At 41.9% G+C, this 64443-nt stretch overlaps 1 protein-coding gene across 1 annotated transcript; it reads right to left on the bottom strand.

Moving 5' to 3' along the window:
* Positions 1-3732: 3732 nt before the first annotated feature.
* LOC149271930 (adiponectin receptor protein 1-like) lies at positions 3733-38577 on the bottom strand. The gene is made up of 7 exons (XM_089506987.1): positions 38437-38577; positions 37836-37955; positions 25033-25204; positions 17073-17259; positions 11221-11408; positions 9719-9912; positions 3733-3861 (listed from the first exon to the last, which is right to left on the bottom strand). Exons 1-7 carry the CDS (start codon positions 38575-38577, stop codon positions 3733-3735), a joined length of 1131 nt encoding a protein of 376 aa, XP_089363113.1.
* Positions 38578-64443: the final 25866 nt, after the last annotated feature.

Here is a 64443-nt window from a genome sequence, read left to right as displayed (position 1 = left end):
CAGGGCCCATAGTCAATAGGGAGGAGGCTGGCAGTCAGGCCTCTCCAGTGGCCCCAGTGATGGAGGCTTCCGTCACAATTCTTCCCCCTCCGAATTGGACTGACACAGGATGAGACCCCAAACGGGTTGACTCCGTAGTCAGTCAGTTTATTTGGCCCATCAATGCCCTCCCAAAATTGTTGCTCCTGCTGCTGCTGGGAAGATGGGCCGGCTGCGCCATCTCCCGGGTACCGCTGGGGAGGGATGCCGCCTGCATCCCCTCCCTGGTGCTCCTGCTGCCGTTAAGGAGGGAGTTCAGGTTGATCCGGTCCCGGAATTAGGTTCTGCCGCTGGGGAGATGGACCGGCTGTTCCACCTCCCTGCTTCTGCTGGGGGGGCAGGTCGGCCGCTGTATCTCCCTGAATTCCTGCAGCTTTGGTAGGTGCTGGGCAGAGGCCAGCGATGCTCTGCCCTGTTGCCAGCACTTCAGCTGGGGTTAGGGCATCTTGTGGGTCGGCCTGCCGCTGGGGAGGGCCGCTTCCTCCGCTCCCGGACATGTGAGCTGCCGCTGGGGAGAAGGGCCGGCTGCCGTATCTCCCTGGATCCCTGTAGTGATTGCAGGTGTGGGGCAGAAGCCAGCAGCGCTCTGCCCTGTTGCCAGCTCTTCAGCTGGGACTAAGAGATCTGGGCACACTGCCCAGTATTCTGAGGACCCAGGTGTGGAGACTGCAGTGTTATCCACCCCTCTTGGGTTAACATCCTCAGACAATAAATCAAATAAATCCCCAGTCTCTGGTTGTGGTGTAAAGTCGCACAGCTCCAGTATTGGATCTGGATTAGCTGCCCAGCATCCCTGTGACTCAGGGGTGGAGACCGCAGTCCCATCCACCCCGCCTGAGTCAACATCCTCAGCTGACCACTCAATCACATCCACAAAATCCACACAATCCCTGGACACCGGGGCATTCTGTTGAACGCGTTCGAACAGTTTTTTATACGCCTTCTCCAGTTCCCACTCTTGTGTAATTAAAAAGTCTAAATCACCTTTAAGTTCTAGTGCATCTGGGAGGTCCCACTCCCTGAAATCCCGGATGTCCTCAATCCGCCACTCCGCTGTGCTGCCGAAGTCTGGATCCTCCTGAAGACTATCCCATAATAATCCCAGGCCACCGAAGTCATAGCCCTCTGGAGAACAATCTTTCGCAGTTCCCCAATATGCTTGCTCTGTATACCACTGCAGAGCCCTATAGTGATCTTCCAGCTCTACCTCCTGTTGCACCAGCTTGTCCAATTTGGATACCCATTGCTCCTGGGGTTGCTGTCCCAGGAATGACATCCGTAGTTCCCGCTGGTCTCTAATCTTTTGTTCGGAGCTTGGAAGACACTGACCCCGGCATATAACAGCCCTCTGCCATACTGACCGTCGAACCACTTGCCTCAGGTTCTGGTATTGTTCTGTAGGCAGGGCAGTGGTGTAGCAGGAGAGGATGACCCGCAGCAGCCCCTGGAATTCTGATACCACATCCATGTCCTCGTCAAGGCGACCGAAGTCTGCCGTCCTGTCGGTTAATCCCGGTAGAAAGTAAGTGTCCCTCGGACTAAGAAGCAATCCCACCGCTGCCACCAATGTCACGGAGCTGGCTCGTCCGACCGACTGCCTCCGCTGTCTTGTGCTCCCTTAGCCTGGGACAACACACTTTCCCCGGTTCCCCAGTCACTAGCCGAGACTCAGTGTAGGGTAAAACCAAACGAAGACTGATTTATTTTGGACACACAGAGCTGGATATATCCAGCAAACACACATTAACATAAAACAAGATATTGGGACACAAACCGCCCCCTTAATCTGCCTCTCAGAGACAACAGGGGCAGTAACGGGATTAACAATACAATAGGGGGGAGACTGATTTATATAACATTAAACATCAAAGAATGGTGGTCACTCCCTGGTGGCAGATCCTGGCTGTCTGCTGGAGATAATCCCCTCAGCCAGTGATGAGATGATACTGCTGGGGGTAGCCACAGAAGTCTCTACAAACCCAGGGCCCATAGTCAATAGGGAGGAGGCTGGCAGTCAGGCCTCTCCAGTGGCCCCAGTGATGGAGGCTTCCGTCACACATACGTTGTGTGATCTTTCCAATTTAGGTAGCCAAAAACATCAGTGTACCAGTTCAAGGTATGCAACTTTGATGTGTGCCAAGCTGTGTATATACTAAAATGAATTGGGCTATACTTGCTGCATATTAGTAGAAAAATAAATTAAGGGCACCTATCCTGCCTTATTGAATTAGTAACTATATTAGCTGGTATGTTTGCTCTTTTATGCAGCCAAGTGCAGTAAGGTATGTTAGTATATATGGAGTGTGGCACTAATCATAAAAGGGTAGATGAGTCTTATGCAGCAATTCATCTTTAAAGATGCTATGTGCCCCAGCCAAGATATATTTTATATCTACTCCAGCTTTTCTAAATCATTTTCTGTTGATACATTTTTAAAATAGTTTGCTTTGGACAGTTTTACTTAACTATATGATTGATATAGCAATTTCCCCTTTACATAATAATGATATTGACATTAAAAGCAAATGGGTAATGCCAGCATTCAGATACAATGGTCAGGTGGACACATTCTTTTGGTCATACAGTGTAGCTGGCTTGAGTCTCTGAGACTCTGGCTGGTCCATCCCTTGCTGTATGAATGTCTTCTCTCTTTTTAATACCTCCCTGCCAAAATAGAACTTCACATCTATAGTGGTTGTGAGTGGGCAGCTCCCTTACTCATACACTCTTCTGGATTTCATTCCCCTTCTGCCTCCCAGGTCTTCTTCCCGATCTAATGGAGGTAAGGTAGTTTTAATCAAGTTATTATACACAAAACAACAATTTCATGTATAACTGCTGCCATTGCATAATAAAATTGTGACACATTTAAAAAAAAAAAGGCCTTGTGTCAGGCAGCAATGCAACTTTTCCTAATGGTGTGAAGAGTTGTTGACAGTACACTTATTTTGAAACCAAACTGTTGCTTACTTGACAAATATGCCAGTTTTAAGGGATATTTACATATATACAAAGTCAGAATCAGAAAAAAAATGTGATTCAGTCTAATTTAATTTAATTAATAAATGTACATACCTCTTAAATTTGTGGCACAATGAGGAGCTGAGGTGTTAAACCCCTCTCTTTCAATACAAAAATGGGAAATAGGTTTCCTTTAAGGTCAACCCATGTTGTCCAGTCTTGTGTTTCACTATGGCTGTTTGCCAAGTTAACATTGCTTGGGAACCCCTTCACACAAATAAACTGCAAACACTGTAAATGGAATTCATTTTAATCCAACCACACCTCAATTGAGAAAAAGAAACACTGTATGAACTAATCTGCTACTCACCAGAAAGGTCCTAATATAAGAAAAAAAGTATACTAAAATAGTTGCACATAGAAAATATGGTGTGATTGACACATAATACAATGATCATTTAAGATTTAATCATCCAGGCATAGTTTACATGTCAGGGCAAAACAGCAGTATTTTAGGAGAAACCTTGATTACAAATTATTAGAGCTACTGATTCTTTATTCTAACATAAGTCAGTATTCTATAATGCTACCAGCTCCTTTTCTTCCATTATTTCTGGTAATTGTGTTTAATTTTGAGCGGTAATGGTGATCATCACTTTTTAAATGAAGGTCAGCAGGGCATATTGTCCAGCTACAAATGAGTTCTGAATCCTTTAACCAGGTACTGTGCTGTTACAGAAGGGAATCATCTGTGCAACCACCTTCCAAGCCATAACGGAATTCTTGTAGGTTGGAAACTCCATAGAAGTGGATAAAAGCTGCTGCCACAACCAGTACATGGAATATTTGATGAGACTGGAACTGAAAAAAAAAGAAATGTAATAATAAAGTTTAACCCTTATATAAACCAAATATCTATATTTTGTCCCTTTCCACGGGCAGTCATGTCCATTATTTTCAGAATCAGTTTCTGTCAATATCTCAGTCTCCCTGGAGGCAGTCTCTAGAAAACTTGTCTGTCTAGAATGTTGGCTGAATGCATCTGCTGTCCCAGTTCTTTTAACTTGTGTCTTGTTGGGAATTAACCCAGCACTACTGGGTTTTGGTCTTTATTAGAATACAGTGGGGCAAAAAAGTATTTAGTCAGCCACCAATTGTGCAAGTTCTCCCACTTAAAAAATGAGAGAGGCCTGTAATTTTCACCATAGGTACACTTCAACTATGAGAGACAGAATACAGGAAATCACATTGTCTGATTTTTAAAGAATTTATTTGCAAATTATGGTGGAAAATAAGTATTTGGTCACCTACAAACAAGCAAGCTATCTCGCTCTCACAGACCTGTAACATCCTCTTTAAGAGTCTCCTGTGTCCTCCACCCGTTACCTGTATTAATGGCACCTGTTTGAACTTGTTATCAGTATAAAAGACACCTGTCCACAACCTCAAACAGTCACACTCCAAACCCCACTACGGCCAAGACCAAAGAGCTGTCGAAGGACACCAGAAACAAAATTGTAGACCTGCACCAGGCTGGGAAGACTGAATCTGCAATAGGCAAGCAGCTTGGTGTGAAGAAATCAACTGTGGGAGCAATTATTCGAAAATGGAAGACATACAGGACCACTGATAATCTCCCTCGATCTGGGGCTCCACGCAAGATCGCACCCCGTGGTGTCAAAATGATCACAAGAATGGTGAGCAAAAATCCCAGAACCACACGGGGGGACCTAGTGAATGACTTGCAGAGAGCTGGGACCAAAGTAACAAAGGCTACCATCAGTAACACACTACGCCGCCAGGGACTCAAATCATGCAGTGCCAGACGTGTCCCCCTGCTTAAGCCAGTACATGTCCGGGCCCGTCTGAAATTTGCTTGAGAGCATTTGGATGATCCAGAAGAGGATTGGGCGAATGTCATATGGTCAGATGAAACCAAGGTAGAACTTTTTGGTAGAAACTCAACTCGTCGTGTTTGGAGGAGAAAGAATGCTGAGTTGCATCCAAAGAACACCATACCTACGGTGAAGCATGGGGGTGGAAACATCATGCTTTGGGGCTGTTTTTCTGCAAAGGGACCAGGACGACTGATCCGTGTAAAGGAAAGAATGAATGGGGCCATGTATCGTGAGATTTTAAGTGAAAACCTCCTTCCATCAGCAAGGGCATTAAAGATGAAACGTGGCTGGGTCTTTCAGCATGACAATGATCCCAAACACACCGCCCGGGCAACGAAGGAGTGGCTTCTTAAGAAGCATTTCAAGGTCCTGGAATGGCCTAGCCAGCCTCCAGATCTCAACCCCATAGAAATCCTTTGGAGGGAGTTGAAAGTCCGTGTTGCCCAGCGACCGCCCCAAAACATCACTGTTCTAGAGGAGATCTTCATGGAGGAATGGTCCAAAATACCAGCAAACCTTGTGAAGACTTACAGAAACGTTTCACCTCTGTCATTGCCAACAAAGGGTATATAACAAAGTATTGATATGAACTTTTGTTATTGACCAAATATTTTAAATGCATTCAAAACATTGTTAGTGTAGACATCCTGCTGTCAATGCAAAAAACATTGGATGCACTATTGTGTCCTAGAAGTCATCATGACTACAAGTTATTTGGATGTAATAGTATACCCATAGGGGTAAGTATTTAGCAGACTAATTAGCAGACTACAATGCTTACAAATCTTAGCTTGGTAAGACCATTGAACATTTAGACTACTTCTAAAAAAGTCTACATAATAGTGTGACTGGTACCGATAAGATCATTAGTGATGTCAATTTTCAGCACTTATGTAATTTTCAGCACATGATGTAATTTGTGATGCCATGTCAACACAAGGAGAGTTGGAAGTTTGGTTTAGTGCAGGCCAGGATTACTAGTTCACCTTCACCACAATATACACTATGTGACCAAAAGTATGTGGACCTAAACTATATGGACAAAGGTAGTGGTGTCACAGGGCCAAGCTAACAGGCTATTAGTGTTAACTTTAGCCGGGTCATGGAGCACTTTTGAGTCCAGTTTGTGATACCGTGACCCGGTAATATTTTATAATGTGTTTTATTTTATAACTGGCCCAGAGACTGGATGTGGCTGCAGCTCCAGCCTTCAAAGGAAAAATCCTGTAACTGGAGCTCTTAATCAGCCAGCACAGCCCTGTCTACCCAGACGGCACCCACACTACAGGGGGATAACACAGGTGGGGGAAACCCATTGTATCCCTTAATCCTCTCACCTGATTCTCACCACATTTCCTGTGTACTGATGGAATTTGTAATGGGATGTGGCTGATAGGATTGGGTTGGGTTTTGTGCTTCATTGAATCAAGAATAGATATAAGTTTGGTGCGTTTTGCAATAAAGAGAGTTCTTATTTTACTACGAATGGTGGTCTGACTGATCCGTGGATAGCAGGAGCGATCCATATGAGGGACTGACTGGTGATTCCTTAGTCCTCAACCAGGGGTACCCAGCCTTTGTTATGGTGACCCTGTAACATGGCTGGCAGCGGTGGGACGAATCCCACGATTTGGGTGAAGTTCAAACCATCAGCTGGGACCCCGACCGCAGATATATGGAGCGGATCTACAACAGCCTAAGACGGGAGACGCTGAAAGATCTACTAAAAGCTCAGGGTCGGTCAACTAGTGGAAATACTAAGGCTACCCTGATAGCGGAGCTGAGAGAAATGGATCAGTCTCAAGATGCCCGGAAAGAGAGCCTCGGACTGAGCACTCTGCAGAAAAATATCCAGTGGCATCTGTCTCTGTACCCCAGAAGAGCAACGCCGGAGCAAGTGACGGCAGTCATTGAGTTATGCCACCGGGAGCAGAGCCAGAGAGGGTCCGTGGACCAGCCTAGGGGAAAAGACAGCCAAAATACCATACCAGGCAATCCAGCCCTTCAGAAACGCTGAGGACGAGATAGACCAGTACCTGAAGGTCTTTGAGAGACAGTGCCTTACCCTGCAATTGGAGCCGAACAAATGGGTGCTGCTCTTGGTGAGAAACTCCAGTTTGTGATACTGTGACCCGGTAATATTTTATAATGTGTTTTATTTTGTAACCGGCCCAGAGACTGAATGTGGCTGCAGCTCCAGCCTTCAAAGGAACAATCCTGTAATCTGTCTGGAGCTCTTAATCAGCCAGCAAAGGTGGGGGAAACCCATTGTATCCGTTAATCCCCGCACCTGATACATTTCCTGTGTGCTGATGGGATTTGTGATGGCATGTGGCTGATGGGATTGAGGGCTGGGTTTTGTGCTCATTGAATTAAGGATAGATAAATTTGGTGTTTTGCAATAAAGAGAGTTCTTATTTTACTCAGCCCTCAAACAGGGGTACCCAGTCTTGGGTACGGTGACCCTGTAACAAGTGGGACCTCTTAATTATTCAATCACAGCCATTGCCACAGGTTTATAAAATCAACCACCTAGCCATGCAGTCTGCCTTTACAAATATTTGTGAAAAAATGGTTCATTCTGAAGAACTCAGTAAATTCAAGTATGGTGCTTTGATGCCACCTTTGCAATAAGTCAGTTTGCAAAATTGTATCCCTGCTAGATATTCCACAGTCGACTGTAAGTGGTATTGGCAGTTCGGGAATGCTTGAGTGATGATGTAAGGACCGTGTGTTGGGGGTGTGCTGGAAAGCTGAAGGCTCGATAACGAGACTTATGCTGTTTTGCGAGGATATACTGACAAATCTGTGCTGCTATTATTGATGCCACTTCTGCTGACGGTTTATTAAGCCACTGTCCCGCTGTTATACTGCTACACCGCTCCTATTAACCCGTCGCTGATTTATTGAACCACCTCTGAACCACGTTCCCAATTCGGCGAAGGCCGTTTGAACAGAACTCGTGGAAAGAGCTTCTGTCGGGAGGGAAAAGGCTACGAGCCATGGGGTATGTTTGTGACGGGGAGCCCTGTACCCCGACTGGGTACACCGGTCAGTTGTTAATTTCTTCCTCCTGGAACCGCAAGGGTTAACTGCTTCCAGCGCCAGACGATACTGCGAGGAAGGGATCATGAACCAGCTCTGTATCCTCGATGAAGTAGCACCGTAGCCCGCCGAGATGCAGCCAAATCCGGTGCTGTAATTGTCCTGTAATTGTCCTGAAAAGGACAAGGAGTGATATAGCGAGCCCCTGAAGCATTAGACCAGACTAACATCCAGGTGAATAAAAACAGTTTATTGGGAATCACACAGCCTTATATACACCACTCTAACAATGAAAGGGACATAATCACATTAGCATATCAATGCCCTGTCCAGGCAGCCTGGCGCCATACTTAGGCCACCAAGCTCAGCAATGTCCATATAACCCCATAAAGAGCACAAGGCACTGTTATTTTTTAAGGTGCATTACTGGAATCACTATGGGCAATTCTCATGTACTGAGAATGCAGAGATGCGATCCCGGAGTACAGATGGATAGCTCGGGGTCCCTAGAATATTTTATCTAAAAAGGGATACGATCCGCTGTGGGGACCCCGAACGGTAACAGTTTAAAGTTTCAAGCCGCCTGACCCCCGCTCTCCTGTAAATCATAGAGACTGGGATCCATAGGGGGCTCCAAACCACCCCTGGTCTGTACCCCACCACCTGTGGGTTAACTCCACGAAAGAGCGCTCTGGTGGGGTCAATGGTGTGCGGGTTATGAGGAGTTAAAGTCCGTGGGCAATTGCTCGGGTCCTAGCCGAGAAACAGTTCCAGAGGATTATGGCCAGGACCCGGTCAAGAAAAAAGAGCATGTGATAAAATTTTTGGCCCAATCCCAATTGAGAGGGCCCATAGATCATCAAAACCTTTCTAAAACGGACATTAGCAGAGACGTCATTGTATGCTTTAACAGTTTGCGGATAAAAGATATGCAGAAATACATACTATAAGAAATGAGGAAGAATCCAAATATTACATTTTTATCTTTATCCATGCTTTCAGATCTTTCCTTGTCAACCAGAGTGTATAGGAAGAAATTTGCAGAAATTACTTTGTGTCATTTTACTACTAAAATTCTGAGCACCTATAGGGGGAAAAAATAATATTTTTTGAGCAAGTATGTCTGTTTAAGGGAATTAATGAGAATCTGTAAATTTATGAGTATATGAATGTGTGTGTGGGGGGGGGCATGGCATAGGTAACCTGTAATCACACTCCTATCATGCCCAGGTTCTAGAATGTGCTGGCTGCCTGGGCATGATAGGAGTCTGATTGCTGTGTATGTATATATATATATATATATATATATATATATATATATATATATATATATATATATATATACACACACACACACACATACTAATATTGTTATTGATTTTTTTGTCCAATTTTGGTGCGTTAACCACAGTTTTATTAAAATTAAGTAACACACCAAAATTGGACAGAACTATATATATATATATGATTGCTAACAGCAATCACACTCCTATCATCCTCATTAAGGACGAAACAGCTGTCCATGACCTCTTACCCGAGTTTTGACTAAAGGCTGTCTTGTACAGCGGGCAATTACTTTCAAGGGATCCATGTATAAAGTGGATATAGAGGCAAAAGGTGATCATTGGTGACCTTATTTGCATGCTCATACCCAGAATCCCTTGTGGTTGTGGCAGCACCATGAGATTTCTGAGGGAAAAACAAGCCTTCTTATATACATATATATATATATGGAGCATTTCTGCTTTACTCTGTGAAAAAAATCCAGTCCTTACCCAGATGTCAAACTTGCCAGGGAAGAATCGCTCAGGAATTCGTGCTGCATATAGCCCTGCTCCAGTTATATACATCATGGCCATAAGGAAGAACCAGCCCATCTGACCCACAGTGGTTGCCTTTACAAAGCCTTCTGCAATAGTAAAATGAAGTGTAGGGACAATGCCACTCAAGCCAAGCCCTAGAAAAACACCTGAAATTGTAACACATTGGTTTATCACTCAAACAAATAGTGCATTATGCATATACAAAAGAAAAACAAAGTCGATGCAGCAGATAAAAGCCTATCACAACTAAAACTTCAACAGGTGTTTTAGAAACACAGAATTAGCTAGCCAAGAAGAAACATTAGGCCAACCTAGACTCAGTCCTTGGTCTTGTCTTATATTCAGGACAGCCGTATGCACATCACATACATGTTTAAGTTCCTTTAATGTATTAACCTCTAGCACTTCTGCTTGGAATCTGTTCCACTTATCAACCAGCCTCTCTGTAAAGTAGGGCTGCAACTAACGATTATTTTCATAATCTATTAGTTGGCCGATTATTTTTTCGATTAATCGGATTAAAAAAAATAAATGTAAAATTTTCATTTATTTAAAATAACTGGATGTTAAAAGCCCAGGCTTGCCACACTACCTTCCATATGTCACATTCCCCCAGATATGCCACTCCGCCCTCGCACATATGTCTTATACCCCCCCTGATATGGCACTGTGCCCTCATAAATTCACAGACTCACTCGCAGCACGCTGACACAATACTTTTATAAATAAATACAGGATTAATCTTCACTGCCCCCAGAATTTAGATTCCCCTTAGTTTGCCCCCCTTCACCTCTAACTGCACCTTACGTTAACTTTATTAAATTAACCCTCAGTCCTCAGCATTAAATTAACCCTAAAGACCCCATCAACCACAACTGCCCCTAAATTAACCCTGAAGACCCCATTAACAATAACTGCCCCTAAATTAACCCTAAACACACCATCAACCATAGCTGTCCCTAAATTAACCCTAAACACCCCATTAACCATAACTGCCCCTAAATTAACCCTCAACACCCCATTAACCGTAACTGCCCCTAAATTAACCCTCAATACCCCATTAACCGTAACTGCCCCTAAATTAACCCTCAACACACCAACCATAACTGCCCCTAAATTAACCCTAAACATCCCATTAACCATAACTGACCCTAATTTAACCCTAACTGTCCCTTAATTAACCCTAAACACCCCATTAACCATAACTGCCCCTAAATACCCCATTAACCATAACTGCCCCTAAATACCTCATTAACCATAACTGCCCCTAAGTTAACCCTAACGACCCCATCAACCATAACTGCCCCTAAGTTAACCCTGAAGACCCCATTAACCATAACTGCCCCGAAATACCCCATTAACAATAACTGCCCCTAAATTAACCCTCAACACCCCATCAACCATAACTGCCATACAGCCCTACTGTAAAGTAAAATATAAATGTCACTAATTACCTGCACGGGTCGGCCTGTGCTTAGGTGTTGCAAAGCGATCCCACTGTGCTACAACAATAGCAGAAATGCCAAGAACACATACTATGGATAGATAAATGAGACGTGGTTGCGGGGAGCAGTAAAATGAATAATAGAGCCAAGGCACAAAGCTTCCCATGATCAGAAGTGCAATTCCAGAGTAATCCAACCTGGAAGATAAAGAATGTTATGTTATACCTGCTGGCTGACAACACTTAAAAATGCACCAACTTAATGAGAAAAATGCAAAACATTTCCTCTGTGTCTTGTCCGGAGGCATCAAAACAACCACTTGTTTGGCTAATATGGTTTATATGGAAGTACCAACTTTTGAGTTGGGAGCTTCCAGGGGTCAGGACACTTTTAGTATTTTTCCTCTAGGTATATTTAGGTGACAATCGTTTAGACAGTTTAACATGGCAATTAAAGCAACTAATAGGTGCCAAAAAATGTTATAATGGAATTAATGGGAAAAAATCTCCAATATTCTCTCATATAAGACAAACCTAATAATGAAACTCGTTCTGAAAATTATTTTCCTTAAGCCCAGACCCCCATTTTTAAAATATGTATTTATGATGTACACACACACATATACATATATTTATATGCATATATACATAGACATATATATATATATATATACACACATATATATATATACACATATATATACACACACAGTTGTGTGAAAAAGAAAGTACCGTATTTGCTTGATTACAAGACGACCCCCCAAAATCTGAATATTAATTTATGAAAAATGAAAAAGCCTGAATATAAGACGACCCTATAGGAAAAAAGTTTTACCAGTAAATGTTAATTCATGTAAAGTATGTGAACAATTTTTTTTTGAAGACCTGACGCTTGGAAAATTCTTCTATTAGCTGTCTCTGCTCTTTTGTCCATGGTATCTTTTAGATCGGAAACCTCTTCAATCGGCAACGTAGTTTTCTTAGATAACTGAGTAATTTGGACATCCACTTTAGGAAGCTCATCCCACATGACGTCATCTTGTAGCTTGAAAATTTGTTTGAAGTGTTTTGAAATAAATGCTTGTTTACTTGGATTTTTCCAAGAAAAAACCCTTTTTCTTAGCTTCTGGGTTAAGTAATATCTGGTTCACTTCTTTGACAAATTTCCCCAGTTCTTGAGAAGGAAACCCGGAATCGAAATCTGAATCTTCAGAACTAGACGCATCCATAGATGAACGAGAACATTCCCCAGATGACAAATCTGATGTGGATGAACTTCGCTCTCTTGCATTTTTTACTTGGCTTGTCCTGCAAAGTCGGTTTGGCAGCCTCTTTAAATGCCTGAAAACTTTGAGATAGAAAGGACTGCATATACCCTTCTGTTTCTCCTTTGCCAGGATATCCGCTAAACATTGCTGGCACGTCTTCCTCCTGTAGCCGTCTGGGAGAGGAGTGTTACATTCTAGGCAAGCTAAATGCTTAGACTTGCATGAAGCCTTTTTGGGAGGAGGAGCAGCAGGCATTTTAGCCTTCTCTGGTGATGAAGGGGTTAACATTTTGGTGTATCCGAGATAAGGATCACCAAAAACCATGTGGGGGGGTCAGACAACACAGAAACCTGTCCTGACACACACTCTTGTGGTCAGACAGGTTTTCACAGCATAAATAGGCAGCCAAATTTTGACTTTGGTGCCAAAATCGGATGATCCGAGCCACACATGCCCTGTAGCACGGCCGGATCATCAGTGGAACGCATAGTCACCCGGGCGTTCGTTCCACTGTACTGCGCATGCTCCTCCCCTGCTTGCAGAAAAACACAGCTACAAACTCACTCTGTAACGCGGTGAAGAAGGAACAGCCGAGCTCCCACGCGTGGAGCAAACGGACTGCAGGAACCCCCTCTCGTCGGCAACAACCCGTGTGCCGCCCGATCCGGATCTATCGTGCTATTCCCTGCGGGACAAAAAAGAACTGGCTTGCGGTCGCCTGTAAGTGCGGTGATAGGGTAAAGGGGGGGGTGGAGCTTAACCCCTTCTATCTTTTAAAGTGTTTGTCCTGGGGAAGAGAGCAAGCCCGCCGGTACTGCCACTATACGCTGGGAAAAAGTTTTACTAGTAAATATTAATTCACTATTTTTATATATTATTTAATAAAACTGAGAAAATAAATTTTTTTAATTTCCTTTAATTTGCCAACCTGCCCCGCAGTTTTGCATATATATGCCCCACGGCTTGCTACTCTGCCCCCCAGATATGCCACTCTATCCTCCAGATATGCAACTCTATCCCTCTGATATGCCACTGTGCCCCTGATATGCCTTATACCTCAGATATGCCACTCTGCATATGCTTTATACCCCCTATATGCCACTGTTCCCACTGATGCCTGCGCGATGCGTGTAGACAAACCTCTGATGCTGGCCTGCACTGTCGCTGGAGCTTCTATGACTGAGCACCGGAAGGTCATGTGGTCCATCATAGAAGCCCCAGCGGAAGTGGAGGGCTGTAGCGGAGACTGTTTGCGGGCAGACGTTTAGCGACTGCCAGAGAGGAGGATCCAGGTCTCCTGCAGCGCTGCGGGGGATCTGGATCTTAGTATTATAGCCTGACCTCTATTTGAAGTCCGATAATAAGACAAGGGGTATTTTTCAGAGCATTTGCTCTGAAAAAATCCTCATCTTATATTCGATAAAATTGACTCAACTAATCGATAATGAAAATCATTGACAACGATTTTCATTATCGATTATTACCGATTATTATTACAGTCCTAATTAAGAGGTTGGGCAAACTGGATAGGGCGAATGGTTCTTATCTTTCATCACTTTCAATATTTCTTTACAATATGACTGCAGATACCTGATTTAACCCCTTCATGAGACAATACTAGATTTTATTGTACCCTTTGTGATAATGGCTGCCGTGCTTGTGTTAAGTTATAATTTTCTTCTTTTTCATTTACTGTACCCACAGTATATATTGTTATATATATTTTTTTCAGGTCAAGAAGGGCTTTCGTTCAATACCATTTTTCTGATTGTATAATATATGGTGAAAAATTTAGAAAAAAAAACTTTTACTCATCTATAAAAGCTAATGAAAAAAACTCCCATTCAGATTATAATATTTGCCCAGTGTTTAGAAATACCCAATGTTTTTATGTTTTTTGCAAATTATATGGCAATAAGTACAAGTAGCTTTTTCCAAACCACTTTTCCAAATCCGGCCATACTGCCCCTATGTCCTATTTGGGACATCTTTGAAGCCGGTCACTTAAATTTACCCCTATCAAACCATATATGTTTGTGGTTTTTTCACACACATTTTACTTTAGACATGAATTTACCCATCCTGGTATATGTCACTGTCAACACCCAATATGCGTTCAGCAACATCTCCTGAGTACAGCCATGCATGGGTTTGTTTAGGGGCTAAAAGGACACATTTGGGAAGTGTTTTTGAAAACTAAATCCCCCAGGGTGTTGCAAATGCTGGTATTTTAACTCTTTCAATGCATACATTTTACCACTAGCCTTTGTCAAAGTTTGCCGTAGTATTTTGTGTGTGTGTATTTTTCCCACACGTTTACACGTATGAATTTACAGCTCTTGGTATTTGTTACCCAACATGGGTTTGTCGGGTTATGTGGGAGGTGAAAGTGTATTTTTGAACGCGGCTGTTGTATTTTTTTTTTTTTAAAACTAGATACCTCATGGGGATTTTAAAATGCCAGTATTTTAACTCTCTCCATGCAAGAATTTTATTAATTTTTTAAATAGTGCTGTATCTTCTAAAAAAAATCCTGGCATGGAAACAGTTAAAATACTAGCATTTGAAATACACATGAGGTGAATATTTAAAAAAAAATTGAATTGGTTGGGTTCAAAGATGTCCCAATAGGACATTGGCGCAGACTGACCAAATGTGGCCCCGAAACAACCAAACCTATGTATGGGTGGTATCATAGTACTCAGGAGATGTTGCTGAACACATATTAGGAATTCATACCTAAAGTACAATATGTGTGAGAAAAAAAAAGAAAAACCCACCACAAAATCTGACAAATGATGGTGGTAGAAATAGTGTGTGGATCCTGAGACATAACATTCTGGGATATCTTACATATACTAATCCTATTTCACAACACACATTTGTGCTGTATGACTGATGGGCGGTGATGCGGCACACTTCTTTATGTTCACTGGTTGACCTCATTATTATTTCAGTTTATATCTTTATTTGCACCTTCATGTATAAAACAATTCCCGTATTGTTGTACAATTGTCAATGGGCACTGTTGTGCCGCTATGACTTCCACTGTATGGTAAACTGTATATTTTGATTATCATATCTGTATTGTTGTGCTGTACAGTTTATCTTTATCAATACTGTTTATCTATGACTTAAACTGTGTATTAACTGCTGTGCCCATATGTACTATACATCCATTGAAACATAGCCTGTATACCTGATTGATCATATCAATTTATTGTATACTCACATTGTACTTGTATGTCATTATATTTTGCATTGTCAATAAACAGAAATAGTGTGTGGAAAGGGTTAATACCGCCATTTGAAATACCTGGGGGTATTAAAATAATATTTGTTTTATGGGGGTATATTTAGCCAATGGTAGAGGGAGGCAATTTTTGAAATCCTGATGAGCTGTAAATGAACTGCAAATATTATTAAAATCAGCCATTTAGCCTGTGTGGTAGGTGAATAACCATCTCATCCCTGGAGCTCCTTGCATTTTTACTGCAAAACTTATTTTTGCTGTAAAAGTGATTTTTTTTCTCCCTTTACCATAATTTCTTTGGGATTGTAAGGGGAAAGAATGGTGTGTGCTTCTGTGAGTGAATGTATGGAAAGTATGGTGCGTGCTTCTGCGAATGAATAGCATGAAAGGCATGTGAAATTAGGGTTGAAGCCTTGACGTGGCATTACTGCTCACGTAGGAAGTTAAATTATGGCACAAAAAGTACACATTTGCAAAAACTACACCCCTTGGCACATCAAATGAGGGGCTGCATGTGTTTCTAGTACAAACCTGGGGTGCGCCAGACACAAATGAACATGTCGTTATGGTTAGAATTTTTTTTTTTATATAGCCAAAGCGACATATTCCATCATTATTTGTGCACTCTTAGAAATACATGTAGCCCCTCATTTGAAGCTCCAAGGGGTGTAGTTTCTTGAAATGTGTACCTTATGTACCCTAATTTAACTAGTTTTTATTGAGTCGGAAGTGAAAAAATACACTTTTTTCCCCATTTTTGGCTTTATTTTGCAACATATGCGACATACACGTAGAAAGGGTATATTTGGAATCTGCTGGGTGTGCTGAAAAAAACAATATTTGGTTTGTATTGTTTATTCCCAATACATTTACTTCTAAACGCCTTTAAACGTGAGCTGCAGCAAAATGCTCAAAATTGCCTTAGCACCAGGGTGGGAAATGGCTTAGCAGCCAAAGGGTTAAGCATGTTTTTTTAATTTTGAAGATGAGTAACACATTTTTCAATAAAAGTAAAACATTTTTTATAGGAAATTAGATGATGTGATGAAAAAAAATTGTATCCAAAGAAAGCCATTCTTGTTCTAAAAAACTATTTAAAACTTGTGTATTTTAAAGGTGAGAGAAGACAATTACAGCTAAACACGAGCACAGCAAAAACGTTAAAACAGCATCACAAAGAGCCCGGTCCATATTCTTCTTGTGTATACTGTTTTATGTTTTAGTGCATTTTTTTTCATTTTTATACATCTGACAAACAACCAGGACACAGGATAGCAGCAAATGGTACTTATCTATGATTTTGATGTTAATGTCCGTTAAAGTAGTTATCTTGTTACTTACTTTGAAAATGTGCGGGACACTTTCTCTGAATGACAGTACACGGTATGGAAAAGCCAGGAGAAACTGAGACACAGCACAGCTCCCAGAAAGAACATGCCAAATACAACCTTTTCTTGCAGAGGAGCCATAAAGTACATGTTGGGTCTTAGCATGGTCAGAACCCCAAGAAAAAGGAACAGCATAAAACCTGCAGGGGTGACATGACCTAATTAGAAAACAGACATGCAAGATTCCCTGATGGCTGAGTGGGTATTTAAAAAACATAGCAAATTATAAAGATAAACACTTGTACAATGAAATCATTATGTGACACACTTATCCAAAAACAACTTTTTTTTTATAGATTTACATATAAGGACATAATAACAATAATCTGTTCCTAAGCAAGTCTAAAAATTAGGTAAATACCACCTCAACACATGATCTATTACACCATGTCTTTATTCAACCAAAATAAAGCCAAAATAGAGAAGGCATGTGTGCAAAAACAAAGTTCACCTTATGATTTCATAGCTTGTAGAACCACCTTTACCATGAATCGTTTTCTCTAAGACGATCAATCTCTTACATTCTTGTGGATGAATTTTGGCCCACTCTTCCTTTCAATGTTGTTTCAATTAATTGAGGTTTGCAGGCATTTATTTATGCACAGCTCCCTTAACCCCTTCAGGACCAGGTTTTTGATACTAAGGTGGCACTAAAAGACCAGAGCCGTTTGTCTTTTTGCTATGTCTTTCTTCAACTGTAATTTCTCTCTTATCAATGAGTGCACCCACACAAATCATATATTGTTTTTTTCAGCACAAGTAGGACTTTCATTTGAAACCATATTAAGCTGTGTAGTACATTGTTTTGTTTGAAATAAACTGGAAAAGTGGGGGGGGGTGAAAAAAAAACACATTTTGTTACAGTTTTGTATACATACAAATTGTACACACATTGAACCAATGAGAAAACATTATCCAAAATATATTCATTAACTTGTCCTGATTTGGAAACCACCCAATATGGCCAGGATTTTCATCTATTTTGACCAGTATAAGGCAAATGTTGCAAGGCATGCATCACGTTTTTAAAATGTTATTTTTTTCAAATTTGGCATTTAGGCTAATAACTGCAATAGTTGTCACAGATACTGATTATCCCCCCAAAATTATATGTTTATGAACAGTAGATAAGTCAAGGTGTACAACTAGGGTAATTTTGACACTTTTCAAACAGGGATTTTATCGCCAATTGCTGCGAAATTTTGAGGTATTTTTATATATATATATATAGGGCTGCAACTAACGATTATTTTCATAATCGATTAGTTGACCGATTATTTTTTCCATTAATCGGATAAAAAAATGAATGTAAATGTTTCATTTATTTAAAATAATTTAATAAACAAATGAAGTGAAATACAAACAGCAGAATAAAAAAAAACTTTGATAAAATGCATTTCTTGTCTTTATTTCCCAACCAGCCCCCCAATTTATGCACATTTGAGCCCAGATATGCCACGCTGCGTCCCAGACATGCCACGCTGCCTCCCACATATGCCACTGTGCCTGATACGCCTTATACCCCCTGATACACCACTCCATCCTCCCCAGACATGCCATGCTGCCCTCCCCACATATGCCACTCCACGCTGCCTCCCACATATGCCACTCCACGCTGCCTCCAGATATGCCACTGTGGCCCCATATGCCTTATACACCCTGATACACCACTCCGTCCTCCCCAGACATGCCACATTGCCCTCCCCACATATACCGTATATGCCTTATACCCCCCAGATACGCCTTGTACCCCCAGATATCTCATAGTGCCCTCATAGCGTCACAGACCCGTTTGCATCACACTGACACCATACTTTTATAAATAAGTACTGGGTTAATCTTCACTGCCCCCAGGATCCTTAGTTTGCCCCCCTTTATCTCTAACTGCACCTTAACTTTAATTAAATTTAATTAAATTAACCCTCAGTCCTCATCATTAAATTAACCCTAAACACCCAATTAACCATAACTATCCCTAAATTAACTCTAAATACCCCATCAACCACAGCATTCCCTAAAGACCCCATCAACAGCCCCTAAATTAACCCTAAACACACCATTAACCACAACTGCCTCAAATTAACCCCAAACACCCCATTAACCATAGCTGCCCCTAAATTAACTCTAAACACTCCATTAACCATAGCTGCCCCTAAATTACCCCTAAACACCCCATTAACCATAACTCCCCCTAAATTAACCCTAAACACACCATTAACCACAACTGCCTCAAATTAACCCCAAACACCCCATTAACCATAGCTGCCCCTAAATTAACTCTAAACACTCCATTAACCATAGCTGCCCCTAAATTACCCCTAAACACCCCATTAACCATAACTGCCCCTAAATTAACCCTAAACACCCTATTAACTATAACTTCCCCTAAATTAACCCCCACTTCCCCTAACTTTCAGCAGCCCAAATATTAATTTTATACTTACAGTTAGAGGAGTGTCACAGCCATGTGGTTCTGGAGCAGGAAGGGGCGGGGCAAGTTGTCACAGTGACTAGAGGGAGGGACTGGTAAGTAGGAGTTTTTGCTCTGAAAAAACCCTCATTTTATAATCGATAAAAATCGATTCAACTAATGGATAATGAAATTCGTTGGCAACGATTTTCATTATCGATTATTATCGATTTTATCGATTAGTTGTTGCAGCCCTATATATATATATTTAGATTTCATATTATATTTTGTATAGAATATGTGCAACTGCAGATATTGTGTTCAACAACATCCCCCGGTTCCAACAAGGCAGGGTTCATGCATTTTTTGAGGAAGCTATGAGGGCAAAACTGGAACATGCGCATTTTAGTTTTCAAATTTGGAATTTTCGGAAACTGGTTTACTGGGCCCATATCCCATTAGGGACATTTTGGAAGCCCCCCACTTTAAATTACCCCATAAAAGTATGTGTTTATAAACAGCAGTCAAGTCAAGGTGTTCAACTCGGGTAATTTTGACAGTTTTCAGCCAGCCATTTCTTCACTGATGTCTGCCAAACTTCACAGTTTGCATTTTTAACGCATACATTTCAATGTTGCATTGAATTTCTTGCACACCATAAGTGCAACAGTGGAAGAAAACACCACATTTTGTTCACCAACATCCCATGATTCCAACAAGGCCTCACATGCATGGTTCATGCATTTTTTGAGGAAGCTATGAGGCCAAAACTGGAACATGCGCACATTTTTTGAAATTAGTTTTCTGGGCACATATCCCACTTGGGACATTTTGAAAGCCCCCCAATTTAAATTACCCCATAAAAGTATACGTTTATGAACAGTAGACAAGTCAAGGTGTTCAACTAGGGTAATTGTGACAGTTTTCAGGCTTGTTAGTGAGAAGTTTAGGCCACTGACATTGATCAGGGGGGCTAAAAATGTCACCGAAAAGTGATCAGGTAATAATTATGTATTTTTTTTTATTAATATTTTTTTCTACCATTACCCTAGATGACCCCTCTCTCTTTCTAAGGCAGGGTCATCCAGGGGCTGCCATAATGATCAGATCACTCCTATTGGCCAGGAGTGATCTGATCATCACAGCATTTGACCTGGGAGCACCCTGGACTTTCAGGTCAGTGCTGTTATTTTTTTTTTTTATTATAATTTTTAACTCTTTCAATGCTGATGCTCCATTGAGCACAGCATTGACTGATATTTAGTCCCCACAGGCTTGAAGGGGTTAACGCTGCACTGTCGCTCTCATGGAGCGATCAGGCAGCAGGGGAGGGTTGGGGCTGGTCTCCACACTCATGTGGAGACCGAAGAACCCTCTCCCCCTGTCCCTGAAGCTGCTTCTGGGACGCAATTGGTGGTCTATAGACCAGCCATTGCAGTGAGGAGTCTCTTTGATGACTCCTGTAGGCTTCCATGCCTACAGGAGTCATCAAAGGGCTTGTGGGGGATCGTTTTTGCTGTTGCTGGTCTGCCTGGGCTTCCAGCAGCAGAGCCCCGTACAAAACAGGAATTAACCTCTAAAATGGCACGATCAGCGATCAGGCAGCAGGGGGATGTTGTGTCAGGTCCCCACACTTGTGTGGGGACCCAATCAACACTCAACCCTCTTTCCTGAAGCAATCGCGTTTTCAGCCTACAGAATCACTCCGTGGGAGTGATCACAGGCTCGGGGGTGGGCTCGGAGTGGCTGTGCTGGTTTTCACAGACACCTGGACAGACAGCAGCAGCAGTGCCCCCGCGATATCCACGATTGTGGTGATGTGGGGGCGTTTTCGGGTATGACGTACATGGTACGTCCCGGTCTGCAGGAAACATGTAGCCAGAGTACGGAAGGGGTTAAGGTCCTGCCACTTGGCTGTTGCAACATCTTGATTCTTTTCTTTTTCAGTCATTCTGTTGTAAATTTGCTGGTGTGCTTGAGATCATTGTCCTGTTACACGATACAATTTTGACCATGCTTTAGCTTTCAGACAGATGGCCTCACATTTGACTACAGAATACGTTGGCATACAGAGGAGTTAATGGTCGACTTAATGACTGCATGGTTTCCAGGTCCTGTAGCTGCAAAACAAGCCGAAATCATCACCCTCCACCTCGGTGCTTGACAGTTGATATTAGGTGTCAGAGATGTAACATGCAATTTCTCTGAGCATTGCATGGTATGATCTTGGAGTGAATTAACTGGGACGTTCACTCCGGGGAAAATTGGCCACTGTCTTAAATGTTTTTTCACTGTGGACTGACTTTAACCCCTTGACGTCAATTGATGTGCAAGGCACATCACGAAAAAAAACAGTCAGTTAACGACAAATGAAGTGCCTGGCAAGTCATGACTTTAAATTGGTGTAGAAAGCGATTGTGATGGAACCCTCCATCGCTGGGGCCACTGGACAGGCATGAGAGACAGCTTCCTCCCTATTGACTATGGGCCCTGAATTTGCAAGGACTTCTGTGGCTACCCCCAGCAGTATATCATGCCATCACTTGCTGAGGGGATTATCTCTGGCAGACAGCCAGGATCTGCAACCAGGGAGTTTTAGTTTAATGTTGTATAAGTCCATCTTCCCCACCCTCCCCCAGTTCCACCACTACACACATTTACCCCGGCCATCCCTGGAACTGATTTGGGCCAGTAATAGGCAGTGGAGGTTGGGACCCTATTGTATTGTTAATCCTGTTACTGCCCCTGTTGTCTCTGGGAGGCAGATTAAGGGGGCGGTTTGTATCCCAATATCTTGTTTTATGTTAATGTGTGTTTTGCTGGATATATCCAGCCATCTGTGTCTAAAATAAATCAGTTCTCCTCTTGTTGTACCTAAAGACTAGTCTTGCCTGGTTATTTGGGTACTGGATAGTGATATCCCTTTACTTTGCTTGGGGATATTACCTACAGTTTGCGGGGAATTATTGTCCTGAAGGGAGAAGTCGCTCTTGGCGGAGAGGGACAACCTAAGGTGCCTGGTCGCTCCATCACAGCGATCTACACCCAAATAGTGTTGCTGTAATGCCTCGATGTCTAGGCATTAGACAACACTGACATCAACAGCTGGGGGCACGTGTGGCTCCTCCCCCAGACATCAATATCCACCATAAATTGTATGGCGACGGACGTGACAGTGTCACGTTGATAGCGAGGCACTATGCAACACTGAAAACCCATCCCCAGGACGCACTGTGACCGTTCCGGAGAGGGGTCACAAGTGCCGTTGCGAGAGATTTTGCCTTCTGCTGCAGATTGAATACAGGTACTGCATTCAACCATGCAAGTCAATGGAGCCCAGCTTTCTAAACACAATGTTATTAGTAAATTAAATAAAAATGGTAACATGTAAAAATAATTTCCCAATTGATGTCAACATCAGGGAAACCTTTCAGTTCCAACAAAACGTTAACCCCTTAAGGACAAAGGGCGGTCCCGAAACATATTGAAAACAATGCATTTTGATATACGGGCTTTGTCATTAAGGGGTTAAAATATATATATATATATATACACATACATACATACACACAATCCATAGATCAGTGCACTCACATCAAATATATATAAAAGTTTGCTTTTATGAGCAAGTCCAAAAATTAGCACTCTCTCTTCACAGAATTCTTTCGCATGGAAAGAGTTAAAATCCTGGCATGTTAAAACCCTATTGGGTGTCTAGTTTAAAAAAAATGCATGAATTGATGCAAAGATGTCCCCAAAATAGGACATGGGCACAGACCCAACAAACCCATGCATGGGGGTATACCCATCCTCCGCACACAAAATAGGATTGTGAATACGCCTCCTGTGTGATAGATCCAACGAAAAAAAACAGTTGATGTTACCGGATCTAACAAATATCTACCAAAATCCATTAAAAAAATCCAAATTTCAGTTGAGGGGGGCCAACCCGTATGTATACCCATCCTCCGCAAACAAAACAGGATTGTGAATATCACCTCCTGTGTGATATATCTAACGAAAAAAACTGTTGATGTTACCGGATCTAACAAATATCTAACCGAAATCCATTAACAAAAATCCAAATTTCAGTTGAGGAGGGGCCAACCCGTAAGTATACCCATCCCCCGTACACAAAAATAGAATTGTGAATATCACCTCCTGCGTGATAGATCTAACAAAAAAAAATGTTGATCTAACCGGATCTAACGAATATCTACCAAAATCCATTAAAAAAATTAAAATTTCAGTTGAGGGGGGGCCAGCCCGTAATTAGACTAGATCTAACAAAAATTTTGTCTGATCAAACCTGATCTAACGCGGAGCTATCATAATCAGTAACATTTTGCTGAAATTTTTGTTGAGGGGGGGGCTGGCTACGGGTTAATTGTTAATATTTCCTATTTTAGAGTAGAGCTAACGAAAAAAAAGTTGATCAAACCTGATCTAACAAAGATCTAACAAATGCAATGATCTTTTGCTAAAATTCTTAATATGGGGGGCTAACCCGGGGGAGGTCCCCAATAAGACATGGGGCAGAATGACCAGATTTGGCACAATGGTATATATGCCACTGGATATAATAAACTTGCAAAGTAGACCCAAAGGCCAGATTACATACAACTCACTACATTGAAGTAACTGACAATAAGTATAATTTCTACATCGACAAAAAGTCATATGGCGAGTCTCATGTTAGAATCTTTAAAGGTGCAAACACCAATAACAAGAAGCTAACATAAATTAACAAAAAAATTAAAAAAAAAATTGAGATATGAATAAGGTGTATGCTTGTATTTAAGATGTATAAAGACAAAAAAAAAGATTAAGCATGTTATAAAATGGATGTCTGAGTGTGATGAGGGTGTATAGTATGTGCAGGTAGTTTGTAGTGTTTGTGATGAAGTAAGCGGTGATTTTGTAGTCAGGTGTATTAAGACAGGTGTGCTGTGATGTGCTTATAATGATGTATTGAAGTGTGCCGTGGTTGAGCTAGGTAAGATGGGCAGAACTTTTGCCCCCACAACACAAAAGGTATGAATAGTAGCAGGGACTAATATACAGGATGACCTTTTTATTTTCTCAAGTAAGAGGAATGATCAGAGAGTGCAGGCAATTTCAGACAGGGCAGACAAGAGGACACAGGTTAGCGCAAAAAAGGGTATTGCTGCTAGCTATATTGCCACTGTGCACCATACCATATACCACACCAAAAATGGTATGACTATGACTACCCTCTCCTTGTCCTATTCAGGCTGGCTGCCATTCTGCCTGGAGATTTTTTTTTATTTATATTGCTTTAAAATAAGTAAAAAATAAAAATAATAATTTATACGCATACATAATAATATTTATAAATGTATTTAACCTTCAATACGTAAATGGTATGTTCAGGTCGTGTAAATGCTGATACATCTGGAAGTAATGAGTGGAGGAACTGTGATCTTTGGCATTTTAAAGTTAACTCAACCTAACAGTAATGCACATTCTATCTGAATTTTACCTAACAAATGGGTCCATATATTTCCAGTCTCAGTATGTATTCGGAATATGCTCCGGAAGCAGGCTTTAAATGACGGCATTGGGGGACGGTGTCCATGCAGAAGATAATCATTATCTTTCAGCCAGTCAGGGAGCACATCATATGGGATAACTCTCCAACGACCTTCCCATACCTAGTCAGAAAAAAAAAATGAAAAAACTATCACTATACATGACATATATATATAGATATATATAGTAAATATAATTTGTGTGGGTACAGTAAATAAGAAAGAAGCAAATTACACAAACACTGCAAAAATGTTAACAGCTTAGGTCACAAAGGGTACAAATATTAAAAACAGCCCAGTCCTTAAGGTAGGGTGACCAGACGTACCCGGTTTCCCGGATGCAGGGCCGGATTAACGTTCACTTCCACAGGGGCCGCTGCTTCCCTTTGCGTTGCTCGCACACACTGTGTGAGCATTGTCTTTCGTACAGCCCAGGGGAAGCAGGAACCCAGCGGAGACACGTGAATTTACGTCACGTGACATGACCCTGCTCCTTTCAGGTACATATTTTTGGTACCAGAGAAGTTGCTCACACAGAGTGCGAGCAACAAAGAGAGAAGCAACAGCCCCTGCGGAAGTCTGCATATATGCAGTTCAGGTAAGGGGGTGGAGGAGAGTGTATGAACGGGTATGCATGATTGAGGCAATGACTGAGCATCTGTGAATGAGAAAATGAGTATTGGTGAATAAAGGAATGAATGAGTATGAGGGAATGAATGAGTGAAAATGTTTGTGAATGAATAAATTAATGCATGTGTGTGTGATAGCATGGATGTATAAGTGGGGTGGAGCATGGCACGGGGAGGCTACTAAAGGGGGGACAATATGCAAGGGTATGGGGGCATTAATTCACAAAGGGGTGCTGGCTGGGGGCATCACATAAATCTATACTAAAGGGGGGCTGGGTGTTGGGATACGTATACAACGTTTCGCTAACTGGGGGCAATATACAAGGGTGTGGGGGCATTAGGGTGCAGCCTACATTCGGGGTCTAGCGCAGGAATGCGCAATTCGTATCGCCTGCAGTTCCGGGCGTCGGTCAGGCAGCAGGGTTAGGATACTGCAGGGGACCTGCATCCTACTCTCCGATACGCTGAGCAACCTCCCCTGCCAGCACTTCCCACGGCAGGTTGTCTAAGTGCATCGTACAGACGTTTACCGGCTGCGGTGATGCGCGTAAACAACCTCCGCTGCCGGCACGTCTGCTGGATGTGCTTTAACAATCTCCCTTGCCAGGAATTCCCACAGGGGGAGTCCCGGCAAGGGAGATTGTTAAAGCACATCGTGCAGACATGCCGGCAGCGGAGGTCGTTTACGCTCACGTCGCCGCAGCCGGTGAACGTCTGCGCGATGTACGTTAACAACCTTCCTTGCCAGCACTTCGCACAGCAGAAGTGCCGGCACCGTGACAAAGTTACTTTCATATGGTTTGACATTACACATAATGGCAGAGGATTGTCTGATAGTTACAAAGAAAAAAATTTTGCAATTAAAAGACCATGTAGTTTGAAACAATTATGCAGCATTTTCAAACTTTTTAACTATGCAATGTTGTTTATTCCAAATTTTTATATTCTAATTGCACCATTACATGCTGCTGTTTCACAAGAAATAAGATCACAACAATCTAAAACTCCTTTTCATTGGAACATGAAAGAGGATAAAGCTTTACAAGATTTGTTGACAGCTGTCAATAATGCTGTTTATTTATCTCAGACAACCATTATCTGTGTATGCTAGTATTTCTTCCGAAGCAGCATACATATGCATTTACAATTCTACTGAAACAGTTCCGATTGCACTTTCATCGTATGTATTTACAATTAGAGAAAGAAAATACCTGCCACTAGAAAAGTTGCCTACTACAGTACAATATTTATATTAACACTTCTGTTGCTGAGAAACTTAATATCAATGGCTTCACTGTGTATGACCACGTTGGATAATCTTCCAACATTGTATAATATTGTTCAGTGGTGAGTGCAAAAGCATCCTACTGATTTTTATGCTTATCTATATTACACTGACTGTTTAGCAGTTAACTCTAATATGGAAGGGGTAAATAAATCTGCGGGGGTAGGCATTCCTAAATATTCCTTGGACATGAGTTTGTTAAAAACTAGGCAGCTTCCGATAGGAGATCATTCATCACAATACGCCAAGGTATATGCATTGGCTTTTGCATTAACCCCTTAATGACAAGACTGTTTCCTACTCGTAGTACATTGTGGGACAATGGCTCTTTTAACATTTTCCAGTGTTGCTGTTTAGCTGTGATTTTCTTCTCTCTTGTTTCATGCTCCCACTCATATTATATATTGTATTGTTCAGGACATCATCTAATTTACTATAAAAAAGATAAAATATGGTGATTTTTTTTTGTTAAAAAATGACTTTCTCACTTAAAAAAAAAAAAACAACTTTTACTCATCTGCAAAAACTAATGAAAAACCTGCTAAATAACTTCTTCTATTTGTCCTGAGTTTAGAAATACCCAATGTTTTTGTGTTTTTTTTTGCTTTTTTATGCACGTCATGGGGCAATAAGAACGTTTTGCTATTTCAAAACCATTTTTTCCCCAAAGCTGGTCATTCTGCCCCATGTGCTATTTCGGATATCTTTGAAGCCGGCCAATGAGATTTACCCTATCAAACCATATATTTTTAAAAACTAGACACCCCAAGGTATTTCAAAATAAAGTATTTTAACCATTTCCATGCACTAGTTCTACCATCAGCCTTTGTCAAACTTTATGGTAGTAAAAAATGTTTGTATTTTTTTTCACACATGTTCTACTCCAGGTATAAATTCACCGCTCCTGGTATATGTCACTGCCAAACACCCCAATATGTGTTACGCAACATCTCCTGAGTGCAGTGACACACCCACATGCATGGGTTTGTTAGGTTGTTCGGAGACTAAAAGGCCCTTTTTGAGAGGTGTGCATTTTTCAAATTGGAATTTTGACTTGTCAAAAAGTCTGCCCACATATGCTATTTCTTTGAGTTCGGGCAAATTCAATTTACCCCATCAAGCCATATATTTGTACGGGCTTTGTCGTTATCTTGTTGCACTCAGGGCCAGCCCAAGGCAAAATGCCGCCTGGGGCGAATTTTAAAATTCCGCCCCCCCCTTATCTACCCTTCCTCTCCCTCCATCCCTGCCGCCCCCCCATTATCTACCCTTCCTCCCCACCCCTTGTACTTACCTTTCAGCAGTCCTGCGGCGAGTCTCCCTGTTCAGTCTCGGTGCCGGCTTTTAATGCTGAGCGCCGGAAATCTTCCGGTACTCAGCATTACAAGCCGGCACCGAGACCGAACAGGGAGACTCGCCGAAGAGGAGAGAGAGAGGGGCGCCGAGCGGTTACTGACAGCTTGGTAAGCGAAAACCACTCGGCGCCCCTTTCTCTCTGTTTCGCTTTAGAAAGAAAGAAAAAAAAAAGGGCTTGGGGCGGCGAAGTGCCACCCCTTCAAAAGTGCCGCCTGGAGCGGCTGCCCCACTCGGCTCCATTGTCGGGCCGGCCCTGGTTGCACTGCAAGCCGGTACATGTACGGGCTTTGTCGTTAAGTGGTTAAAAGAATCCTTAAAGGATAAGGGCCATGCTCTTGTTACTGATTCTGCTTATTTTGCATGATCTGCTAATAGAGATTTTCATATATGGAGATCAAACGGTTTTCTTTTGGCTAAAAAGAAGCCATTAAATCATATTGCTAAATGGAAAGCAATTTCTGCTTATCTCATTGACAAGCCTGATACTGAAATTGTACATGAACCAGTTTACAGAATGCTTGGTTTGTCTGCTCACACACTGGCTAATCAGCTTGTTGATTCTCTCACACAAGCTGTTAGTCAAAAATACGCTGTGTGTTTAAATCAAGTTAAAACCAGGCCACAAGCAAAACCAATCATTATGGATGCAGAGCTGAATGCCTGTTTGGATGATTCCAGACCTAATCCACCTGGATATCCAAAAGCATATGCATATAAAGTGCAAGATAGACAAAGTATTGTCACTATTAACCCCTTAATGACAAGACTGTTTCTTACTCATAGTACACTTTGGGACAATAGCTCTTTATATTTCTCAGTGTTGTTTAGCTGTAATTTTCTTCTCTTTCATTTAGTGTACCCACACACATACATTTGGGTTTTTTTTCTAGGACAAAAAGGGGCTTTCTTTTCTACTATTTGTCCTGTGGTTAGAAATGTTTTCTTTGTTTTTTTTTTTTTTTCTTTCACAAATCTGGTCATTCTGCCCCATGTGCTACTTCGTGTATCTTTGAAGCGACCAATGCAATTTACCCCATAGCCATATATTTTTGAAAACTAGACACCCCAAGGTATTTTAAATGCTCATAATTTTAACCCTTTCCATGCAGTAGTTCTACCACCAGCCATTGTCAAAGTTTACGGCAGAATTATTTTATTTTTTTATTTTTACACCGCTGCTGGTATATGTCATTGCTAAACAACACCCAATATGTGTTCAGCAACATCTCCCGAGTACAGCGATACCCCCCATGCACGGGTTTGTTGGGTTATTTGGGAGGTAAAATTTCTCCTTTGCGAGGTGTGTATTTCTTTGACATTTGGACATCTGGTAAGTCTGTGTCCATGTCGCATATTCGCAACATCTTTGAAGGTGGCAAATTCAATTTACCCCATCAAATCATACATTTTTTTAAATGCCAATTATTATTATTTAACTCTTTCCATGCGGCAATTTTTGTGAAGATATAGAGCAAAAATAGGACTTGCTCATAAAAAAAAAACTTTTCCCCCTGCAGGGGGAGCTCGAGAGTTTTCAAAAGGGTCTGGATAGACCCTCTGTGAACTCATTGATCTGACAGTTGGCACTGCCATCTTGCGAGTGGCGGCAACAGCCTTCAATAATGGCACTTGTGGTTGCTCTTCGGAGCAATCACAAGGCGACTGGGGTAGGGGGTGTGACGGGACCGACCTGTACCCCGACTGGGTACTCCCGCCAATTGTTGCTTCCTCCTGCCGGGACACCAACAATTAACCCCTTCAGCGCAAGGCAGAACCAGCGTTGTAGATAGAAGGGGGGACGTCGCTGCACCGGAGCTGCATTGGCACTGTGGCTATCCGAAGTTTAGCTACACAGCGTGGCTATTGTCCTGAAAAGGACAATAAAGGATCATAGCAGCCCACCCCAAACATCAGGCAACACTCATGTTGAGGTGAAAACAGGACTCCTTTATTAACCCCTTCAATCCCAGGGGTTTTTGGTACCTCAAAGCCCGGAGCAATTTTGTCATTTTTGCCATTCGGTTCAGCAATTATTCTCGTTTCCTGTGAATAGTGTACCCATGTTAACTATATATTGTTTTTTTTCAGAGAGATAAAGCTTTCTTTGGATAGCATAGTTGGATGATTAGCTAAAAATTTAGAATGAGAAATTTAGTAAAAACTAGCGAAAATTAGAAAAAAAAAAAGAATTTTTTTTTTACATTTTCCCTCTGAAGCCTCACAAAATTAGGTAAAGTGATGGAAAATCCCCTCCAAGTTTATCAATTCTGCTGTAAGTGGGGAGTCCAGACTGATCTCCCGTGCAGTGGCAGGGATGTGTCCCTGACGCTGCACGAAGGGCTGGACATACCGGTACGTCCATAGGGGTTTTTTACTAGGCGTTTTTTGGATGTCCCGGTATGTCCATAGGGGATTGAAGGGGTTAAAACCAAATACAGAGCTATATATACACAAGTAAGAAAAGGAGCAAGACAAATATCACATGATCTAATTACCACACAATATCCGTGGGAAGGACAGGATGACATGAGACATAAATAATTACATTAATTGGGGACGTAGACGTGGAATGATGATAGATACAGAGGATTAACAGCTACCTGTTGTGTAATTGAGAATTAGGTATTCACCACCTAGTCATACCTACAGGGGGTCTTAAGACAAGGGCTAACTCACATAACAGGGGAAACACTTCAGACCTATACAATCGACAATGCAAAGACAATCAGTATTCTTCCTACAACAGGATGTCCAGCTGACGTTACAGTTTTGAGACTCTGAGTAGTAAAACATGGGGAAAATCAGCAGAAACTGAACCCCTGTATCCACACACAGAAATCTCTACAAGGCCTGTGCCCATAGTTGATAGGGAGGAGGCTGGCTCTTAGGCCTCTCCAGGGGCCCCAGTAATGGGGTTCTGTCACAGGGGGGTTATGTTGCTGACATGCCTCGATACCGCTGATTGCAGCAAAAACTTCGCTATCGCAGAGATGCTGATATTTCACAGCAGCCCGTTCATGTATGGGCTTTGTCATGAATGCATTGCATCACAAGCCCGTACATGTACGTGCTTTGTCGTGAAGGCGTTAATGAAGTCGATTATATCCTTCCACCTAAAGACGGCTGTAATAACCCACAGCGCCAAATGATGGAATTCCAGGAGTCACCATGCAAGAGCAGAGACACAGTGTTGGGCCATCACGATTATGTGGCCACATACCAGGATGCTGAAATAGCAGCGGGAGGTATCCAGTACAGATAACAGGATATAGAGATATCCTGCAGCTTAGGACAGAAAAGGCAGGACAGAGCCAAAGGAGTAGAAGCAGGTTGCAGAATCAGGAATACAAGTTACAGGGACAGGCAACACACAAGATCTGACATAATTAGAACAGGACACCCCTCTGCAAAGGCTCAGGACAGGACACCCCTCTACTGGGGCACAAGACAGGACACAAAAATACAGGGCTGACCAGGTTACACATGACAAGACTATACAGAAATAACAGAACTAAACAGGATAGACTAGACAAGGACATGAATAGAACTCCTTTCTATGATAATAAGATTGGAGATTCCGTTACATATCACGGCCACAGCATACTTAGCCCACCGCTAGTACTCATTTAGTGTTAGGACCCACCGATATATTGATATCGGTGGGTCCTAACACTAAACCCTGCCTACTGAATTACTAATTAACAAACTAAACATTGAATCTAAACACATATCAGAAAAATATACCCATAAACTGCAGACTGAGACAAACATAACAAACGGGTGGGGCACAACTTATAAAGGAAACAGAAGCTGAGGCAAAGAGCAGAACTGGAATCAAAGAATCAGAAGTTCAGGACAGAGCATAAGGAAGTCCAGGAATGGATTGTAACGAGACAGGGGAAACCAGAGTCATGCAGCTCTGCTGCCTGGATGGGGCGTGACAACAACAACAACTGCTCATTTGCTAAGTGATGCTGTTTCTATTATTACCATGCCATGTTTCCTATGCGAATGATGAAGGACCGGGCTTATTTTTTCTTTTTGTACCCTTTGGGACCAAGGCTGTTTTAACACTTTTGCAGTGCTCGTGTTCAGCTGTAATTTTATCTTCACCCATTTAGTGTACCCACACAAGTTATATATTATAAAATGGGCTTTCTTCAGATTATTTTGATCATATCATCTTATTTACTAAAAAAAACCAAAAAAAACAAAACCTTTTATGACTTTTATTTGAAAATGTTTTACTCGCCTACAAAAGCAAGTAAAAAAACTAGCTAAATAGATTCTACTATTTGTCCTGAGTTTAGAAATATCCAATGTTTTTTTTGCTGTTTTTGTAAGTTATAGGGCAATAAGTACAAGAAGCGTTTTATGATATCACAGAAATATTGGGACATTCTTTGGAATCATTATTATTGCTGCAATGATCCATCCTCACACCAAACAGAATCGCAAAGTCTCCTCCAGAGTCCCAGGCAGATGGTATCTCAAAGTTTACAAAATGACAATGTTTTGTAATGACAACCCGGCCTTGGTGGTAATTTTCCTCTCCTTACTTTTTTCCTGACCATTGGCAACCATTTTTAAGCAAGCGATATGCAGGCCTAGTTTTTTTTATAGTCTAGTCTATTTTTAAGCATATAAGCTTTAATAGGCATTCTATGTTATACTCTGCTTAATTTTGGATTTATGTAATTTTTGTGAATTTTTATATATAATTACTATAATTGAATTCTCAGTCCTTTTTTTAAAATAGTGCTCACAACCTAAGTTATTGAATGTGAAAAATAACCAACCATTTTTTACATCTGATTAGTCTACACCCATGTCCTATTTGGGTCATGTTTGAACCTCGCCAATTCAATTCACCCCATCAAAACAAATATTTTCTAAAACTAGACACCCCATGGGTCTTTCAAATGCTAGTATTTCAACTCTTTACAAGCCAAGATTTTTTGAGAAGATACAGCGCTAATTTTCCAATAAACTTTTTATATTGTATATATATATACACACACTCACTGTCCACTTTATAGGTACACCTTGCTAGTACCAGGTTGGACTCCCTTTTGCTTTCAGAACTGCCTTCATTCTTCGTGGCATGCTGGAAACACTCAAAGATTTTGGACATGATGGCATCACGCAGTTGCTGCAGGTTTGTCTGCTGCACATCTATGAAGCAAATCTTCCACCACATCCCAAAGGTGCTCTATTGGATTGAGATCTGGTGACTGTGGAGGCCATTGAAGTACAATTACCTGATTGTCATGTTCAAGAAACCAGTTTGAGATGATATGAGCTTTGTGACATGGTGCATTATCCTGCTGGAAGTAGCCATCAGAAGATGGGTACACTGTGGTCATAAAATGATAGACATGGTCAGTAAAAATACTCAGATAGACCTTTAAATGATGCTCAGTTGTTACTAAGGGGTCCAAGGTGTGCCAAGAAAATGTCCCCCAGACTTAATAAACACCACCAGCAACATGAACTGTTGATACATGGTAGGATAGATCCAAGCTTTCATGTTGTTTACGCCAAATTCTGACCCTGCCATTTGAATTTTGGAGCTGGAATTGAGACTCATCAGACCAGGCAACGTTATTCCATTCTTCCATTCTTCCATTGTCCAATTTTGGTGAGCCTGTGTGAATTGTAACCTCAGTTTCCTGTTCTTAGCTGACAGAAGCGGCACCCTTTGTGGTCTTCTGCTGCTGTATGCCTCAAGGTTCGACGTGTTGTGCGTTCAGAGATGGTATTCTGCATACCTTGGTTGTAACGAGTGGTTATTTGAGTTACTATTGCCTTTCTGTCACCTAGAACTAGTCTGCCCATTCTTCTCTGACATGAACAAGGCATTTTCATGCATACAACTGCCACTCATTGGATGTTTTCTCTTTTTGGACCATTCTCTGTAAACTCCTGTGTGTGAAAATCCCAGTAGATGAGCAGTTTCTGAAATACTCAGACCAGCCTGTCTGGCACCAACAACCATGCCACGCTCAAAGTCACTTAACCCCTTCGTGACAAAGGCTGATTTTACTTTTTGTACCCTTCGTGACAATGGCCGTTTTAACATTTCTGCGCTGCTCGTGTTTAGCTGTAATTTTCTTCTTTCCCGTTTACTAAACTCACACACATTAGATATTGTTTTTTTCAGGACAAGAAGGGCTTTTTTTAGATGGCATTGTTTTGATTGTATCATATTATTTACTAATAAAAAAAAAGGATAAAATATGGTGAAAAATTTAGAAAAAAAATTACTGTTTCTAACTTTTAGTTGAAAAATCTTTTACTCATCTATAAATGGTAATGAAAAAACCTGCTAAATAGATTCTACTACTATTTGTCCTGAGTTTAGAAATACCCAATGTTTTTATGTTTTTTTGCTTTTTTCTAAACATTATGGGGCAATAAGTACAGGTAGCGTTTTGCTATTTCAAAGCCATTTTTTCCAAATCTGGTAATTCTTCCCCTCATGTGCCATTTCGGGTATCTTTGAAGCCGGCCAATGCAATTTACCCCATCAAGTCATATATTTTTGAAAACTAGACAGCCCAAGGTATTCCAAATGCTAGTATTTTTTTATAAATTCTCCATTTATTGAGCTGTGCATAGTAAAAACAACAGATTGCAGCAAGCTGCAGCAAGGATGAACACAAGTGTTACAGTCATAACATAGCATACAATAATCCGCGTGACCGCGTTACAGCCAGAGAGCAACACAAACATCACTCATAGGAGGCAAAATAGCAGAGAATGCGAATGGTAGGCACAATGAAGATTACAGACAAATGCCTAGGTTACAATTTCAATTCAAGAAACATGTTAAACACATTAAATGAAAACCATCCCCAGTAATCAGAGGTACGCAGAGATGTGTGAGCCAAAAAAGTGAACACCCTGCACAGCAAGAACAACCAAATTGAGGTAAGGTTTCGGAGAAACATGGCTCAACAATAAAACAAAAAACCCGGAACCCGTAAGTTACCTTCATAACAAACAGAAAAAAAAGGGGGAATAAAGGGAATATCTACCACCAGTCTTTGTCAAACTTTGTGGTAGTCATTTTTTTGCATTTGTTTTGTCACACACATTTTACTTCAGGTATGAATTAAAAGGTTCTCGTATATGTCACTATCACAAAACACCCCAATATGTATTCAGCAACATCTCCTGAGTACAGCGATACCTCACATGAATGATTTTGCCTGGCTGTTTGGGGCAAAAGGGCCACATTTGGGGCATGCGCATTTTTCAACGTTGTACTTGGCATTTGGGGATCCACTGCCCATGCCCTATTTGGTACATCTTTGAGCGGGGCCATTTCAGTGTGCCCAACAAAACCATATATTTTTGAAAACTAGACACCCCAGGGTATTTTAAATGCTGGTATTTTAACTCTTTGCATGCACACATTTTACCACCAGAATTTTTTCAAAGTTTGCAGTAGTATTCTTTTGTGTGTATTTTTCCCCCACACACCTAAGTTATGTATGAATTTACAGCTCCTGGCATATGCCGCTGTCACACGACACCCCAATATGTGTTCAGCAACATCTCCTGAGTACAGTGATACCCCACATGCATGGGTTTGTCATTTTTGGGGGGAACTAAAAGGCCACATTTGGTACGTGTGCATTTTTCTAATTGGAAATTAGATGTGTGGCCATCCTTCCCCCCGTGTTAATTGGGACGTTGTTGAACCCGGCCAATTCAATTTACCCCATCAAATCATACATTTTTTTAAAGTAGACACCCCATGGGCATTTAATATGCCAGTATTTTAACTCTTTCCATGTGAGAATTGTTTTAAGCTAATGTGCTAATTTTAGGACTTGCTCACAAAATATATTTTTTATATATATATTTTATTTATTTTTTGCCTTTTTTAAAAAAAAAATTACATTTTTTTTCAACTTGAAGGTTCCCCTGATAGTGACATCAGAGGGAAATTATTTTTACATTTTACAGTTTTTTTTACAATTTTTTTCTAATTATTATTAATTTTATTTTTTTAATTTATTTTTTACTAATCACACTGTGATTAGAAAGCTGGGCTCCATTGACTTGCATGGTTGAATGCAGTACCTGTATTCAACCTGCAAGTGGAGCCAGATTTCTCTAGAGGGTCTGGAGACCTTCTAGCGAACTTTTGCATCTTTATTGGTTTTTTTCCCGGGCCGCTGGCATCTTGCGGATGGTGAAGATTGCATGCAGCTGCGGCTGTGACCGCTCTCCAGAGCGGTCACAGTCCATCCTGGGGTAAGTGTTTGGTGTCGCTGGATGCCTCCTGATCGAGGCATTCCAGCGACACCATTTAAGTTTAGGAGGTGATCGTTGATCGCCTCCTAAACGCTTTTAAAACGGGCGTCCGCCGCCATACATTGTATGGCGGATGTTGACGCCCCGGGGAGGGGCCAGACATGGCCCCTGGTGCCAATCGAGGTCGAGGCATTACAGCAACGCCGTTTAGGTGAAAAAAAATCAATCACGGACCGGCAATCGTCATCAAGGGGTTAAATCTCCTTTCTTTCCCATTCGGATGCTTGGTTTGAACTTCAGTAAGTTGTCTACATGCCTAAAGGCATTGAGTTGCTGCCATGTGATTGGCAGATTAGCTATTTGTGTTAACAAGCAATTGAACAGGTGTACCTAATAAATTGGCCAGTATAAAAGTGACTTTTTTTTTTTTTGGAACTAGATAACTGGAGCAATGGTTACATCACTGGAGAATTTCCGTTACCACATTTTTATTTATAAACTATTTTTTTTAAAATATATTTTAGTTAGCTAGGCTGTGTTGACTTGCATGGTTGAATGAGTATCAGCGTTCTCAGTAGTTCTCAGGAGAAACCCACATAGGTTTATTTTTTTATTGGCGCTGCTATCTGGCAACATCTCTCACTATGGCACTTGTGGTCATACTCTGGAACGATCACAGTGCATAGTGGGGTGGGTTTTTGGTATTGCTGAATGGCTCGATATCCAGGCATGTCTATAACACTGTTTCAGCTTAAGCTCTTTTAAAGCAGGCATCTGCCACCATTCGTATAAGGCACATTTGGACACTCCGAGGAAGAATCTTCTGTGGTCCCTGGAGCAGTTTAGGAGTTAGGTGTTGCTGAATGCCTCGATGTTGAGGAATTACAGCAAGACCGTTTGAGCAAAGGAAGTCCTTTGGTCGCTTTCTATGCTTATTTAATGCCATGGTCGTAAAGAGGTTAAGCAAAATCTTATTACCAAGCAAACAGTGATTTATGCATTACCATGCACCATCTGCTCAGTTGTTTACTAGGGTCTGTACGTGCAAAAGGAAACAGAGGTAAGAGAAATACATTGTACTTTAATACAAATGAAAAAGCATTTCAATGTGTTAAAGTGAAATCAAAACAGAAAACCACATGATTTATTTGGTATGTTGGGATCCAACAAACACACATATGTTTATAAAAAGATACATAATATATCTGGTACACACCTTATATACAAACTCTTCCATTTTCTCCATGGCATGATGTGCTTGCAGAGGCAGGGTCAAAACTCTTACTTCCTCTTCTTCGTCTTCCTGAGACACTTTAGCTGTTTGACTTTCTTCTCCCTGTAGCAATACAGCATATCAAAGCAATGCATAAAAACATACTATACATATTGGAATATTATAACAATGTATCTAGAAGGACATGGGCTATATTAGACAAGCATGTATCACTATGCACATTGTTAAACACATGGTATTACTAGACATATGTATAGAAAATGGGTCTTATAGGCCACTTCAGACATCATATGCACTTTAATGCATATGATACCTGCATGGCCCCTTTTTGTAGTGTTGCTTTTGCAAATCCATGAGGGATTCTACAGAATCACTCTTTATGCATTTGCACCTTCACATGCTCTGCAGCTATTTTTCATGTAGGAGATGTGAGTACTTTAGTGTGTATTTTTATGGGGAACTCGGGTACCTTATATATTAACCCTGACGATATCTTAAAGAGATCATTTATTGTTGAAGGTGCATGGGACTTAAGACTGCCTCTCTAATAATCAGTGCTATAGTCAATACCATAAAGACTTACAGATACAGATGACTGCCCCATTCTTTCTTTTTGAGTTTCTAGGAGTGGTCCCAACTCTGTCAGCTCCAAATCCTCAATATCTCCTTGACTGTTGCTACTGTCCAAGCCTCCTCCTAGACCTGATGATTTGCAAGTGGTCATCGAGTTGTCACAGAGGGGAAGAAGTTTCTTCTATGGTGCAGGTTTCTTTTGTCACATATATAATGATGTATTAACTGCAGGAAAAATAAATGTGTGTATCATTTAGGCATTCTGTCAGAAGTAAATTTAAGCCCTTAACCCCTTAAGGCCCGGGCTTTTTTTTTTCTTTTAGTACTGTCACGGGGTCAGGTAGCGAAGGAGGATCCAACTATGCAGATATATAGACGTAGAGCAGTCCAGTAAACAGTCCATGATCAAAGGGCAACGGCAGGCAGCGAGGTCAAAACGTATCCGAGGTCAAGGCAGGCAGATCAGAAGCATAAAACGGTATAAACAGGTCCGAGGTCAAGGCAGGCAGATCAGAAGCATAAACGGTATAAACAGGTCCAGGGTCGTAGGCAGGCAGCGCAGAGTCGTAGTCAAAAAACAGGCAAAGGTCGGTACACAAGGCAGAAGATAAATAACGAGGAACAGCACACCCAAAAAGTAATACACTTTGAACGGGTAAAGAAAAGGGAAACAAATGGTGTTTAAATAGGAGAAGGTACTCACAAACAGGCCGCGGCGTGCCGTGCGTGACGTCATCGCGGCCGCGGCAGACATCCGACCCGCGGTCCCGGAGGTACAAGGAGGTGGCCGAGGACGTGCAGGCGCGATCCCGAGCGAGGATGCGGAGGCAGGACTACCCTGCCGACGTCGGGTCGCGGCGGAGGCGCGACACCGACGTGACCGCACGGCATCGGCGGCAGTGACGAGTGAGCCGCCGCGATCAGTTGAGGTACGTGCCGTGGCGGCGCGCGACGCTCTGCCGACGTCGGGTCGCGGCAGAGGCGCGCCCCCGACGTGTCCGTGCGGCGTCAGCGGCAGTGATGAGTGAGCCGCCGCAATCAGCTGAGGTACGTGCCACGGCGGCGCGCGTGACAAGTACCCTTTGGGACCGAGGCTGTTTTAACTGACTTTTTCTTGAAAAATCTTTTACTCATCCAGAAAAAAAGCTAATGAAAACACCTGCTAAATAGATTCTTCTATTTTTCCTGAGTTTAGAAATACCCAATGTTTTTTTTCTGCAAATAATTGGGCAACAAGTACAAGCAGCATTTTGCTATTTTAAAACCATTTTTTTCCCCAAATCTTGTAATTCTGCCCCATGTGCTATTTCGGGTATCTTTAAAGCCGGCCAATGTAATTTACCCCATCAAACCATATTTTTAAACTAAATACCCCAGGGTATTTCAACCCTTTCCATGTACTAATTCTACTACCACCTTTTGTCAAACTTTGTGGTAGTAATTTATTTTATTATTTTTTACATACAAATTGTACCTCAGGTGTGAACTTACAGCTCCTGGTATATGTCACTGTCACACAATACCCCAGTATGTGTTCAGCAACATCTCTTGCTTTTCTGGTTGATCGCCTCCTAAGCTCTTTTAAATCAGGTGTCAGCCGCCATACAGTGTATGGTGGATGTTAATGTCTGGGAGAGGGGCCACACGGGGCCCCTGCAGTGTCAGTCATCAGTCATTAACTGACCATTCTCCCGTGACGTGCCTGGCATGTCATTCGTCGTTAATTGGGTTAATGTCCCAACGACTGACATAGTTTGTAGTTGGCCGAGTCTTCCCTACCACCTTTTTTTTCCTGAAATGCTACTACTATTGTAAACTGCTATTGTAAGTCTGACAGCAATTTCCCAGGACACTACAAAACTCTTTTGATAATTGTTAATGTATCCCATTGAGTCCCATATAAACTGTTTATACTTTGGAAAGTTCAAGCAGAACCCCCTTCTTCTGCAGATCTAAAAAGAAGTTTTTAGCACCCTGTTAGTTTGCCAATTTTCTCCTCGTTGGGTGCTTTGGCACATCTATACTGGCTGTCATCATCCTCATTATGAGTTTGCTTAGAATTCCTTAATGCTACCTTCTTCTCCTTAGAAATTTGGTAGTTGAGCAGATAGTTGCGGCGCACACCGGAAGGTAATGGTAGAGATCTATCCACACGAGTAAAACATTTCAAACAAGCTTTATTGTTCCTCTTGAGGAGCCATAGGAACAAAGAAAGGAGTCCTCATCTTACGGGTTTCTCCCACTGGGCTTAGTCATGGATTATGAACTCTCAAGGAGACAGATATATAAAATACTGAATAACCACGATAGAGAAAATAAAATTAACTAAGTCATAAACACCTGAGTACCCAACCAACACTTAACCCCGTCAATCGCAGGGGTTATTGGTACCTCAAGTCCCGGAGCAATTTTGCCATTTTTGCGCTATGTCGGTTCAGCGATTATTGTCTTTTCTTGCGAATAGCGTACCCATGTAAATTATATATTGTTTTTTCAAGGAGAGATAGAGCTTTCTGCTGATATCATAGTTGGATGATTAGCTGAAAATGTTGAATGAGAAATTTAGTAAAAACTAAAGAAAATTTGAAAAAAAACAAATGCTATTTTTTTTTAATTTTCCCTCTGAATCCTCATAAAATTAGGTAAAGTGATGGAAAATCCCCTCCAAGTTTATCAATTAAGGTGTCCTGATTTCAGAAATACCTAATTTATATATATATGATGGTCCGGCCATGTTACAACGCATGTGCGGTTCGGATCATCCGTTTTTGGCGCCAAATTCAATATTTGTCTGCCTATAAATACTGTGCAAACCTGTCTGACCACAAGAGTGTGTGTCAGGACAGGTTTTGCCGTGTTGTCTGACCCCCCCACACGGTTTTTTGGTGATCTTTATATTGATACACCAAAAATATGTTAACCCCTTCATCTCCAGAGAAGGATAAAATGCCTTCTGCTCCTCCCAAAAAGGCTTCATGCAAGTCTAAACATTTGGCTTGCCTTGAATGTAATACTCCTCTCCCAGACGGCTACAACACGAAGACATGCCAGCAGTGTTTAGCAGATATCCTGGCAAAGGAGAAACAGAAGGATATGCAGTCTTTTTTTTTTTATCCTGGTTTCAGGATAATTTGTCTCAAACATTCCAAGCGTTTAAGGAGGCTGCCAAACCAACGGTACAAGACAAGCCAAGTAAAAAACGCAGGAGAGAGCGAAGTTCATCCACATCAGAGTTGTCATCTGGGGAATGTTCTCGTTCATCTATGGATGTGTCTAGTTCTGAAGATTCTGAATCCGAATCCGGTTTTCCCTCTCAAGAACTGGGGAAATTCGTTAAAGAAGTGAATCAAGTATTACTGAATCCAGAAGCTAAGAAAAAGGGTTTCCCAATTTTGCCTCACCTTATGGAATTTGTACAGTGTGAGTGGAAGCATCCAAGTAAGTGAGCTTTTGTTTCAAAGCACTTCAAACTAATTTTTAAGCTTCAAGATGACATCATATGGGAAGAGCTTCCTAAAGTTAATGTCCAGATCGCTCAGTTGTCTAAAAAAACTACATTGCCAATTGGAGAAGTTTCCGGCTTAAAAGATACCATGGACAAGAGAGCAGAGACTGCTAATAGAAGAATCTTCCAAGCAGCAGGGCTTCAAAGCAAAGCAGCATCAGCTGGAGCAGCGGTAGCGAGAGCTCAAGGCTTATGGCTCCAGAAATTGGAAGACCACGTTCTGGAGGATGCAGATAAGGATCTTTCTCAACTTCTAAAAAATTTGAAGCTTTCTAATGAATTTTTTATTGATATGGTGGAAGAATTGGTCAAGCTATCCGCCCGTAATATGGGGCTGTCTATGGTTGCCAGGAGAGCAGTTTGGCTTAGGTCCTGGAATGCTGATTCTGCATCTTCACTGTGTGATTTACCATTTGAGAGAAAAAAGCTTTTTGGTTCTCCCCTGGAAGAACTTTTGAAACAAATGTCGGACACCAAGAAAGCACTGCCTCAAGATGTTAAGCCTAAATGGAACCGCAGGTATCCCTACAATAGGCAGAGATATTTCAGACCATCGGATAAGTCTTCCTTTCGGAAACAAAATAAAGACACCAGATTTCACCCTAAAGCGGCTAGACAAGATAGGGCGAGACGGTTCTGACAAAGTAGGAGGTCGCCTTCGGATGTTTCGGGAAAGATGGTTCCTGACTACCAGCAACCCATGGATCCCTCAGAATATACCGGAAGGCTACACCATAAGATTTTGCAATCCTCCACACAATTGTTTTCTAGTCTCCTCTTACCCTTCAGTGAACAAGAATACAGCGTTAATCAGGGCAGCATCAAAACTCCTCAGGCAGGGAGTTATAGAAAACGTTCCAAAGACACAGCTTTTTCAGGGGGTTTACTCCCGTTTGTTCCTGGTCCCAAAGCCAGGTGGCACTTTTCGTCCCGTACTGGATCTGAAGTTTGTCAACCAACATATTCCATACCAACACTTCCGTATGGAAACCATCTCTTCGGTTACTCAAATGATTCAGAGAGGGGATTATATGGCTTCCCTAGACCTTCAGGACGCTTACCTACATGTGCCTATAGCGGTAAAGTCAAGAAGATTTCTAAGATTTGCAGTGAACACAAGCCAAGGTCTCCATCACTTTCAATTCAAGGTGCTACCTTTTGGCCTATCAACCGCTCCAAGAGTCTTCACCAAGATTCTCACCCCTTTGGCAGCAGAACTAAGATTGAGAGGAATAGCTGTGGTTCCATATCTGGACGACTGGCTGATAAAAGCTTCATCCACTGCACAACTCTTAATAGATCTTCAAGTGACGATCGCTCTGCTTAAAGACCATGGTTGGCTTCTGAATGTGGCCAAATCAAGCTTAAATCCAACAACAGAGATCAAGTTTCTGGTAGACTCAGGATCTCTACGTCTTTTTCTTCCAAAAGACAAAGCCAAACGCATTCGGCTAAGGGTCGCCGATCTCCAAGCATACCCCTTCTGCTCTATCAGAAGGGTAATGAGCGTTTTGCCGCCACCATGCCGGCGGTAGCCTGGGCTCAGGCAAGAATGAGGCCTCTCCAATGGCACGTTCTGTCCCACTGGTCCAGAAACGACGAGGACCTAGACAAAGATATTCTGATATTTTAGGAAGTGCTTCGACAATTAGAACGGTGGAAAATCAAACAAAATTTGATAAGCGGGCTGTCATTCCAACCCAAGCAGTGGCTGATAGTTACCACAGATGCATCCCAGACTGGTTGGGGAGCTCATTTCCAATCTCACACAGCACAAGGGAAGTGGTCAACGCAGGAGGCGCGTCAATCCTCGAACTTCAGGGAACTAAATGCCGTCTTCAAGGCCCTAGTATTCTTCAAGCCATGGATATTGGGCAACCCGGTAAAGATTCAATCAGACAACGCCACAACAGTGGCCTATATAAACAGACAAGGAGGTACGGGAGTAACCAGTCTTCAAACTTTATGCACCAAAATCATGCTATGGGCACAAAAAAATCTAGAAGCTATCTCTGCGGTTCACATCAGAGGTCAGAACAATGTACTAGCAGATGACCTCAGCAGAAACAGATGCTCTCAAGCAGAATGGTCCCTTCATCCAACTATTTTTCAGAAGTTGGTGGCAATAGTAGGCTTGCCAGAAGTGGATCTCATGGCAACAAGACTGAACCGGAAAGTCCCTCTTTTTGCCTCTCTGTACAGAATGGATTACCCTCCTTTTCTGGATGGATTGGAGATCAAGTGGCAATTCAAACTGGCCTACATCTTTCCTCCGGTGTCGATGATTCCTCGAGTCTTGCTCAAAGTCAAGATGGACAAGGCAAGAGTGCTGGCAGTTCTCCTGTTTTGGCCAAACCGGAGCTGGTTTTCAGACCTTTGCCAACTTTCGATAACGTATTGAAAACTTCCGTTGTCCTCGGATGTTTTGGAGACTAAAGGAATTCCGCTCCACATCCTCCAAATATACAGACTGACGGCTTGGCTGCTGCAAGGCTGATCCTGAAAAATCAAGGTATAGACCCTATAATGACTAATCTCCTCTTGACTTCAGTAAGACTACCTACATCAACTATTTATCTAAGAACCTGGAGGAAATTTCTGGAATGGTGTCAGTCTCAAGACCTGCAGACTTCTCCTCCATCCATTCTGGTCATTTTGCGCTTCTTACATGGGGGATTTACAGCGGGCCTCAAGGTGTCAACACTTAAAGGTCAAGTGTCTGCTCTCAGTCATTTCCTGCTACTCGATCTGGCGTCAGATCGCTTAATTTGGAGATTTTTTAAGGCCATCACGATTAAGAGACCTCCGGTTAGATCGTTTTTTCCACCATGGGATCTTACCGTGGTACTCAAAGCTCTGTGTTTGTCTCCGTTTCAGCCTCTCCAGGAGGTTTTGCTAAAATTTCTCTCCCTAAAGACAGCATTTTTAGTAGCTATCACATCAGCACGGTGAATTGGGGAACTCCAGGCTCTCTCAGCCTCAAAAGATTTTCTCATCTTTCATCAAGACAAGGTGGTGATGCATCCCAGACCGTCATTCCTGCCTAAAGTGTTATCTCAGGTTAATATTAACCAACCTATAGTCCTGCCAACCTTTTATCCAGATCCTACGACACCAGAAGAAAGTAACTGGCACTCTCTGGATGTTAAGAGAGCTCTTACCATATATTTGGAACGTACCTCTCCTTTTCGTTCATCTGACCATCTGTTCCTTCAGTTCCACGGAAGATCTTCAGGGCAAGCGGTGTCAAAATCTACGCTGTCCAGATGGCTCACAGATACCATCCGTCTGGCATATGACTCCTGTGGGGCCACGATCCCTCCTCAGATTACGGCTCATTCCACGAGAGCTGTCTCGGTTTCCTGGGCCTCCAAGTCTTCGGTCTCTCCGGAGGAGATTTGTAAAGCAGCAACATGGTCCTCATGGAAGACTTTCATCAAACATTACAGACTGGACATTTCCTCTGCTGCGGCAGCTGAGTTTGGACATCAGGTCCTTCACGCTGTTAAGGTCTAACTCCCTCCCTTTTTTGGGGATGGGATCTTGATATATCCCAACGGTACTACCACTATACGCTGGGAAAAACAGTAATTTTACTCACCGCAAATTCTCTTTTCCCAAGTATAGTGGCAGTACAGGTTTCCCTCCCAAATTTCGTTAATAAAGATAAAGATAATTGTTTTCCATCCTTTGGTGAGAGTTAAGAGTCAGTTACATAACAAGAGGTTGTTATGTAACTGACTCTTAACACCGGTACGTGCAGTTATAGGGTAAGGGGGTGGAGCTTAACCCTTCAATCTTTTTACAGTGTTTGTCCCGGGAAAAGAGCAAACCCAACGGTACTGCCACTATACTTGGGAAAAGAGAATTTACGGTGAGTAAAATTACTGTTTTTGTTAATTTAAAATAAAAACGTATAATTTACAATGGCATTTCACGATTTGCCTTCTTATTTTACTGACATAATAATTAAAGCTATATTTAAACAAGAACCCAAAAAAGCTTTACTAGTAAATATTCATGTAAACTATTTTTGCCCAGTTATGCACATCTCACCCCCAGCTGTCCCAAAAAAACCTTATACCCCCTATATGCCACTCTGCCACTATATATGCCTTATACCCCCCTATATGCCACTGATATGCCACTCTGTCCCCTAATATGACTTATACCCCCCTATATGCCACTGCGCCCCCCTGATATGCCTTATAGCCCCATATATACCACTGATATGCCACTGCGCCCCCTTGATATGCCTTATACCCCTGATATGCCACCATGCCCTCTGATAAGCATTTTACCCTTGATATGTCACATGCCCCCTGATATGCCTTTTACCCCTATATGTCACTGAGATGCCACTGTGCCCCCTGATATGCCTTATAGCTCCTTCATGCCACTGTGCCCCCTGATATGCCTTATAGCCCCTTTATGCCACTGTGCCCCCTGACATGCCTTATAGCCCCTTTATGCCACTGTGCCCCCTGACATGCCTTATAGCCCCTTTATGCCACTGTGACACAACATCCCCCTGCTGCCTGATCGCTCCATGCCGTGGCATTTTAGGGGTTAATTCCCGTTTTGTACGGAGCTCTGCTGCTGGTGGTCTGCCTGGAAGCCCAGGCAGGCCAGCAACAGCAAAAACGAGCCCCCCCACAAGCCCTTTGATGACTCCTGTAGGCATGGAAGCCTACAGCAGTCATCAGAGAGACTCCCCCCTGCAATGTCTGGTCTATAGACCAACAATTGCGTCCCAGAGGCAGCTTCAGGGACAGGGGGAGAGGGTTCTTCGGTCTCCACATGACTGTGGGGACCTGACACAACACCCCCCTGCTGCCTGATCGCTCCATGAGAGCGACAGTGCAGCGTTAACCCCTTCAATTCCACAATTGTGTATAACACATTTGTGGCATTGCAGGGGTTAACATTTGTCCCTACAAGCTTGTGGGGACTAAATATCAGTCAATGCTGTGCTCCAATGGAACATCAGCATTGAAAGCGTTAAAAAAAAAAAAATTATATACCGTATTTTTCGCTCCATAAGACGCAGTTTTTTTCCTCCCAAAGTAGGATGAAAAATCAGCCGCGTCTTATGGAGCGAAGATGCAGGCAGGGAGGGGGGGGGCAACGATATACCGTATTGGCTCGAATATAGGCCGCACTTTTTTCCCCCACTTTAAGACTTTAAAGTGGGGGTGCGGCCTATATTCGGGGTCTAGCGCCCGACGCCCGGGACATGCAGTCCCGGGCGCCGGGCAGGCAGCGGGGTTAGGATACAGATCCCCCGCAGCGGTGCAGGGGACCTGCATCCTACTCCCCGATACGCTCAGACAGCCTCCCCTGCCAGCACTTCCCACGGGGGGGGGGTGCCGGCACGGGAGGTTGTCTAAGCGCATCGTGCGGATGCGTTTTACCTCTGCACCCCCCGCGGACTTACCGGAGCAGACTCCCGGGTGTCTTGAGGGTCGGCGGGGGACGTCTACGCAATACAACTTCCGGTGCCGGATGTGCCGCACCGGAAGTTGTATTGCGTAGATGTCCCCCGCCGGCCCCGCAAGACACCCGGGAGTCTGCTCCGGTAAGTTGGGGAGGGGGGGGCAGAGGGGGACAGTGGCAGCGTATCTCGGGGAGGGAGGACAGTGGTAGCATATCTCGGGGAGGGAGGACAGTGGCAGCGTATCTCGGGGAGGGAGGACAGTGGCAGCGTATCTCGGGGAGGGAGGACAGTGGTAGCATATCTCGGGGGGCGGGGGGGGGCAGAGTGGCAGTATGTTTTTTGGTGCTTTTTTAAAGAAAAAAACGTTTTCTTTAAAAAAGCACCAAACTTTTAGGGTGCGGCCTATATACGGGGGCGGCCTATATCCGAGCCAATACGGTACTCACCAAAAGTGTCCCGGACAGTCTCTGTCTCGCCGTCCAGGGGAGGTCTTCATCTGGAGACCGCCGCCTCTGTCGCCGCCTCTCCTCTTCTCTGGTCCGTTGCGACGGCTAAGGGCGGACTGGATGGAGAGGACGGGGGGATTTGACGCAAGCGCCGTGTCACGTATGGCGCCGGCGCATGCGCAGTATGGCGCTTGTAGTCCAACTACACTTCCCATCATGTCTGACCAGCTTTTTTCTGTGCAGGCATGACGGGAGGATGATGTCCTTTTTTTATAGCCCATTTTTTAGCTCAAAATATTTTTTCCTTTTTTTTCTCCTCTAAAATCTAGGTGCGTCTTATCAGCAGGTGCGTCTTATAGAGCGAAAAATACGGTATATATATATATATATATATAAAAAAAAAAATTACAAAAAAAAACATACAAAAAAACAACAAAAAACAGCACCAGAAGTCCAGGGTGCTTCCAAGTCAAATGCTGTGAGTTTAGTAAGTGGGCTGATGATGATCAGATCACTCCTAACCAACTGTTAGTTTAAAAAAAAATCCTGGCTCCTAACTTTTTTAGCTGGCGCCTAGGTTCACAACAAATTTGTCAAGCCCTGATATAAATATATGGACGATATAAACAATGAATCAAATATTACAGACATCAAAAAATAAAAAAAACACAAATTAAAGAATGCACATAATTAATAGATCTCCCAAAAAATTCTACCTGCCCCACCAGGGGTTAATATATGTCAGGGGCCGCAACCCCGGGTCCGCCGAAGAAACTCACCTGAGTACCCGATGCCCGCGGGTACTGCATCCCGCGGCGCGTCTCCAGCTTCTTCCTCCTCTGCTGTTAACATGTCTGCCGCTAGGTTTGCAATCGCGCGCGCCCTCAACAAGCTTTATGCGTCCCGGAATGGAGACGCCGGGGTACGCGCTCCAATGACGTCACGGCTGGGGGCGAGGCGTTCCCCAGGCGGCAAGTTTAAAAACTAAGCACTGAGACTAGTTCAGTGCTCAGTGATTGTTCCTTCCAGTTTGAGCTCTGTGCGTTATATGCTGATTTATTGTGTACCGAACCTGGCTTACCCTCGACTCTGCTGCCCTCTATATTCCGACCCTTGGCTACTAAACGGCGTTCCTGATATTTCGGTTTCCGGGATCCAGAAAGGAATGCCTTCCCCGCAAGAAAAACGGCTAAAACAGCTTAGGAAGCGATCGGAAACATGTAAACTTTTGATCATGGCCATTTGGATGATATATGTTACCATCACGATCTAAAAAGTAGCCAAATAACTATGTGATAACAAATGGCTTCATACGATCACTAGTCTTACCTGGTACCTGGTACTTCCTGGTTAACAGTCACTGGTAGACCGGGACGTACCAGGTACGTCTCCTCCAAAAAACGCCCCCACATCACCACAATCGCGGTGATCGTGGGGGCGCTGCTGCTGCTGTCTGCCCAGGACTCCTGGGCAGACAGCACAGCCTGTCTAAGACCGCCCCCAAGCCTACGATCACTCCCACGGAGTGATTTTGTAGGCAGAGACAGCGATTGCAGAAAAATCTGCAATCGCGGTTTCAGCTGCCATAGGCAGCTTCAGGGAAGGGGGGGGTGTTGAATGGGTCACCACACAAGTGTGGGGACCTGATCCAACACCCCCCTGCTGCCTGATCGCTCCATGAGAGCGTCAGTGCAGCGTTAACCCCGGCATTGAAGGCATTGAAGGGGTTAATTCCCGTTTTGTAGGGGGCTCTGCTGCTGGTGGTCTGCCTGGAAGCCCAGGCAGACCAGCAACAGCAAAAACGACCCCCCAGAAGTCCTCTGATCAGTCCTGTAGGACTGATCAGAGAGACTCCTCCCCTACAATCTCCAGTCTATTGGAGATTGTGTCCCAGCCAGAGGCAGCTTCAGGGACAGGAAGACAGGGTTCTTTGGTCTCATGTGGAGACCAGACCCCCCCACCCTTCCTCAGTTAACCCCTACCCCACCTCTTCCTCAATTAACCCCTTCAATGCTGCGATTGTGTATGACCCCCATCGCAGCATTGCAGGGGTTAATATTAGTCCCCACAACCTTGTGAGGACTAAATATCAGTCAATGCTGTGCTTCAATGGAGCATCAGCATTGAAAGAGTTAAAAAAAATAATAAAAAAAAAATAATAATAATAATAAAAAAAATAACAGCACTGACCTGAAAGTCCAGGGTGCTTCCAGGTCAAATGCTGGGCTGATCAGATCGCTCCTGGCCAATAGGACTGATCGGATCATTATGGCAGCCCACGGATGACCCTGCTCTACAAAGAGAGAGGGGTCATCTAGGGTAATTAACACATATTAATAAAAACACAATTTATTAATAAATGAAATAATCATAATTATTACCTGATCACTTGTCGGTGACATTTTAAGTCGCTGATTATTGATCGGTCTCCCTGATTGATGTCAGCGGCCTAAACCTGTCACTTACAAGTAATCTGATGAAAAAAAATATAAAAAAAAATGTAAATGCACATGTTCCAGTTTTGCCCTCATAGCTTCCTCAAAAAGTGCATGAACCATGCATGTGAGGTCTTGTTGGAATCAGGGGATCTTGGTGAACAAAATGTGTTGTTTTCTTCCACTGTTGCACTTATGGTGTGCAAGAAATTCAGTGCAACATTGAAATGTATGCGTTAAAAAAGCAGTAAAATAATTTCCCTGTGAAGTTTGGCAGACATAAGTGAAGAAATGGCTAGCTGAAAACTGTCAAAAATACCCTAGTTGAACACCTTGACTTGTCTACTGTTCATAAATATATACTTTTATGGGGTAATTTACAGTGGGGGCTTCCAAAATGTCCCAAATGGGATATGGGCCCAGGAAACCAATTTCTGAAAATTCCAAATTTGAAAACTAAAATGCGCATGTTCTAGTTTTGCCCTCATAGCTTCCTCAAAAAATGCATGAACCATGCATGTGAGGCCTTGTTGGAACCGGGAGATGTTGGTGAACACAATTTGGTATTTCTTTCTGCAGTTGCACATATTCTATACAAAATATAATATAAAATCTAAAGCAACATTGCAACATATGCAAAAAAAAACAAAAAAATATAAAAATACCTCAAAATTTGGCAGCAATTGGCGATAAAATCCCTGTTTGAAAAGTGTCAAAATGGCCCTAGTTGTACACCTTGACTTATCTACTGTTCATAAACATATAATTTTGGGGGGATAATCAGTATCTGTGACAACTATTGCAGTTATTAGACTACCATGCCAAATTTGAAAAAAAATTACATTTCAAAAACGTGATGCATGCCTTGCAATATTTGCCCTATACTGGTCAAAATAGATAAAAATCCTGGCCATGTTGGGTGGTTTCCAAATCAGGACAACTTAATGAATATATTTGGGATAATTTTTTCCCATTGGTTCAATGTGTGTACAATTTGTATGTATACAAAACTGTAAAAAAATGCGTTTTTTTCATTTTTTCCCCACTTTTTCCAGTTTATTTCAAACAAAACAATGTACTACCCAGCTTAATATGGTTTCAAATGAAAGCCCTACTTGTGCTGAAAAAAACAATATATGATTTGTGTGGGTGCACCAATTGATAAGAGAGAAATTACAGTTGAAGAAAGACATGGCAAAAACACAAAAACGTCTCCGGTCCTTTAGCGACACCCTAGCTTAAAAATCCTGGTCCTGAAGGGGTTAATAAAAACACTGAACTGCTCACTAAGAACTTCTGTTCCTTTGGAAGAAAGATGCATCCTCCTGAGGAAGCCAAACTTTTAGGCGAAACGTGTCAAGGAGACATTGGACACTTTAGTATTTTATTTATTATACACATTTTTCAGTATTTTTTATGTATATTTATTGATTTATATACATGTCCAAAATAATAATGAAATTGATAACCATCTCTCTGTTTTTGATACCATTTCCTTAGCCGTAAGTTAAAATCTCTACTTCACTTTTCCTTACCATCCTGTCTCCCATTCACAGTCAAAACCTCCAAAATGTAAAGCACTTTAATATGCATTTACTAATGCTTAAAGAAAAGTCTCACACCTCACTGTGAGAAACTGTAGCTGCAGAGGCACACCTTCTCTATGGTCCACCATTTCATACCACTGAGAGACTGCTTGAAGTGTTGAAAAGTTCTACTACTGAGATCAATGGAATGCTTGCTGAGTCACTGCTGGAGCTGACTGGTAGTGAGAATAACACCTGTCAGTGATGTGTTCAGCCCTACACATCACCTGAATGACAAACAGCTGGGGGGAAGTAGGGAAAAGGAAAATATTTTCAACTGGGAGTACACATTAATTTAATTCCATAAGATGGCTGGAGTGTCCCTTTAAAAATATTTTTAATAGGCATTTTTAGTTTGATACTAGTAATACAGAAAAATGGGGGTGGACCCTCTAAGTATTGTAGGCATAAATGAGAGATAAATCAAGGTTGCTACAGCACTTTTGTGTTACTTCAGAAACATAACCTGAAAACACCTGGTCTTGTTTAACCTCAAAAGCAATAGAGTAAGATCTTGTTGACCAACACCAGATGCCAAATATATGTACCATATCCAAATGAAAACAAATGTAATAATTACCATGTGCTTTCAGTAACCAAAAAAAATAAGGTTGCAATTTTTTGCCCTGTGAAGAACAAACCTTGAGTTTATATTTTTTATCTGCAAAACGCTAGTCTCGTTTCCCAAAAACAATAGAATAGAATTTTGTACTGTTTTACCTGTATACGTGAAATTTGTAGTGTAGTGCAATATATATATACATATACACACACACATTTTAAAAACCTTCTGGTATGTTGGTTAAATGTCTTATGTTATGTACCTGCTGCCTGGGGTGGCATTCAAACTACCATATTATGAACAAAGGTATTAAGATTATTCGTATATTTTCCATAAATTCGAAAATGCCATTAGCATAAAATAAACACGATAATCCAAATTAAAATCCATAATAATTAGTCGTCATTTGGAAACGAAATATATTTCCAATTGTGTTTTCGTTCCCAAAAGAGATTGAGAATGTATGTGCACAACACAGACCAACCTTAAAAGTCAGCATGCACACTGGAAAGAAGTACATAATTTGAATTTTATACAATGAAGTATCAAAATACTTAAATAAAATTAAAGTACACGGAAAACAATTGCGCGCGGTTTTACAACATGCAACCACATCACAGTGTATTGTAGTGTACAAAAACAGACTGATAGGACTAATAATAATAAAAAAAGTAAATAAATCATTAGATATATGTATTTACCCTCAGCTTCTTCCAGGTTCCGGAAATGCACCATCGGAAATGACAAAACACCCAGACGCAACTTCCGCGAGAATATAAAAGAGTACGTTAATATCATGGGCAGGATGTTCCTGCGTAATATTATGTTTCAGGGGTTTTGCGTAGGAGAGTAGAAAAATAAAAACAATAAAAGACGGTAGGGTGCCAAACATTTGACCGAAAAAGTGCATGCATGCTGTCTATCAAGAAGTGTGTATATGATATTTCGTAATGACAGATGTTAGATATGCGCGTCTTCTGTATTTGCTCGTGTGTGAATGTTTGCATTTGGGAGTATTGATTAACTAACAATACATATCGTCATATGAAGTTTATAAGTTGACATTCCAAGTGCTGAAAGTACGTATGTATTTCATATGCAAATAACGTGTCCAAGGACAGTCGTGTCAATTGTGATTTAAAAGAGGAAGTACCGCGGAAAAATAAACGTCTTTGACAATAAATACGGGGACATACAAAAACGAATGACAAAATGGAATGCCCATAGACTATAATGGAAGGGAAAAGAATAATTGATTTTGAAATAAAAGTTTAAGACATATAATTTAGATCTTTGGCACGCATACTCCCCGAGCACAGACACAGGATCTAAAACTCAGATTATGTGGGATTATAGGTGTTTTCTATGGAATGACAGGTGAATGACAGTTTTGAGGGAATGCCTATAGGCATTTTTTTTAGAGAAAACCCTCTGACATATCATATAGATCTTTGTCATGTATACTCCCCTAGTACAGTTATAGGTTCTAAACCTCATATTAAGTGGAATTATAGCTGTGTTCTATGGAATGACAGGTGAATGACAGTATTGATGGAATGCCCATAGGATATAATGGGAGAAAAATGAAACCTATTTTTCAGACAAAACTCTCTGAAATATCATATAGATCTTTGGCACACATACTCACCTAGTACAGAGACAGGATCTAAAACTCATATCATGTGGGATTATAGCTGTTTTCTATGGAATGACAGGTGAATGACAGTTTTGAGGGAATGCCCATAGGATATAATGGGAGAAAAATTAAACTTGTTTTTTAGTGAAAACCCTCTGACATATCATTTAGATCTTTGTCATGTATACTCCCCTAGTACAGTTATAGGTTTTAAACCTCATATTAAGTGGAATTATAGCTGTGTTCTATGGAATGACAGGTGAATGACAGTATTGATGGAATGCCCATAGGATATAATGGGAGAAAAATCAAACCTGTTTTTCAGACAAAACCCTCTGACATATCATATAGATCTTTGGCACACATACTCCCCTAGTACAGACACAGGATCCAAAAGGCATATTATGTGGGATTATAGCTGTTTTCTATGGAATGGCAGGTGAATGCCCATAGGATATAATGGGAGAAAATTAAACTTGTTTTTTTTAGAGAAAACCCTCTGACGTATCATATAGAACTGTCACAATCTCTCCCTCGGTGGCGAGTGCTCGCGGGCGGAGGACCACTTGCGAGCGCCCGGCTCCGGGGGTTACGGTTGTCTCCCACGATGCTGACGATCGGGTTTCCGATCATCGGCATCAAGGTTTGAATGTGGGATCTGGGGACAGTGCTGCCGTCCGGATTCATGATGCCCGACGGAGCACTGATCCCCAGTATACGGTACTTACCCGCTCCCGGTCCAGTGGCGTTCCTCCTGTCTGTATTGATGGGGGCGCGGCTGGACGGGTCCGGCTGTCGGGGCTTCTGCACCTTGCACACCAACTCGGCCCTTAATTTATCCACCTGCATCAGGCCTCCTCACTGTTGGAGTCATCCCAGCCTCCACTCCCTGTCTCTAAGGGTCTCCCTTGGTGAGGGGTTTCGGAGCAGAAGAACTTCTGCGGTGAGTGCCTTGGTGTTCGTGGTCGTGACAAGAACTTTGGCACATATACTCCCCTAGCACACACACGGGATCTAAAACTCATGCTGTGAAAATTTGTCTTGACGTATGTTTCCATTGATAGTTTATATTTTTTAGTACATCTGGGTGACTTGGAATAGGAAGTTGTTCAACCATGACTTCCTGTTTTACAGGGGTATAATTTACAGGGGTATAATAGGCCAAATTCCCTTAGTCATTGATCATAATGGGTAAAACCAAAAAATATGGCTGTGATGTGGGCAGGCCCGGACTGAGACAAAAAATAGGCCCGGGCATTTAAGCCCGAGCAGCCCATATTTATTTATTGTTAAAGCCCACCCTTCATGTACCATCTTTGCATTTACTCATTCACACAAATCATTAACACATTCATTAATGCAGTCTCACAAATCATTCAAGCAATTCATCCACACATGAATTCATTAATTTTCATACGCATTCACACTACCCCCCTCTCCCCATCTTATCTGCCCCTTCTCACTATGTTCCCCCTTTTCACTATGTACCCCTTTTCACTATGTACCCCCCTCACTATCTATCCCCCTCCCCATTTCTCACTATCTAACCCCCCTCTGCCCCTTCTCACTGCACCCCCCTCCCTCACCCTACTTACCTTGTTCCTGGAGCAAGCAGCAACTGCTGCCGGGCCCGCGGCAGGACCAGACTGACTGGGCCTATGCGTTAATGCGGCCGTAGAGGCCGCATAGGCCCAGTCAGTTCGGTCCTGACTGGGCCTATTTTAAGGTAGGGGCCTGAAGCTGCAGCTCCATCAGCCCCTAAGTCAATCCGGCCCGGCCCACCGGACAAACGCCCGGTTTGCCCGATGGCCAGTCCGGGCCTGGATGTGGGGCAAAATATTGTTGAGCTTCAGAAATTGGGAAATATTTTTTATTAGTGATATTGTTGATGGAAAGGTATGTCTTTTTGCAGATGACACAAAAGTTTGCAACAGGGTTGATGTTCCTGGAGGGATAAGCCAAATGGCAAATGATTTAGATAAACTGGAAAAATGGTCAGAGCTGTGGCATTGATAAATGCAAAGTAATGCACCTGTGCATAACAACCCAAGGGCAGAGTATATAATATTTGATACGGTCCTAACCTCAACGTTTGAGGAAAGGGATTTAGGGGTAATTATTTCAGAGGATATGGTTTAAGTTTTTAAATACTTAAAGGGAGTTTATTTAAAAGGAGAAACATCAGAAAATACTGAAAGGGTAGAGACTTCATGGAAGAGCCTTCCATCAGAAATGGTAGATGTTAATACAGAGAAGGTGTTTAAGAAAGCATAGGATAGGCATAAGGTTAAGCTAGATATAAGATAAGGCCAGGTACTAAGGAAAGTTTTAAAATGTTGGGCAGACTGGATGAGGCGAATGGTTGTTATCTGCCGTCACTTTCTATAAAGAAAGAAAATGGCAAAAGCACTGAAAATGCCTACTTCCACCACCAGTGAAATAATGAAGGAGTTCCAGTCAACTGGAAATGTTATGAATTAACCTGGAAGGAAGAGTATGTGTGTCTATATTGTTATCTTGGCAAAGGGAGGTAAGCACAAAGTATTAACTAAAAGGGTGCCGATAATTCTGCCACACATATATTTCATTTTTATTTATTTTTTTAAAAACCTGTGTTGTGTTTGCAATTGTTTGATATCCATGATAGCAGAGCATTTCTGTGTATTATTTGAAGAAAAGATGAAAGGGTTAAACAATAAAGACAAATTTTCACAGCATTTTTAGCTCATTTTAAACCAAGGGTGCCTATATTTGTGGAGGGCACTGTATATCTTTATACAGCAGTATAGCTTTTTCTGGCCACTTTTGTGGGTTAAACTCCAAACATATTATATATATCCCAGTAACCCAGTTTAGCCCAGTAACTACCAAAATAAATACCAGCCATATGAGGTGTTTCCAAAATCAAGGCAAATACCTAAATACATTTTTTTTCTTACTTTGCACTGGCTATGTATATTTTGTAATAGAATAAACTGTGAAAATTTGAATTTTTCCTATTTTTAGAATTTTTTTCATATTAAATAATGGTTTATGTATAAAATATTTTTTTCAAATGAAGATCCTACTTGTCTTCTTTAAACACAATATATAATTTGTAGGGATGGACTGAATGAGTTGGTAGGAAATCATAGTTGAATAAAGATGGAAATTTTTCTGATATTTTTTTGGAAAGCATTGTAAAAAAAAAACCAAAAAAAAAAAACCCTGGTCATTAACAGGTTAATCACAGCCTTAAATAAATGTTACCAGTTGAATTATGTATTATGCTGGGCTCATTTGGAAATGTTTTAACAGCAGAATAAGCCTAGTTTGGTCTAGTTTAACACATGTCTAAATCAGCATATTGAAATATCCAGCTCTATTCAGAGGCTTAAATTAATCTCTCACCTCATTGTATACCATAGACGGAAATACAACCTATTTAGTCAAAAAAACAATAACTGATTTTGGTGCGAGGAAGAGCAGACATTTTCTACAGCTTCTTGGGGGAAAATGTCGCCTTAAACAAAGACATTTTGTTGGTTCTTTTTAACATGGATTCCTGGGGCTCCGGACAGCACTGGTGCCTTGGTGTAGTCCCTTTTAATACCAGGGAGGTGATAGTCATAGATTCCATTAAGGAAAAAGAAAGAGCAAAATAAAATTGTGACATATTATTGTCTATTGCAGCTGCTTGTTACCAACTGGCAAACTTATGTTTTAGCAGAGAAGAGTGGATGGCATACTTGTGTGAGGACTCAATTCAACAAAATAACAGTTTTATCAACTTGATAAATGGTCGAAACGTTGTTGCTATCTTCTTTTAATAAATCTGCCTGAGCTGGAACCCTTGAGTGCCTGGAGCCTTTATTTATTTTGATCTACTGGGGAGCTGGCCCTTCCTGGCAAAGAGTTCCTTTGGTGTGTGTGCATATTCCTCATTCTGGTGACCAACATATTACAAGTGTCACCAGTGTTCAAAATGACAAAAATCTATATGATATGTCAGATGGATTTCTCTGAAAAAAATCCTATGGACATTCACTCAATACTGTCATTCACCTGTCATTCCATAGAAAACAGCTATAATCCCACATAGTATGAGTTTTAGACCCCGTGTCTGTACTAGTGGAGTATATGTGCCAAAGTTCTATATGATATGTCAGAGGGTTTTCTCTAAAAAAAAAACAAGTTACATTTTCTCCCATTATATCCTATGGGCATTCCCTCAGAACTGTCATTCACCTGTCATTCCATAGAAAACAGCTATAATCCCACATAATATGAGTTTTAGATCCTGTCTCTGTACTAGGGGAGTATACATGACAAAGATCTATATGATATTTCAGAAAGTTTTGTCTGAAAAATAGGTTTGATTTTTCTCCCATTATATCCTATGGGCATTCCCTCAAGACTGTCATTCACCTGTCATTCCATAGAAAACAGCTATAATCCCACATAATATGAGTTTTAGATCCTGTCTCTGTACTAGGGGAGTATACATGACAAAGATCTATATGATATTTCAGAAAGTTTTGTCTGAAAAATAGGTTTGATTTTTCTCCCATTATATCCTATGGGCATTCTCTCAAAAGTGTCATTCACTTGTCATTCCATAGAACACAGCTATAATTCCACTAAATATGAGTTTTAGAACCTGTAGCTGTACTAGGGGAGTATGTGTGCCAAAGATGTATATGATATGTCAGAGAGTTTTCTCTAAAAAACAAGATTATTTTTTCTCCCATTATATCATATGGGCATTCACTCAAAACTGTCATTCACCTGTCATTCCATAGAAAACAGCTATAATCCCACTTAATCTGAGTTTTAGATCATATGTGTGTACTAGGGGAGTATGTGTGTCAAAGATCTAAATGCTATTTCTTAAGATTTTATTTAAAAATCAATTATTCTTTTCCCTTCCATTATAGTCTATGGGCATTCCTCCCCATTAAAGTCTATGGGCATTCCATTTTGTCATTCGTTTTAGTATGTCCCATAAATACGTTTTAGTGTTTAACCCCTTCAGTCCCTTCAGTTTTTGGTACCTCAAAGCAATGTTGCCATTTTTGCAGTATGTCGGTTCAGCGATTATTCTCCTTTCCTGCGAATAGTGTAGCTATGTAAACTATATATTGTTTTTTTTAAGGAGAGAGAGGGCTTTCTTTTGATACCATAGTTAGATGATTAGCAGAAAATGTAGGATGAGAAACTTTGTAAAAACTAGGGAAATTTAGAAAAAAACCAAATTTTTTTATATATATGTTCCCTCTGAATCCCCACAAAATTAGGTAAAGTGATGGAATATCCCTTCCAAGTTTATCAATTCAGATGTCCTGATTTCAGAAATACCCAATTTATATAGAATTTACATTCTTTCTCAGCACTTATAGGGAACATACTATACGGTGTACATTATTAGTAGAATTTTTACATTAGGTATGATGGGATTGGAACTCTAATTGTAAACAAATAAACCAAAATTACCCACAAAAGTATATATTTCTGTAAAGCAGACAACCCAGACTATCACTCTTCACGCAGCTTTTTGGCAACCAATCACTGTCAAATGTGGCCGCAGAAATTATTTCCTGCACTTTTTTTCCGCCTACACTTCTGTGTTGCTTAGATTTTTTTGCACAGGGTATGTGTTACGGCAGAGAAACCCAGCCAAAATTGTTAAGCTGCATCTCCTGATTACGGCGATAGCCCACATCCTTAGTTTTTTTCTTTCTAGAGGGTCATATCCATCCCTTACATATAGTACTATATAGGTGAGTATTTTTTATACTTATGGCTTAACAGGTTTGGGGGTTGTGTTAGGGCAATGGGATGTAAGGGTTTTTTTCTTTTTTATTATCTTTTTCATATTTTTTTATTTTTTTTATTTCATTTTTTGTATTTTTTTTTAAATGCACTGTTATCAGTGCAGTTTGGTTAGAGGTCCTTTTAGGGACCTCTTGAACAGCCTGATCTCCGGTTTAGCGGCAGGAATCTGTCCCTGCCACTGCAAGAAGGTACCGGTACTTCCATAGGGGTTTCTTTAGATGCGTTTTATGGACGTACCGGTACGTCTATAGGGGACTGAAGGGGTCAATGTACCTTAGCATAGCAATAAATATAAAGCTTAACCCCTTCGTGACAATGGCTGATTTTATTTTTGTACCCTTGGTGACGATGGCTGTTTAACATTTCTGTGGTGCTCTGTTTAGCTGTAACTTTTTCTTTCCCATTTACTGAACCCACACAAGTTATATTTTGGGTTTTTTTCAGGATGAGATGTCATTATTTTTGATTGTATCATATTATGTACAAGGAAAAACATATAAAATATGGTGAAACATTGAGAAAAAAAGGACCTTTTCTGAATTTTACTTGAAAAATCTTTCACTCATCTATAAAAGCTAAATAGATTCTACTATTTGTCCTGAGTTTAGAAATACCCAATATATATATATATATATATATATATATATATATTTTGCAAGTTATAGGACAGTAAGTACAAGTAGTGTCTTTATTTCAAAAATATTTTTTCCCAAATCTGGTAATTCTTCTCCATGTGCTATTTTGGGGTTTCTTTGAAGCCGCCCACTGTGATTTACCTCATCAAACCATATATTTTTGAAGACCAGACACCCCAGGGTATTTCAAATGCTAGAGTTTAGCTCTTTCCATTCACTAATCATACCACCAGTCTTTGTCAAACTTTGTGGTAGTCATTTATTGCATTTTTTTCCACACACATTTTACTTCAGGTATGAATTTACAGGTCCTAGTATATGTCACACAACACCACAATATGTGTTCAGTATCATCTCCTAAGTACAGTGATACATGGGTTTGCCTGGCTGTTTGGGGGAAAAAGGGCCACATTTGGGACATGCATATTTTTAATGTTGAACTTTGGCATTTGGTGATCCACTGCCCATGCCTAATTTGGTACATCTTAGGGCCTAGCCAATTCAATGTGCCCAAAGAAACCATTTAAAAAAAAAAACTATACCCCCCAGGGTATTTCAAACTCTTTACATGCACATATTTTACCACCAGCCTTTGTCAAATTTTGCAGTAGTATTTTTTTGTGTACATTTTTCCCACACACGTTGTACTTTAGGTATGACGTTACAGCTCCCAGTATATATCACTGTCACACAACACCCCAATGTGTTCAGTAACATCTCCTGAGTACAGTAATACCCTACATGCATTGGTTTGTCAGGTTGTTTGGGGGATAAAAGGCCACGTTTGTTGAACCCGGCCAATTCAATTTACCCCATCAAACATTTTTTAAAAGTAGACACCCCGTGGACATTTAACATGCCAGTATTTTAACTCTTTCTATGCGAGAATTGTTTGAAGATATAGTGGTAATTTTAGGACTTGCTCATGAAAATATCTTTATATACCCTATTTGCTCGATTATAAGACTTCGCACCAGGGCCCCCATGGTTTCCAGTTCCACCCACTCCACCATGAATTTGTAAAGGGAATGTCATGCAAATTTAAATGGATCATGCAGCTATTATATACATTACCCCTTAATGACTAAAGGATTTTATACTAATGGGTTTTTAGCACTTTTCCTACCTTGTTTTCTCTCCTTTCTCATTTAGTTTAACTACACAATTATATACTGTATGAGGTATATTTCTTCCTTGTGCCTGCCTTTTTATATAATACAAAGGAATTGAGCATTGTCACTTGTATTAATTAAATGGCAACTTTCTACTATCAAATTTTGGGTATATGGTTGTACTGGATATGTTTTTTGAAGATGTTCTACATAGTTGCCAACATTAAAAATGAACAGGGGGAGGGGTGTGGGCAACAGCCAATGCCTCGGGTTTAAAATGTATCATTTGCAAAGCAATTTAGAGGCTTACGTTGGGGAAGAATCTCAGGAAACAACCCCAGAATCCCACGACAACACGAAGAGTTAAGGTGAGCGGAGTATCCTCCGTAAAGGACTTGTTAATGCTGATCCAGCATTCCGCGCTCCATGTCGATAATATGGCGGAGGCGCCATCCAACCATGAAAGCATACATAAGGATAGAGAATCCTCGCATACTAAAGACACGGAAGGGTGGAGAGACAGATTTATGCACATCCCTATAAAAGATGACTTGAAGGCTCTCACTCAACATATCAAACAAGATTTTGCAGCTCTCTGGGAACAACTCAAGTCCACAATTAAGGATGCAATTTCTAAAAATTAAATCGGACATACCGTATTTGCTCCATTATAAGATGGTCCTGATTATAAGACGACCCCCCAAAATTTAAATATTAATATAGGGGGGGCTGAATATAAGAATACCCCATAGGAAAAAAGTTTTAATATTAAATATTAATTCACATGCAAACAATTTTTTCATATTTCATAAAAATTATGATTGAGAATGCATTAATTGTTTTTATTTGCCAACCTGCCCCCAGTTATGTACATCTGCCCCCCAGATATGCCTTATACTCCCCTATATGCCACTCTGCCTCTCTGATATGCCACTTTGTCGCCAGATATGCCTTATGCCCCCCAGATGTGCCTTATACACCCCTATATTCCACTCTGCCTCCCTGATATTCCTTTTAACCCCCTATATGCCACTCTGCCTCCCTGATATTCTTTTTAACCCCCTATATGCCAACCTCCAGAAAGCTGCTATACCCCCCCATATGCCTCTCTTCCCCTCCCCCGACTTACCAGTGCATCCCTAGACTTGTTCCCCGTGCTTCAGTGGGGCAGAGGGTGAAGGTCTGCGCAATGCTGCTGCTGGGACTTCGGCCGGGGCTTCTATGAATGAGCACCGGAAGGTCATGTGACGCCGGCGCTCCGTCATAGAAGCCCCGGCGGAAGTGCCGGCAACAGCAGAGGTTGTCTGTGCGCATCGCACAGACGGCCACCGGCTGCCAGAGAGGTTGATCCAGGTCCCCTGCAGCGCAGGGACTTGTTTCCCGTGCTTCAGTGGGGCAGAGGGTGAAGGTCTGCGCGATGCTGCTGCTGGGACTTTGGCCGGGGCTTCTATGAATGAGCACCGGAAGGTCATGTGACGCCGGCGCTCCGTCATAGAAGCCCCGGCGGAAGTTCTGGCAGCAGCAGAGGTTGTATCCGCGCATCGCACAGACGGCCACCGGCTGCCAGAGAGGTTGATCCAGGTCCCCTGCAGCGCAGGGACTTGTTCCGCGTGCTTCAGTGGGGCAGAGGGTGAAGGTCTGCGCGATGCTGCTGCTGGGACTTCGGCCGGGGCTTCTATGAATGAGCACCGGAAGGTCATGTGACGCCGGCGCTCCGTCATAGAAGCCCCGGCGGAAGTGGCGGCAGCAGCAGAGGTTGTCTGCGCGCATCGCACAGACGGCCACCAGCTGCCAGAGAGGTTGATCCGGGTCCCCTGCAGCGCTGCGTGTGATCTGGATCTCAGTCTTGTAGTCAGACCTCTATTTGACGATGGTTATTTTTCAGAGCAGTCCGGAGAGGAGACACCCTTCACTTGTTACACAGACCGGAGGACGTTCCAGCTTTCTGCAGAGTGTTAGACATACCACAGGTGACTCGGAATGGTCCCAACAGGAGCCGATCACCTCAGGATTGCCTCAATTGATGAACACACCATGGATTCCCCAACCACAATGGAAGAAAAGAGCTAAGATGGATAGATCTGCGGGAAAACGGTCTCCGAACCAATCATCCACTTCCGAACCTCGCTGGGCTAACCCACGACATATGGAGTGAGAGACTTTGTCATCACTGAACTACAGATATCTGCATTATATGAAGGTAATTTTGAAGTGGACTCTTGCTAGTCTTCTAAGTGGTATGCTTGGACAATTTGACTCTCCCCTTAGGGGGCTTTGTATAACATAATCTTTGTATACTGGCATGGGGAGCGGGCTGGGGGGGGTGTTGGGGGTTCAAGAGTGGGGTTCACTTTGGGGGTATAGATAAGGCTTGTGCCCCCTCCTCCTGCATTCCGTCCTCAGGTGTGTGTCGGTTTCATAAGAAAGCCAAATGCATTCGGCTTCACTGGCGGTAGAGTGATCCAGGTGGGGATTTGGGGTAGAAGGAGAGGGTGGTTAATTAGGGGCTACAGGAGACTAAGCCTCTATATTATAATATATTATTATGCTGGCTCACCCAGGGCGGAGGGATGTCCCCAAAAACCACAGATGCTTGAATTCCATGCTGATTCATGACATGTGCAAATCTAATATACACATAGCGCTGATGATTTCAAGCATAATAGGGTCCCAAAGTTTGCCATATAGAGATATGCTCATATGTTTTTTTCACATGTACCTTTCCATAAAACCAAAGGAGTTACGATTTATATGTGAGGATGTCCCCTTCACCCTGCTGCAGACATGGAGTGATAGTGAGGGCAGGGCAGTCATCCTAAACGGTTGCTTGGGTAATGAGAAATTGACGT

This window comes from Sceloporus occidentalis, unplaced genomic scaffold, assembly GCF_023333645.1.
Source record: "Sceloporus occidentalis isolate IW3139 unplaced genomic scaffold, rSceOcc1.0.p SCAF_446, whole genome shotgun sequence".
In the NCBI taxonomy this organism is placed as follows: domain Eukaryota; kingdom Metazoa; phylum Chordata; class Lepidosauria; order Squamata; family Phrynosomatidae; genus Sceloporus; species Sceloporus occidentalis.
Note: the sequence above shows the minus strand (reverse complement) of the source record. Positions and strands in the feature narration are given on the sequence as shown.

What these genes read in the sequence shown, in the direction of transcription:
- LOC149271930 (XM_089506987.1), bottom strand. Translation starts at nt 38,577, where the DNA reads ATGACCACTTGCAAATCATCAGGTCTAGGAGGAGGCTTGGACAGTAGC. An exon ending in TGGAAGAGTTTGTATATAAG is followed by an intron (nt 25,205 to 37,835) that starts GTGTGTACCAGA and finishes TTTTCTGACTAG; the next exon opens with GTATGGGAAGGTCGTTGGAG. An exon ending in GCACAGGCCGACCCGTGCAG is followed by an intron (nt 9,913 to 11,220) that starts GTAATTAGTGAC and finishes TTACAATTTCAG; the next exon opens with GTGTTTTTCTAGGGCTTGGC.